This window comes from Denticeps clupeoides, chromosome 9 (genome assembly GCF_900700375.1).
Source record: "Denticeps clupeoides chromosome 9, fDenClu1.1, whole genome shotgun sequence".
NCBI lineage: Eukaryota > Metazoa > Chordata > Actinopteri > Clupeiformes > Denticipitidae > Denticeps > Denticeps clupeoides.
Genome location: NC_041715.1, coordinates 20,216,511 through 20,288,599, shown reverse-complemented (window position 1 = coordinate 20,288,599; position 72,089 = coordinate 20,216,511). Strand labels below are relative to the sequence as shown.

Genomic DNA, 72,089 nt, shown 5'->3' with positions numbered 1-72,089 from the left:
CGCCCTCGATGACAAAAAATCTGTGCAACATAACAGCTGGTCTTTGATTTATTTATTATTTTCAACCTGAGGCTGACTGCCCAGATGGCCTCAGGAAAATAGCAGCAGCCATTTAATGTGCATGAGAAAAACTGGAGTTAATAGTGTGTCATAAATGTGCTGATGTGGTGCACAGAAAAAGACATCGCCTACCACCCAATGATGGCGCTATCTGGTGACCAGTGGTAATACACTCCATGCAAGAGTATAATTATTTGTTCACGCTAGTGTGAGTGATTGTGACTAGTGTACAGGAGATTATAACAGCAGCGCTGATATCTGTCAGTACAGCATTGTGTACAGTTTGCTCTGTGCAGCTTGTTTTCTGGCTGAAGGTGGCGAATTCTTAAAAACATTTGTTTGAAATAGTTATTCAAATGAAGTAAAGCACTACAGTAGATGTCCTTTTACCTTTAGTTGTGTCTCCACCTGCAATATCAGTTTTTCTTGGAAAATATTTGCAACAGCTAAAACAGCACACAGTTTTTCTATCGGTAGGATGCATATTTTTGCATATTTTCATTTCTTTGTACATAAGACCTTCATCCTGGTTTCTTTAAATGCATCAACACTGATCTGAAGCATAAAAACACAATAGGTACAGAAGTATTCACACCCGTGAAACTCAAACTTAAGCCCAGATTTAACAGACAATCCTTGAAATGCTGCAACGACTTAATTAGACTTAATTTTGGTATTTATTCACCAAAACACAAATGAAGAGAAACAGATGAAAACAAACAGAGCGATTGGGACAGACAAGACTGAAGAGGAACATATAGAGTTCTGATGCTGGAGTCCAAGTCCTAGAGGTCTGATGCATGGACAGGGGCGTGACAATAACAATGAGAATGGGATGGAGGTGGAGAGGTTGGCTAATAAGTAAAAGAAATAGGATGGAGAGAGGGATGTGGTATTTCTTGCTAAACGCCTGAATATCAGGCTTTGCCCTGCATTGTGCCTTTCCCTTTCTACAAGGTTTCTAACACAACAATGACAAGGCCTCTGAATTGACGGTCAGCCCATCGGTGCATATAATGAGTATGCACATTACTCAACTCAATGGTTTCATTTCAGCACATAAATAATACATACCTGGCTGCCTCAACAGAACCATGATTCAAAATGGTTAATCGGCTGCTGTGTAACCCTCCTCTGACAGCCCTGCTTTTCAGTCTGGAGCTTTCAACAGCACTAGCGGAACGTTGGGGATCAAACCAGACTCCCTCTGGGTGGGTCATTCCCCTCAATTTGTGGAGGCTGGTTTTATTTTTTTCCATTTCAGAGAGGTAGATTGTACCTGATGGGTTCAGTTTATTTTGGGTGAAGGGCTGTCTGAGAAAGGGAATGATACATTATAGACATTAAATAAAAAAATGGTATGACAACTCCACTCAGCAAGTGGGACAGACCATCTTAACCACAGTCTGGGATTTATGACTAGACCATTTCTGAAAGTAGAAAAGATGTGAAGGTCTGAAATATCCAAGAGCTACTGAATTTAATAAAATTCTGTATATAGCTTCACAATACCTCAGCAAAACATCTGTTGTGTTATTGTAATTTTTATAATTATTATTATTTTATTGTTGTTTTTGTTTTATATCACACCTTAATTAATCTGGAATAAGGAAAACAGGTAACATTTCTGGGGACCAAAAAAAATTAATGCCATTTTGAGAAGTGCGGGTTGAACCACAAGGAACACAAAGAAGCTTTTTCATATGACTATGTATCTGTCCATTAATTTATTCCTTTTTTTTTTGGGAAATAGATTTCAGACAAAAGGAGCCTTAGCTGTGACAGGAAGGTTTTCCTTTTCTGAACGTATTCCTGTAGACATTTAGTCAATATCACACTATTGATTGTATGCTAAAAGTCTTGAGTGGTGAAGAGCGCATAAATCATAATAAATATGGCAGGACTATTCTTACTGTCTTTATCATTCCATATTTTATCATATCATAAATAATAAGGCCATAAACTGAATGATACTGACACGCGAACCGGGACCAGAATGAGAGAGTCGTGTAGGAGGAGACGAGAGACCTCGGTGCGGCGGGACGCACGGAGGCAGGTAAGCTCCTCCGCGTTACTCTGCGAACGAGGGCGGCGCGAGCCGCAACACCACGCTGATGTTGTCATTCGCGTCTAAGGCAAAAAGACAGGACAGGACAGAACAGGGCGACAGGACGGAGATCAGGTGTCGGGGTTACAGATAAACTGGAACGAGCTTACTTGGTTCGAGGAGGGCGGAGCCGGGTCTGACGACGGGGCAGGACAGGACAGAACAGGGCGACAGGACGGCGATCGGGTTTAAGGCTTAGTACTTCACTAGAACAAGCTTCTTTGGCTTGAGGGGTGCGGAGCCGGGTCTGACAACGAGTGCCAATCAATGACCGAGCAGCCGGCAGCTGCTCTCTCGTCAATTTATAGGGCACACGTTACCTCGTTTCCGTGTTGCTCCTAGTCACATGATTGAATTATGTGACAGTACCCCCCCTCCAGGGCCGACCCCCGACGGCCCCGAAGTGGAGGCGGTACGCTGCCGGTACTCAGTCACCAGAGAGGGGTCCAGGACGAAACGACTAGGGATCCAGGAACGTTCTTCAGGTCCATAGCCGGTCCAATGTACCAGATACTGGACCCCCCGACCCCTGCGCCGAGAGGCAATAATGCGTTCCACAGAATATGCCGGTCCCCCGTCGACGATGCGTGGCGGTGGCGGATCCAGAGCCGGAGGATGAAGGGAGGATCGGACAAAGGGTTTGAGTTTGCTGACATGGAAGACAGGATGGACGCGGATGGCAGGAGGGAGTTGGAGACGGTATGTGAGGGGATTGATCCGACTGAGAATCCGGAATGGTCCGATGTATCGAGGGGAGAGTTTGTGTGACTCAGTCCTGAGACGTAGGTCTTTGGTGGACAGCCACACCCTCTGTCCCACTCGGAAGTGCAGTCGACGAGGATGCTGGTGATCGTGCTGGGTGGACATCCTTCGGGAGGCATCCAGGAGGGCAGACCGCGCAGATCTCCAGGCCCTTCGGCAACCCCGAATTAACTGACGGACTGAGGGGACCCCGCCTGCGGGCACCTGGTGAGAGAAGATGGTGGGTTGGTATCCATGACAGATTTCAAAGGGGCTATGACCGGTGGCGGAGGAGACTTGCAGGTTGTTGGCCAGCTCCGCCCAAAGGAGAAAGCCGGGCCAGGTGTGTTGATGTTCCGATGCAAAACACCTCAGGTATCGTCCCAACTGTTGGTTGGCCCTCTCCACCTGGCCGTTGGGCTGGGGATGGTAGCCAGAGGAGAGGCTGCAGGTTGATCCAATAAGGCGACAGAACGCCTTCCACACAGCTGAGACGAACTGGGGTCCCCGATCGGAGACGATGTCTTGGGGGAACCCATGAAGGCGGACCACATGTTGGAGCACGAGGTCAGCGGTTGTGGCAGAGGATGGTAGGCCGGGCAGGGCGACCAAGTGGACCGCCTTGGAGAAGCGATCCACTATGGTCAGGATGGCGGTCATACCATTGGCTTCTGGGAGACCGGTAACGAAGTCCAAGGCGAGGTGGGTCCAGGGGCGACGAGGAATGGGAAGAGGACGTAGGGGCCCAGCAGTCGGAGTGTTGGGAGTCTTGGCCCGGGCACAGACGTCACAGGCATCCACGTATGCCTGTACGTCCCGCCGTACTGAGGGCCACCAGAACGCCCGGCGAATAAAAGAGAGGGTTCGTTGGCGTCCTGGATGGCCGGAGAGCACGGAGGAATGGCCCCACTGCAGTACATCGGGCCGGCAGGTCTTTGGGACGTAGAGGCACCCGGGCGGTGTGTTGGTCGGGCCCGTGTCAGACACTTGGGGGCCCGGACCTTGGTCTCCAGTGACCACCGGAGAGGTCCCAGGATGCGGTGAGGATGAAGGATGGGCTCGGGGTCAGGTGGTTCTGAGTCTGGGGCGTGTTGACGTGACAGGGCATCGGCTTTTTGGTTTTTGGAGCCGGGACGGTAGGAGAGTTGGAAGTCGAACTGTTCAAAGAATAGTGCCCACCTCGCCTGGCGGGGATTGAGCTGTTTGGTGGTTTTGATAGAGATTAGATTCTGATGGTCGGTCCAGACCAGAAACGGGGTGTCACAGCTTTGCAGCCAGTGTCGCCACTCCTCGAGGGCCCACCGGACTGCCAGCAGCTCCCGGTCCCCTACACCGTACCGCCGCTGTGCAGGGGTGAACTTCCGCGAGAAGAAGCAACACGGGCGCAATCTCCTGTCCGGACCGCGTTGAGAGAGGACGGCGCCAGCACCCACCTCTGACGCGTCCACTTCTACCACAAACGGGAGGGCCGGATCCGGGTGTTGAAGAATGGGGGCGGTGGTGAACTGCCGACACAGGGATTTAAATGCTTGAACGGCCTCCGGGGGTAGGTGGAATGGACGTGACGAAGGTTTGGTGAGAGCAGTTAGGGGTGCTGCGACCGTACTGTAGCCACGGATGAAGCGACGATAGAAATTTGCAAACCCAAGAAACCGTTGCAGTTGCTTCAGCGTTGTGGGTAGGGGCCACGACGCCACTGCTTCTAGCTTCTTGGGCTCCATGGCCACACCCTGGGACGAGATGGTAAAACCCAGGAACGTGGTGGAGCGCTGGTGGAAGGCGCATTTTTCCAGCTTACAGTACAGTCGGTGGGCGAGCAATCTCTTTAGTACTGCCCTCACGTGTTGAATATGGGATTCTAGAGTGGGTGAGTAAATGAGTACGTCGTCCAGGTAGGCATACACCCACGGTCCCAGCATGTCCTGGAGAGTATCATTTATGAACTGCTGGAAGACGGCGGGTGCGTTGCATAGACCGAATGGAATTACTAGGGATTCAAAATGACCAGTGGGGGTGATGAAGGCGGTTTTCCACTCGTCGCCCTCCCGGATACGAATCAGGTTGTAGGCAGACCGGAGATCCAGCTTCGTGAAATATTTGGCTCCCGAGAGGGCGTCCAGGGCGGTGTTGGTGAGGGGTAACGGTGTTCGATTTTTGATGGTGATTTTATTGAGTCCCCGATAGTCCACGCACGGTCGCAGACCACCATCCTTCTTGGTCACGAAGAAGAACCCTGCTGCGGCCAGGGAGGTCGATGGGCGGATGGTGCCGTTTTGAAGCGCCTCTGCCACAAACCGCTCCATGGCCAATTGCTCTGCCTTTGAGAGGGAGTAGAGATGTCCTTTCGGAGGAGTGGTTCCCGGCAGCAGGTCAATGGCCATGTCGCCTGGTCGATGGGGAGGCAGCTGGGCGGCTTTGGCTGAACTGAAGACGGTGGCTAGGTCATGGTAACAGGAGGGGATGTTGTCTAACACGGGAGGACTCGGTTCTGGGTTCGTGGAGACAGACGAGGAGGGTTGTGGCAGAAGGCAATGGTGATGGCAGTGCGCTCCCCACTCCAACACCATGCCCGACGACCAGGAGAGATGGGGTTCGTGTAGGGACAACCAGGGGAACCCGAGGAGGAGTGGTGAGGTGATAATCTTGGTCACCAGAAATTGGATTTTCTCCACATGGGAGTCCAGCCGGAGTTGCAGAGGGACCGTACGGTGAATGATGGGACCCGAGGAGACCGGATGACCATCCACGGAGGTGATGGTGAGGGGATGGATGAGTAGTTCCAGAGGAATGTGATTAAGTAGGGCGAACGAATGGTCTATGAAGTTTCCAGCCGCCCCGGAATCAACAAAGGCGGTGGTGGAAATGGCTCGCTGGTTCCACTCCAGGACGGCTGGAAGAGTGAGGCGGGAAGTCGGCGTCCTTGGCTGTGGATGAATTGACCCAGCCGACCGTGCCGTACCGATCAGCTGGGACTCCCGTTTCCCGGCCGATGAGGGCAGGCCAGGCGGCGGTGTGAAGGGGAAGCGCAGTATGCACACAAACCCTCCCGAAAGCGTCGCTGTTTTTCTTCGGGCGTGAGGGTCGTCCGTACCAGCTGCATGGGTTCCCCCTTAGGGTCTGGAGGAGTGACGGTGGGCTGAGGTGGTGATAGAGGCGGTCGGGAAATCCGGTGCAAGGTTGGAGTGGGGGCCGCAGTTTTCGGGAGTGCCAGCAGATGGCGATCAATCCTCATCGCGAGTTGAATGAGGGCTTCGTAGGTTGCTGGCATCTCCCGGCTGACCATCTCCCCCCGAATTCGTGGGGCCAGACCTTCGTAGTAAATCATCCGGAGGGCGTGGTCATCCAGCGGAGTCTTTGCAGCCAGGGTCCGGAACCTGGCGGTGAACTGGCTGACCGATGAGGAACCCTGGCGCAGATGATAAAGCTGTGACGCGACGTCTTCCACGCCGTCCGGGTGACAAAAGGTGTTCCTCAATTCCCCCACGAATTTGGAATACGACAGGGATGCAGAACTGGGTGAGTTTATTCGGGCGGCCGCCCACTCCGCCGCGGGCCCAACGAGCAGGGTGAGGAGGAGGGCGATTCGGGACCGGGAGCTGGGGTAGCGGCTAGGTTGCAGCTCGAAAATTAATGAGAGTGTGGTGAGGAGCGCCTCGCCGCTCCCCTCGGTCCCGTTCCAGCGCTCTGGGAGCGCCAAACTAGGTTCGGGAGCCGCGGGGGGGCGAGGGCTCTGCTCAGCGTTCGCCGCTTCGTGCTCTCGGTGCGCGACAGTCATTTCGTGTAGACGCTGCCGCAGGAAGCGAACCTCCTGCGACAGACATTCGATCATATTTTCCTGCCGCGCTACTCGATCACACAAAGCAGCAAAATCTGAAGCATTTACGGGCTCGGTCATTCTGACACGCGAACCGGGACCAGAATGAGAGAGTCGTGTAGGAGGAGATGAGAGACCTCGGTGCGGCGGGACGCACGGAGGCAGGTAAGCTCCTCCGCGTTACTCTGCGAACGCGGGCGGCGCGAACCGCAACACCACGCTGATGTTGTCGTTCGCGTCTAAGGCAAAAAGACAGGACAGAACAGGGCGACAGGACGGAGATCAGGTGTCAGGGTTACAGATAAACTGGAACGAGCTTACTTGGTTCCAGTAGTGCGGAGCCGGGTCTGACGACGGGGCAGGACAGGACAGAACAGGGCGACAGGACGGCGATCGGGTTTAAGGCTTAGTACTTCACTAGAACAAGCTTCTTTGGCTTGAGGGGTGCGGAGCCGGGTCTCACAACGAGTGCCAATCAATGACCGAGCAGCCGGCAGCTGCTCTCTCGTCAATTTATAGGGCACACGTTACCTCGTTTCCGTGTTGCTCCTAGTCACATGATTGAATCATGTGACAGATACAAGAGTCCCTGTTCTAAAGGTTGTAGAGTTCAATCAATTAAAGACTCCACTGCTGAAGCTTTTACAGAAGCACTATTGCCCCCTTTTGTGTTAATATGAATAAAAAGGAATCTAAACCACATCCATGTGGGGGACATCAGGGCTCTGAAGGAAAGGTGTAGGAAAGCTGAGAGGAAATGGAAAAAGGATTTTCTGATGAAACACTGTAAAAATCAGCTAGGGTAAAGTACTTTTCAGATATTCCAAAAGCACATAATGGGAATCCCAGAACACTCGTTTAGACTATTTGTGCAGCACCGTGTTGCTACTCCTGAACGCACAAGTTTCTGGCTTTTTTCGCTGAAAAGACAGACCACATTAGAGGGTCATTTATACCAAAGATGTGTCCTCTTCCACCACCACCAGGTTTTAGTGGATTTGAAGAAGGTTTTTTATCCTTTTTGGCCAAAATTGTCAAACACTTAAAACCATCAGCTCTAGCCACAGCGAAACTTTTCAAACCGGCCTTTGGATGCATTGGATAAGACATTACAGCAATTATTAATAGCTTTCTGAAATCAGGTGTCACATCTGCAAGCTGACAGGGGAATGAAGAACAGAGGCGGGGAAACTGGGAAACATTATCTATTAAACACAAACCAAGCAGGCACGAGGGCCAAAAACAGGGGAAACTAAAGGGCAGACCAAAAACAAACCCACAGGCGTGTGCCGATTGCCAGAACTGAAAACAACGAAACACCTAAGTCACACCGTCCACATGAAATGTTCCAGCCCCGAACGGCTGCTCAGCAGGTCTTTATAATTGGTCTCCAGCAATGTATATCTAATTAACCACACCTATCCATAGCTGGAGCCCTGTAGTCAAGCAGACCTTTGGCAGGTGTCTTTGGCTTTTAAACAGTTGGTTGATCAGCCCCTAAGAAACCCAGCCTCGATCCTGAGGACTTAAATCATTTTTGGCCAATTTCCAAAATTCTGTTATTATCAAATATTTTAGAAAAAACATTTAAATAGTAATAACATTGCTGAAATGTTTCAGTCAATGTTTAAAAGCCTTAACAGTACAGAGTCTTCACTGCTGCATGTAAAAAACAACCTGCTTCTTACAGTCGACTCAGTTTTAATTCTCTTGGACCTCAGTGCAGCGTTCGATACCAAACACCATGACATCTTTATCAGCCGCTTAGAACAGTTGGCCGGCCTTCAAGGTACAGCACTTTCATGGTTCAACTCATAGCTCAGACAGTGGACCTTCTCTGTGAAAATAAAGACCTTATTTTCCTCTGCAGGTATGGGGTCCCACAAGGGTCAGTTTTAGCGCCGATATTGTTCTGTATTTATATGCTCCCACCAAATTATTAGAGATTAAAGGGTCTCATTTTACTGTTATGCTGATGTTACCCAGCTGTACAAGCCACTACAACTAATTGATGCCTCTAAGGCCCACAGACTACTTGAATGCTATGAACATATCAAATGCTGGATGGCAAGCAATTTCCTGCAGCTTAATGTAAATAAGACTGAGGTCATTCTTTTTAGATCCTCCACAAATGCAACTTCGATTCTGGAACAGATCTCTCCTCTCTTCGCTTTTATAAAGCCTTGTGTAAGGAATCTTGGTGTCATTTTCAACTCTGAGCATTAATTAACTCCATTGTCAGAGCGGCTTTTTTCCAACTGCTTCTTATCTCCAAAAGTATACACATTCTCTCCCACACAGACCTAGAAAAAGTTATTCATGCCTTCATCTCCTCTCAGTTTGATTATTGTAATGGCTTCTATGCAGGACCAAATAAGTCCTCAATTGCCCACCTTCAATTAGTCCAAAATGTGACAGCAAGGGTTTTAACCAATACAAAGAAAAGAGCCAGTTTTTGCATCTCTACACTGGCTACCAGTTGATTTTAGAATTGAGTTCAGAATTTTACTGTTTGTCTTTGAAGCACCAAATGGCCAAGCTGCTGCATATATTGCCAACTTACTCCAAAATAAAACTTCAGATCATCCAATGAGATGCTTTTAGTTGTCCCTCAAACATGCTTAAATTCCAAGGGTGATAGGTCCTTTGCAGCTATAATTCAGAAACTCTGGAATACATTACTACCGTACATCAAACTCTCTCCTTCCATCTTAGCCTTTAAAAAGCAGATCAAAACATACCTCTATACCCAGGTATTATACCCAGATAGTTTTTTATTTTATTATTTCTTGTTTTACTCTTGATGAGTTTATCCTCAGTGGCAGTGAGCGCCGCAGTGTAAGAAGAAAGAGCTGACCCCAACCCCTGCTTTAGATGGTTCCAGCCTTTGATGAATGTCTGGATTTTTTTTTTTTTTACCATTCTACCATACAAAATCCCTCCAGTTCAGATATATTTGGTGAGCATAGACAGCCAATATCAAATCATTCCATAGACCTTCTGTCACATCCGTGCCGGCTCCGCCCCCCCTGACAAGCTCACCTTCCCCGGAGTATTAGACTGTATGTCTGTGTCTGCGTGTCGTGTGGTGTGTCTAGCCACGTGTGCCCTGGAAAGTCCCAAATCCCTAGTGTGCACTGGGCGTGTCTGCTACCACAGTTCCGGGTCGCGTGTTCAACACGTTCCCTCCCCAGGGTCCCACGGCACGGAAAGTGATCCTTATGGGATATTGAGTGTCAGGTGTGGCTGGTTGTGTCTAATCAGCCTCACCAGAAAAGACCCATGCCCACAAAAAAAGTCCAAAAAATTCTCCAACACGACATCCGGAGTCTTACCCTTATGTGTCTGTGGTGTGTGCATGTGTCCAAGAGACTGGTGGAGTGTCACGAGCCTGACTGGAATATCTCACAGGAGTGAGTGAGGACTCCCCAGATGATCTCAAGGCCAGCCCCAGGGTCAAGTGGAACCCCGTCCTGTTTCCTTTTTCAGTGCACGGCGTGGTGGATTGTTTGCAGTCCTGGTTTTTTTGTTAATCGCACATTAAACTGTTTTACTTGCCCTTTGCCGTTCATCTCAGACTCTGGCGTGACAGAAGAATTGCTCTCTCCAGATGGACCGCTCCTCCACGACACTGGAGGAAGTGGTGGCAGCGCATCACCAGCAGCTGGGCCATCTGACCAACTCCCTGGCAGAGGTGGTTGCGCAAAGGGACCAGATTGTCACCATCAGTACGATCTGGTACAAGATCAGTACCATCCTGCAACGACTATCAGGACTGGCACTGGACTGGGGTGGGGCACTCTGGAGGCAGGGTGGCGAAGAGGTAAGGACTTAAGCAAACTTCTTCAGGTTAAGCAACATTTTAAGGTGGTGTTCGACCGGCTGGAGCAGGGACAGCGCCTCCACACTATCCGGCAACGTCCTGTGATTCAGGGTCCTGGCGGAGGAGAGCGGCTAGGGGGAGGACGCTTTGTTGACCATGTTCCGGACCGGCTTATCGCCCGCATGTCGGAACGCTGGCCGTGGCCTGGATGATGTAATCACCCTCGCCATCTCCCTGGAAAACCACCTTCGAGAGAGGCGCTCGAGGCGTTCCCCCCAACGCTTTCCAGCGGCTGCGGTGGATCGAGAAGTGGGGGCGACAGCCGAAGGTCACCATCCCCGGAAGCTCCCGTGTGGAGCGGGAGAAGAGAAGGCAGCGTGTCTCCGCTGTGGGAGGCCGGGCCAATGGAGGGACAGCTGCCCGCAGCCCCCACGCTCGAAGGACCGAGAGAGAAAGGTTCTCTCCCCCACTAACTGTGGACAGTTTATTATTCAGGTGCCTGTGTGTGTTGCTGACCGTCCTTGTGTTTCTCTCCCTGCTCTTGTAGACTCCGGATCAGCGGGTCCTTTCATGTTGTGTCTACCCGTCATACCCCTACCCATCCTCTGCAAATACAATTGCCTCTCTATCCCAAAAATGCCTGAAGTGAAACAAACACCATATGTATGACATCCACGACGTCTCTCACAATTACCCTAACTTATTGTGAGTAGGGTATAACATGCTTTATGTTATGGCAAATAACTACATTTTTGTCTTATCGGTCCAAGGCTACAGCATTGCATTTGTCTTATCAGTCCAAAATGAATCTGGCATGTCTAAATTAACGTTTTGCAGACAGACTTGAGGCTTATATTTTGTGCAAATTACACTAAATTATAGAAAATGTACAGAAACACCATCTACAACAAGATGCTCTTGCAGGTCTTTGACAGTGAAATGTCACTGAAAATAGGCAAGAATTCCACAGTGGATGTATCATTTAGAGATTTAGAGATCAGAGATTGGATTGACCTGTCTAATATGACTCCATTAATTATTGTCAGTGTATTAAAACTCATCTTATGTTACCTGGACATACAGATGCATGGCACAATGGAACGTACAAGCATGAACAGTTTCAAATTTATTAAGACCGGTAGATTACTAGTTTAATGAAAATATTGTATGTAAAATAGTAAAATATGTAAAAACCCAAATAAAAGGGGAAGGAGAGAGAGGAAGCCAAGCTCCAGAGAGGTATCTTGCACCTTAAAGAAGAGCCCAGAAGCTGGAGGAGAAGCCCCAGCAGCTGAGGGGGGAAAGAGCCTCCCGAATGAGGTATGAACACTCCTTTTACACCGGACATGTGGCTCGCTTTTTTTTACTTATTGTTTGTTTGGGGAGGTCAGAGCCTGGAGATAAAGTGGGGGGTCTTGGACCTTGAATCTCCAATCCATTGAAGTCAAGGTTCCATAATTGAGACAGATTATCTTGCTTCCTTTACCTGCACTGTCATCAGTTAAGAGAACTATGCTGGTAATTATTGGACTGATGTTGCATCTTGGTTTTATATCTTCATGTAACCAACTCAAGGTTATCCATTTTACAGGGTGTCACAATGACACCCACTTACTTTAACTTCAGCAGCTGCCAGGATTCACAGAATGCACAAATGCTTTCGTCTCATTTAATGTCTGCATCATAATTGAACATTTTGTTAATTCCAATTCCTTAATTCACAGTTTTAAAATGGTAGAGAATATACCTTTTTTATACGCTGACAAATTTATAAGACTTCATTTACCACACTGCATAAAAAACTTTTTTGGCTTTTTAAATGGCTACTGACATTAAAACTATATCAGTGGTATTAAACACTATGTTTGAAGCTTTCATGTTTCCTCGAGGAGCATTCGAGCACACACAAAAGCAATTATGGCAGACTGGCCTCGCTGAGACAATGACTCTTAAATGTTCAATAATTGCAGGTGCAGAATATTTTGACATAAATGCAGGATATTTGGAGATGCTTTCCTTTGTTCCAAATTACCATCCATTCATCCTGCTGGTTGATAATAATAGCTGTCAGCTCCATTAGAAAATAAAGATGCAATTCCAGTTTTATGGTGAAGCCTTGCAGAATAAGACAAGTCTGGGTTCAGCCCAGAGGTAATGCTGAAGCATGGGGAGATGGAGGCTTTGTTGCAGTACCTATGTCACGTCCATGCGGGCATGACGCGGCGGGTGCACAGAGAGGAGGACGAAGAGTGACGAGGAATGACGAGGAATGAAGGACGCTTTCACCTGACATCACAGGACAGGGGAGACATCCGAGACGTTGTGTACATGTTGTGTATACTACACTCTTAACCCGAATTAGTTGACTTTACTAGAAATTTGTGTGGAAACCCGTTGCACTAATCAAGATTAGTTTTTACAAATCTAAAACTAAACGTGTTAAGCTTTATAAACATTAAAATGTTAGTGGGTGCAGTAGACAAATCAGGTTTGCATTAGTAGTCTTTACTGAAAACCATTAGTTCACACAATTTTTTTGGTGTACAATTTATATAAAAAAATCTTATTGAATATTAATTCTAAGTATTGATGTTATATTACTTAATGCCTTATAATTAAGAAATACTAGTTAAAGAAATAAACTAACCGCATTCCAATGTTTTTATTGCTCATAAAAACAGGCAGTACAGTGTATTCATCCATATATGAACTTGTCATACAAAAGACAAGTAACATTTTTGACATGCAATTCTTGTTTGCTAGTCAACAACTGTACAAATTGCTTACAGTAACATGAACACATAGTATTCAACAATATGCCATATCCCTCTGAATGGCTAAACATGCATTAAAACTGGATAAGCATTAAAACTTGAGTCAACTCTTTAAAACAAAGATGACCACTGTGAATTTTAAACATTTTTACCACAGAAAACTGGTACAATTTAACTCTTTATTTTCTCTTTTAACCTCTTTCTCTTTTAACCTCTTTCTCTTTTAACTGGTTTAATTTAACTTGCAGCAATGAAAGGACATTTGAAACAAGAGAATCACCTCAGAGATTAATTGTGCACATCAAGAACAGTAAACAGCCACTCCTGTCAAAATTAAATTGCAAGCTGGTTCTTTAATGTCTGTAACCTGGGCTTCAAGTCAGTGTGGCCCACCATTAGAAGTACCTGTTGGATGAACTGGAATGTGTTCTTCATTGGTTTGGGGTAGTTTAGATGAAGTGCATACGTAAGTCCAAAGAGAAGGCATATAGCCTTTGGCAAGTCTTTAATGCTTTCCATCACAACTTCTCCCTCGATGACAATCTTAAATGAGGCTGGATTGAGATGCAGAGAGGATGGGGAGACAGCATCTTCACGCTCAACAAGGAGGATTCCAAGGTCAAGGTCTTGGAACACATGATCATCAGCAGAGTCCTAACAGAACACATTCAAGACATTAGTCATTAAATAACTATTAATTATGTTAAACAGTCTGACACATGCAAACTAATGTATGAATTAGTTATGACTGCTTTTTCAACTCTTCATTAAAAGGATTAGTAAAAAAAAAAAATAATAATAATATTTTAACTTTTGACCATGTGTGTGTGTGTGTGTGTGTGTGTGTTGTAACGGGGTGAAGAATCACACAAGGTATTTGTGATAAATATATATATATATACATATACATATATACATATACACCAAATGTATATATATATATTTATCACAAAATCAGACAACTCACAGTGAAAAGTTATTTGGCCAGTTTCACACAGTTCAGGATTGTGGGCTTTCGGGTGGATCTTAGACAAGTGGACCTTAAGTGCATTTAAATGTGCACAAACAATCTTGGTGTAGGCAAGGGAATGGAACAGTTCTGCTGTAACTTCCATGTTTTAACCTATAATGTTTTAATAGGTAACCCCGTTTGTCACATATAAATTCACAAAACTTACACTTCCACTGCATCTTCTCACATGGACCTGTGAAAACAGAGCTAAGCTAACTTTTAGAAAAAGTAGCAGATAAAATTCCACTGTAAAAGTTAGGAACCAAGTAATGATCTTGTATATTCCAATTTTCGATAAGTTAACAGCTATATAAAAATCACTAATACAAAACTTAAAGTAGCATTTTTTCCAATTAGTTTAAAATAAAAAAATACACACGCTAGCATTAGCCACATGGAAAGCACATGTAAGTTACATGCATGGACTCTTAACGTTACATGCATAAGTGCGAACCAGAAGAAAAAATAAAGTTAACGAAATAAACACGTTGCAGCTAAACTGTGAGCATACAAAGACACTCTGGATAATGTTACGATATATGAAATGACAAAAATAGCTGAATTAAAAGTTAACGTTATATCTAAACCATGAACCGACAGAAAAAAAGCGTCTATCTGCACATTAACACTTTGTCATCTTTTTAGAGTTCAACATCGGTCCATATTTTGGGTTAGCACTTTTTTTCAGAAAGATATCTGCAGATAATGTCACGCGAACCGGGACCAGAACGAAAGATACTTGTAGGAGGAAACGAGAGACCTCAGTGCGGTGGGACGCAGGGAGGCAGGTAAGTTCCTCCGCGTTAATCTGCGAACGGGAATGGCGCGAGCCGCAACACCACACTGATGTTGTCGTTCGCGTATTAAGACACAAGACAGGGCAGGACAGGGTGACAGGAAGGAGTTCGTGGATCAGGAGAACATAGAGGACAGGTACGGTCTTACTGGGAGCGGGTTTTCGGAGCCGAGTCGAATGGCGTGCGTCATTCAATGACTGAGCAATTGGCAGCTGCTCTCCAGCCTAATATATAGGAGTCACGTTACCTCGTTTCCGTGTTACTCCCGGTCACATGATGGAATCATGTGACAGTACCCCCCCCCCTCCAGGGCCGACCCCCGACGGCCCCGGAGTGGCGGCGGTACGCTGCCGGTACTCAGCCACCAGAGACGGGTCCAGGATGAAACGACTCGGGATCCAAGACCGTTCTTCTGGTCCATAGCCGGTCCAATGCACCAGGTACTGGACCCCCCGACCTCTGCGGCGAGAGGCAATAATGCGCTCCACAGTGTAGGCGGGTCCCCCGTCGACAATGCGTGGTGGTGGCGGATCCGGAGCAGGAGGATGAAGCGAGGATCGGAAAAAGGGTTTGAGTTTGCTGACATGGAAGACTGGATGGACACGGATGGCAGGAGGGAGTTGGAGACGGTATGTGAGGGGGTTGATCCGACTGAGGATCCGGAATGGTCCGATGTATCGAGGGGACAGTTTGTGTGACTCAGTCCTGAGACGTAGGTCTTTGGTGGACAGCCACACCCGCTGTCCCACTCGGAAGTGCAGTCGTCAGATGATCGGCAACCGCGGATCATCTGACGGGCCGAGGGGACCCCGCCTGCAGGCACCTGGTGCGTGAAGATGGGGGGCTGATATCCATGGCAGATCTCAAAGGGACTATGGCCGGTGGCGGAGGAGACTTGCAGGTTGTGGGCCAGCTCTGCCCACAGGAGAAACCCGGGCCAGGTGCGTTGATGTTCTGACGCAAAGCACCGCAGGTATCGTCCCAGCTGTTGGTTGGCCCTCTCCACCTGACCGTTGGTCTGGGGATGGTAGCCAGAGGAGAGGCTGCAGGTCGATCCAATAAGGCGACAGAACGCCTTCCACACAGCTGAGACGAATTGGGGTCCCCGATCAGAGACGATGTCTTGGGGGAACCCATGGAGGCGGACCACGTGTTGAAGCACGAGGTCAGCGGTTGTGGCAGAGGACGGTAGGCCGGGCAGGGCGACCAAGTGGACCGCTTTGGAGAAACGATCCACTATGGTCAGGATGGTGGTCATACCACTAGCTTCAGGGAGGCCGGTGATGAAGTCCAAGGCGAGGTGGGTCCAGGGGCGATGAGGAATGGGAAGGGGACGCAGGGGCCCAGCAGCCGGAGTGTTGGGAGTCTTGGCCCGGGCACAGACATCACAGGCATCCACGTAGGCCTGTACGTCCCGTCGTACTGAAGGCCACCAGAATGCTCGGCGAATGAAGGAGAGGGTCCGTTGGCGTCCTGGATGGCCTGAGAGGACGGAAGAATGGCCCCGATGCAGTACATCGGGTCGGCAGGTATTTGGGACGTACAGGCACCCGGGTGGGGTGTTGTCTGGGCCAGGATCGGATGCCTGGGCTGCCCGGACCTTCGTCTCGAGGGACCACCGGAGAGGGCCTAGGATGCGATGAGGAGGAAGAACGGGTTCGGGGTCAGAGGATGGTGAGTCTGGGGCGTGTTGACGGGAAAGAGCATCGGCCTTTTGATTTTTGGACCCGGGACGGTAGGAGAGTTGGAAGTTGAATTGCTCGAAAAATAATGCCCACCTCGCCTGGCGGGGATTCAGTTGTTTGGTAGCCTTGATTGAGATGAGGTTTTGGTGATCGGTCCAGACCAGAAAGGGGGTGTCACTGCCTTGCAGCCAGTGCCGCCACTCCTCGAGGGCCCACCTGACTGCCAGCAGCTCACGGTCCCCCACCCCGTATCGCCGCTGTGCAGGGGTGAACTTCCGCGAGAAGAAGCAACACGGGTGCAATTTCCGGTCCGGACCGCGTTGAGAGAGGACGGCGCCAGCACCCACCTCTGACGCGTCCACTTCTACAACAAACGGAAGGGTAGGGTCTGGGTGTTGAAGAATGGGGGCAGTGGTGAAATGCCGACACAAAGATTTAAATGCTTGAATGGCCTCCGGGGTTAGGCGAAACGGACCTGGTGACGGTTTGGTGAGAGCAGTGAGGGGTGCTGCGACCGTACTGTAGCCACGGATGAAGCGACGATAGAAATTTGCAAACCCAAGAAACCGTTGCAGTTGCTTCAGCGTCGTGGGTAGGGGCCACGACGCCACTGCTTCTAGCTTCTTGGGCTCCATGGCCACACCCTGGGACGAGATGGTAAAACCCAGGAACGTGGTGGAGCGCTGGTGGAAGGCGCATTTTTCCAGCTTACAGTACAGTCAGTGGGCGAGCAATCTCTTTAGTACTGCCCTCACGTGTTGAATATGGGATTCGAGAGTGGGGGAGTAAATAAGTACGTCGTCCAGGTAGGCATACACCCACCGTCCCAGCATGTCCTGGAGAGTATCATTTATGAACTGCTGGAAGACGGCGGGTGCGTTGCATAGACCGAATGGAATTACGAGGGATTCAAAATGACCAGTGGGGGTGATGAAGGCAGTTTTCCACTCGTCGCCCTCCCGGATACGAATCAGGTTGTAGGCAGACCGGAGATCCAGCTTCGTGAAGTATTTGGCTCCCGAGAGGGCGTCCAGGGCGGTGTTGGTGAGGGGTAACGGTGTTCGATTTTTGATGGTGATTTTATTGAGTCCCCGATAGTCCACGCACGGGCGCAGGCCACCATCCTTCTTGGTCACGAAGAAGAACCCTGCCGCGGCCGGGGAGGTCGATGGGCGGATGGTGCCGTTTTGAAGCGCCTCTGCCACAAACCGCTCCATGGCCAATTGCTCTGCCTTGGAGAGGGAGTAGAGATGTCCTTTCGGAGGAGTGGTTCCCGGCAGCAGGTCAATGGCCATGTCGCCTGGTCGATGGGGAGGCAGCTGGGCGGCTTTGGCTGCACTGAAGACGGTGGCTAGGTCATGGTAACAAGAGGGGATGTTGTCTAACACTGGAGGACTTGGTTCTGGGTTCGTGGAGACAGACGAGGAGGGTTGTGGCAGAAGGCAATGGTGATGGCAGTGCGCTCCCCACTCCAACACCATGCCCGACGACCAGGAGAGATGGGGTTCATGTAGTGACAACCAGGGGAACCCGAGGAGGAGTGGTGAGGTGATAATCTTGGTCACCAGAAATTGGATTTTCTCCACATGGGAGTCCAGCCGGAGTTGCAGAGGGACCGTACGGTGAATGATGGGTCCTGCGGAGATAGGATGACCATCCACGGAGGTGATTGTGAGCGGACTTGGGAGGAGTTCCAGGGGAATGTGATGTTGTCGGATGAAGGAGTGGTCTATGAAATTTCCAGCCGCCCCGGAGTCCACAAAGGCTGTGGTGGAGATGCTTCGCTGATTACATTCCAGAACGGCCGGGAGAGTGAGTCGGGAGGTCGGTGGCATCAGATGTGGAGGAAGGGGCCTAGATGGCCGTGCCGTGCTGATCTGCTGGGTGTCCCGTCTCCCCGGACGAATAGGGCAGGTCAGGCGGATGTGTGAGGGGGAAGCGCAGTATGCACACAAACCCTCCCGAAAACGCCGTTGCTTCTCTTCAGGCGTGAGGGTTGTCCGTCCCAGCTGCATGGGTTCCCCCCTATGGTCTGGAGGAGTGACGGTGGGCTGAGGTGGTGATATCGGAGGTCGAGGGGTCTGATGCAGGGTCGGAGTGGGGGCCGCAGTTTTCGGGAGTGCCAGCAGGTGGCGATCAATCCGCATAGCGAGTTGTATGAGGGCCTCATACGTTGCTGGCATCTCCCGGCTGACCATCTCACCACGAATTCGTGGGGCCAGTCCCTCATAGTACATCATCCGGAGGGCGTGGTCGCCCAGCGGAGTCTTTGCAGCCAGGGTCCGGAATCTGGCGGTAAACTGGCTGACTGATGAGGAACCCTGGCGCAGATGGTAAAGCTGTGACGCGACGTCTTCCACACCGTCCGGATGACAGAAGGTGAGTTTTAATTCCTCCACGAATTCGGCATACGAGAGGGACGCAGAACTTGGGGAACTAATTCGCGCAGCCGCCCACTCTGCGGCGGAACCACCGAGCCGGGTTAGGAGTAAGGCGATTCGGGACCGGGCACTGGGGTAGCGGCTAGGCTGTAGCTCGAAAATCAACGAGAGAGCGGTGAGGAGCACCTCGCCGCTCCCCTCGGTCCCGTTCCAGCGCTCCGTGAGCGGCAAACTGGGTTCGGGAACCGCGGGGGGGCGAGGGCTCTGCGCCACGCTCGCCGCTTCATGGTCTCGGTGCGCGGCGGTCACTTCCTGAACGCGCTGCCGCAGTAAGCGAACCTCCTGCGACAGACTTCCAAAAAGATTCTCCTGCCGCGCTATCCGATCGCACAAAGCAGCGAGCTGTGAAGCGCGTAATTCGGGCTCAGTCATTCTGTCACGCGAACCGGGACCAGAACGAAAGATACTTGTAGGAGGAAACGAGAGACCTCAGTGCGGTGGGACGCAGGGAGGCAGGTAAGTTCCTCCGCGTTAATCTGCGAACGGGAACGGCGCGAGCCGCAACACCACACTGATGTTGTCGTTCGCGTATTAAGACACAAGACAGGGCAGGACAGGGTGACAGGAAGGAGTTCGTGGATTCACGTTGTTTTCAAAAATTAACCGTTGGAGCGTCTCTCGAGGCAGCTGCAGCTCTCTGCTCAAGCGACCCGCTTCAAAAAGCCCCTCCCCCTTTTCAAAAACGTAACATACTGAGTGATGTCTTCTTAACTTAATCAGTGTAGTCAATTATTTGTCTAAATAGTGCAAACAACTAATACTTTTTAGCAGTGACAATTTTTTTTAAAAAACAATAAAGAATACGTGATGACTGCTTACATTTTTTGGTTTAGACAAAATCCGGGTTAAGAGTGTATGCATATAGTGTACATACTGCGTAATATAGAAAATTGTAAAGCCTCTTGCAAACTGTACAAAGTAAGGTAGAAAAACATGCATTAGATTGCTGAAACAGGGCCCAAAAGCTGCCCATCCATATTTACCCAAATTCAAAAGCTGCTAAGAATATGAATACAATGGCTCATATAACAGAGCTCAGGAATTGGCTGTGAGACTGCAGCTGAACATATTTTGTATAGACAATGTCCTGTTCCAGTGTCCATATGACCAATATTATACAGACTATTAATTATTTAGCAATTCCAGTTCCAATTCAAGTTATAACATTTTAAGGAGTTGAGTTAATATACATGATATCAAAAATACCAAAGAAAGAAAGAACTATAGTTATAGTATAAAATTATACCTAATTTTATCCACCATAATAAAATAACAATTTTATCATCCAGAGTGTCATTAGATACACTAATTGACATATACTAAAACACACACACAGCGTAAGGCTTTGACCCCAATCTCAGGGATCAGCGGCACAACATTCTGTATTCTCAAAAACCTGTAACAATTCCTTTGTGCAATTCTGAGCACATTCTTAGCACTGTAGTCTTGTGTGCAAGTCTTATGTGCACATAAAAAAAAAAAACGTAATAAGGGTGGTAGTAGCCTAGTGGGTAACACACTCGCCTATGAACCAGAAGACCCGGGTTCGAATCCCACTTACTACCATTGTGTCCCTGAGCAAGACACTTAACCCTAAGTTGCTCCAGGGTGACTGTCCCTGTAACTGCTGATTGTAAGTCGCTCTGGATAAGGGCGTCTGATAAATGCTGTAAATATAAATATAAATATGAATATAAATATAATGACATGCCAAGGCTACATGGTAGGTGCATATGAGAAATTAACCTGCTGCTGCAGGAAATACAAAAACGATAAAGCTAAGCACTGAACAGCGTTGTCAGGCATCAGCAAAAAAAGCACACTAAAACATTCAGAACATAAATGTCATTTTCACTTTTCCCCAGGGTTTCAAAGCCACTTATGTAATTAATAAGAGTTAAACAATATAGAACAATGAAAAATATGATAGAAAAAAATGATTATCTATGCAGTATAGCTTGAGCCTACATGGGTTGTACTAAGTGGGGAATCAAGGAGAACTTTTTTTTATCTGGAGTTTAGGCTTTTCGATTTTGGCTATCAAATTCAAACCATCTCAGTCACAGTGGTGGCCTAGCAGGTAGTGTTGTAGTTCTCTCTGAAATGCTGGCAGTGTTGGTCTTGGTCTCGAGACCAAATTTTTATATATTTTTTGTGGTCTTGTCCTGGTCTCGAACACAGCGGTCTCGATGGGATGGGGGATTAAAGCAAATACAGCGGATCCTCACAGAACAGGATCAATATTTATTACATGCCTCAATTCAAATACAACCAGTCAGATGCATCTATTTAAAAAATGTTACATTGTGACGGTTGAGAAAATCTATACAGTCCACACACATCATACACGTCGTATCATAGTGACGTTGGCAGTAATTAACTTTGGCTTTTTTTTCCGTGGTTAGAGCCCTGTTATAAGAAACTGTTTGGCAGCAGACAGACTCCGCTGCATTAATGTGGACTCTAATGTGCACTGGATGCTTACCTGCATGCGTTCCTTTTCAGTTCCTGGCAGCTGCCACATGCCTGCCGGTATGATTTCGTCAGGATGAAAAGACAGCGGTGAAAAGGCGCCATGCAGCCGCTCAACATTCTTTGTGGACCGTGCAACTGTCCTGAAGTATAGTATTTTGAAATCTGGCAATCGGCACACGCCTGCGGGCTAGTTTTGGTTCTCGTCTTTATTTGCCCTGTTTTTGGCCATCGTGCCTGGTTTTGTTTCTGTTATTAATAAATCCTTGTTTGTATTATGTCCTGCCTCTGCGATTACTTCCCCCGTCAGCTCGCGGACGTGACAGTTTTTGTTTGTTACGTTTGTTTTGGGCCTTGCTTCTTCCCCTGTCAGCCCCTGGTCATAACAGGTACATCCCATCTTTTTCCCTTGACGAAGTCTGATAAAATGGTTATAGGAGAGGATTGCTGAGAATATTATTTTCCATCAAGCCTCTTAATTATAACAAATCTGGGAGATTTTAAATGAGAGACATATGGAAAATATAATTATAAAGATAACATGAATTTGGTTTAACGAGTAATGACACTTTAGAGCAATGCCTTTTTCTCTCCAGTTGATCTGAGTAATGTGATGTCGGTTCTAGCCCGAGTCTCTTTTTGCTCTTGGTCTTGCCTTGTCTTGAACCCTCCGGTCTCGGCAATGTCTTGGTCTTAGTTTAGGTGGTCTTGACTACAACATTTACCAGCAAGTAAGGAATTGGACTCATAACCAAAAGGTTGCAGGTTCAACTCCCGAACTGCCAAGCTGCCATTGAAATCCACATGAGCAAGATATGGTCCCCACACACGTCTCCCCAGCTGCGCACAAAATAATGATTGGTAAAATGCAGGGGACACATTTTCTTGTGTGCCCTGTGTGCTTACTGTGTATCACAATGACACCCCAAAAAACAGCTCAGAACTCATATGCAAATGTTTTCATTCCAGTGAAACTAAAAGCGCTGAATTTGTGTTCATAACTAGAATCTCTTTTGAGAACCAGGAAAAAAGCTTTTCAGGACTTCAGGAATTCAGGAGATTGTGGTAACTGAGTTTGAATGGATAAGCCCAATCACTGAGAGCTCTCACATGCTACTTCCTTATTCTGTATTATCTAAACTCACCTTGTCATAACATGCAGAAATAAGTGACACTGACAGCCTCTTTGCCATAGCTGACCATAGCTGACCAGCAGTTTACATTGTGTGCGGAAGTCCCGCCTCAACAGTAAACACAGTTAGGTGGCTGCAAATTATACGCAATTTCGCATTTTTCAATGAATTCCATTTTATTTGTTGGATTCTGACTGGATTGTGTAAATCAGGTCTCATACATGCTTTAATGAAAGAAATAAGACAGAAAAAACATAGAAGAATTGATGATCATACGTCATCAGGTTTCATGATTTATTGATCAGTTTTCCAACACTGTCAGTACTGTATGGTGGTATGATAGTGGTTCAATGCTTGTGTGTGGTGTGCAGTCCATCCCACATGCTGCGTATTTTGCCCTGGTAAAAGTGCAACTCCTCACGCTCATATCGCCAGTTCTGAGACCAGCGTTATAAGCAGCAATCTGGGGATTCACTGCAGTCCCATGGTAGGCTAAAGACAGATCAAAATATTGCTTTAGTGTCATGTGGGGTTGCAACAATCTGCATGGAAGGTTTATGCAATATTAATGTAAATGCAATTTGTAGCTGTCAGATTAACCAACAAATATGATTTGTTCAATATAATTTTATTTCCTGGCTCCTTTAACCACAAAACATTGGTTCTCCTGCATCCTTTGTAGTCTCCATAGCTAAACTGTAGGCCTATGTAGTGTACTTATTCTGTTTTTTGACGGTTGTTGTCTGTATCAATCCCTTGAAGTTAGAATCATTTTTTTTTCTGGTATTTTCCCTTAAAGACAATATAATTAAGAATTAATTATAGAATTAATTCATTAAGAAAATAACCTTCTCAATAATATCTGATGCAACCACACATCAAATCAAATCTCTGCAAGAGTTTTTTTGATTTAACTTACTGAAAATGTCCGAAATTTTGGCCTGTTGCTGCATCACTCTCACGCACTCTCTCTCTCTCTCTCTCTCACACACACACACACACCCTATCACCTGCACTCAAGGAGTGAGCGCCTCATCTGAGGTCACACCCACTTCATACACCACACCTGTGCACCTCCTGATCGCCTCCCTTTAAAATTCTCGTACACCCGCCAGTGGGTGTCTGAACTTCTCACAAGATTGGAAATGTAGTTGTGCCACTGTGATCGTCGTTAAAATGCTGCATTTTATAAAATATTTGATAGCTTCATTTCTGCCATCTCTCTGCACAGCACACCTGCATTTGCCAGTTTGAGCCTGTGGTCTTCCTATTAACATATGGCATTTTCTGCTATGCCACCACTGCTTTTTAGTTTCCACTTCCGGTGCTGCACTGTTTGGTGTGTTTGGCATGAGCTGGTGTTACTTCCAAGGACTTCCTCTGAATTAAGAATCACCTAAACTCAATTGTAAGTTATGGCTCCCTCTCGTATCTCCTGTTCAGTGTGTGAAATGTACAGCTTGTCGAAGTCCGTCAGTAGTGAGGATTTTACCTGTGGAAAGTGTAGGGGACTATTCGAAATTATGGAGAAAATAGCCGAGCAAGAAGAGCGCATCCGAAACCTATATTTAATTAGGGAGTCAAAAGTCTTTCTAGACTCAGCCCAGTCAGCCGGTGAGTGTCTCTACCCTGGCGCTGGTACCAGTAGCGCCCTCCAGACAGCAGGGCAGTTGGGTGACTGCTTGACGTAAATCACGCAAGCGAGATACCGGGGCGCCACTCCCCGGTTCACGTTCAGAACTGCTTCTCCCCCTTCAGCGAGGCATCTACTGAGTTCCACAAACCACCGGCTCTAGTCATTGGCGACCCAACAGTTAGAAAGGTGAGGATTGCGGCACCATCGAAAAAAATAAAGTGGGCTTTATTAATAACTGGCCAACATTTTGGGGGAAGATTAGTCTTTTTGGGCAAGATTGCACCCACCCAAACTGTGCGGGTTACTCAGTTATCTCTCAGTTATCTAAAACGTGTACATTATTGATACTTTGTCTTTATTTCGCTCTATTAAAATAAGAGCTCATAAAAGAAAGTATAATTGATTGTATTTCGAATAACATGGAAGAAAAGCCTCCTTAAGGCAGCATCTGAACAGAATAGACAAGTGTCTGAATGACATTAGAAAGTGGATACTTACCAACTTTCTTCTGTTTAAACCTGATAAGACAGAAATTCTTGTACTTGGGCCTATGCAGCCAGACGTAACCTGTCTGACTGACTGCATTTTAACCCTGGATAGCCTCTCTATCTCCCCAAGTACAGAAGTACATGATCTAAGTGTCCTCATTGACACAGGTCTCTCATTCAATTCGCATGCAGATAATATTAGTAGGATAGTTTTCCTTTACCTGAGAAATATTGCAAAGATAAGAAGTGGTGGCCTTGTTTGAGCAGTGGTGGCCTTGTGGTTAAGGGAAATAAATGGACCCTTAATCATAAGTTTGCCTGTCAAAGCTGCCAACTGCTCACTAAGGGTGATTGGTTAGAGGTCATTTCATTTTGTGCACTGTGTGCTTTGCTGTGTATCACAATCACTTTACTTTCACTTCACTTTCACTTCATATGATCTCAAAGCATGATGCAGGAAAGTTGGTCCACGCCTTTATTGCATCAAGGTTAGATTACTGCAATATCTGGATGTTTTAGTAGGTTCATGAGTAAACTCCAGCTAGTTCAGAATGTTGCAGAGTTCTAACTAGAAAATTCAACCACATCATCCGGTCTTACAATCACTGCACTGGCTATCCAACCAAATTTAGTATTGACTGCAAAATCCTATAAAGCTCTTCATGGTCTCGCTCCACTACCTGAATTAACTGTTGGCATTTGAAGGGTTCAGAGTCAGGACTGGTACCCAAAGTACAGAAGGTCACAGCTGGGAGCAGATCCTTCTCTTCTAGAGCTCCACATCTGTGGCTTGCCGGTCAGTGTTTAAACCTAAACTGAAAAAACACCTGTTTACTCTGAATCCCAGACACAGTGTCAATTACTAAGTCCACTTTATTTCAGTCACCTAGTCAAACACAGACAATGTTAAATTCACCTTAATTAGGCTGTCCTAGTTAGAGTACTGGGCCACTGTTGCACAAATGTACCACTATAACCACATATTTCTTCGTACCAGTACCAGTTGTACAATGCCATCATCTGCTGCTGCTTCTCTTTGTTCTATCTGAATCAAGCGCCCAGACCACCAGATGAATCCTAATGAATCCCAATGAACAATGAACTGTGCATGAAACGTACCAGAGGGTCACCACAACCACCACCACCGTAACAACTAAAGCCTCCAGGATCTTCAAATAGACCAGTAGCATTATAATTGGCATGCAAATTACATAATGACACTAAATAACAGCATTATCCAGTTCCTCCAAATATGGACAGATGCTCTATACTACACTTTGGATGATTCCACCACTACAACTGTTGGACTTTTTTTCTTTTCACCAACCCTGCACTGACACCAATTGCAGGCTCACGCTACCCTAGAAGTGGGTCCCTCTCTGTATCACTCCTTCTCAACATTTCTTCCTTTCATTTTTCTCTCTCCTAGAGTTTTTTTTGTGTGGAGTTTTTCCTTGTGTGCAGAAGGGTCAAGTGTGGGGGGTGTCAACTGTAGGGCTGGTCAAAGCACATTGAGACATGCTGTATGTGGTTATAGGGCTATATAAGAAATAAATGTTAACTGTTGTTGATGAAACATAGCTGGATCTTCCAGCATGACAATGATCCCAAACACACCTGAGCAACGAAGGAGTGGCAATGTAAACAGCAATACAAGGTTCTGGAGTGGCCTAGCCAGTCTTCAGACCTCAATCCAATAGAGAATCTGTGCCCAGCGACAACCTCAAAACATCGCAGGTCTTGAGAAGATCTGCATTGAAGAATGGGCCAAAATACCAGCTATAGTGTGTGCAAATCTGGTGAAGACCTACAGAAAACATTTGACCTCTATCATTGCCAATCAAGGTTACATTACAAATGGCAATAGAAGCCTCAGTCATACAAAGAATAATATGATGACTGGCCCACCCCAAATGTCAGTCTGTTCTTTTCCAGGTAACAAAGACATTATAACTTAAAAGTGAATAACATTACTTACATGTAGCATGAAATCAGCACAGTGGTAAAAAAATAATAAAATTAATTCTTGACCAGACAACCCATGTTCAAAATTCAATTTCTACCACAGTGTTCTTGAGCAAAGCCCTTAAATGCAACAGAATTGTTTAAAATAATAATACATATAAAGTAATAATATTTACTAATTTAATTAAAAATTCAGAAGTCTGCATTAATTTGTAAATCATAAAACGAGAGATTATTACAAGGGGGCTGAATCAAGAGTAGGTGTTTTTTTTTAAATGAAGGATATTTAAGGATTTATTACTGTATATTAAAACGTTTGACAAGATGCTAAGCAGTGTTATTTTACTCTCTCTCTCATTACTGTGTGTGTGTGTGTGTGTGACCTGATTCCACTGCTCCTCAGATGGAAAAACAGCTGGAATGTTTTTTTGCGATCTGGAGTGGGTCCACTCTGTTTTTCCACACTCTGTAATGACAGACAGTCACGTCAGCAGTCTGTTTTAATGGCGTTTATTGGGTACAGTACAATCCCTGTGGGACTTCTGTTGGATCTGTGCTATAAACAAACACCACATATCAAAATCCTCCCCAAGGGGATTTCCTCTTAGTAGAGTCATATCGATTTTTATGTGATGGCTCATGGAATGGTAGGTATAAGTAGAGCAAAACAGGGTTCAAATGAACTGTTTTTAATTATAAAAATAAAAGTAATACAAAAACACATTTATAATGCTCTAAAAAAATGAACCCATGACCTCAATTTAAAATATTAGAAGTCTTTGTTTACATATTGTACCATTGCAGCCAATAGGCCAGTGTCGATGACTGCAACGCAAAGTGGGGAAAAAGTGCAGCAGAGCTGGGGAAAAATCAATGCTGCAACATGCTGGGACCACCAGAGATGTGAAGAAGCTGTGAAGTGGGTGCTCATGTGTCTCGGGCTGCCAGAGCATGGGAGCGGTGCCCTCACCTGGCACGTCAGATAGATAGACTGCTTCACAATCTGAGATGGTCGCTAGATGAGTTAATCGACTCAAGTGAGCCTCTGGATTCGATGCCAAGCAGGAGCTACATGTCACAACCTCCTGCCTGCGGCCTGCCCTCATCGACGGATTATCAACTTTTCCTAAAGTGTAGCAATACGATAGTACGACTTGCTTAATAGCGTATAAGCAGCAGTTTGAATTAGTAGAGAGAGTCAACATGGTGAAGCTAACAATGGCACTGGAGGGGGCTATGACCTTGGCAAGAAATGTTGCCCAGTCTTTGGAGCATCACATACCAGCTGAAGCCTCACATATCAGGTGGTGTTGATGTGGAGTTCCTTCCCAAATGTTGGTCCAATGGCCATGGGGGATGGCCAGAGCAAGAATCACTGTAGTGGAACAAAGACTACCAGGGCATTCCAGGAAGCGCATGGTGCCCAACTACAGCAGGTATGTGTAGAAGAGGCGTTACCAGGGAACAAAAGATGTGCCCAGCAGTGCCCTATTCACAAGTGGGGGGGAGAATGCATTGGGCCTGACCCCACACCACAGCACGTGGAGGCCTGCCCAGATAACAGAACCACAAGAACACAGTGAGTGTTAAAGACTTCTGCCATATGAGCGGGGATTAACACAGGGGATGTCACACCAATCCATCAGAGAGATTCCAACACTTCATCAAGGGGTTTTCCAGAATTGCTAGTCCCCTGCATCGTATCACTGAAAAGGGGCTGCGCTTTGGATGGTTCAATGAAGACCAGCTGAATGCAACACTGACTGGGATGCCGGTGGTAATCCTCCCCAACCCGGGGAGGAGGGTTCATCCTGGACAGACGGGAGTGAAGCAGGACCGGGTGCAGAGCGAGTGATTGCCTACTTCAGCCAAGCTGAAAAATTGAAGAATGCCGCTCACCCGGGGAGACGAGTTCACTTGAGAAGTTGAGGACAGCGTGGGTTATTCACCTTGGCGGATCGTGCATTGGAAGGCAAGACGTTCTCATGGTCATGGGCGGAGTGATGGGTCAGCAGAATTCGTGGCAGCTTAATCAGGAGAAGATAATTCAAGAAGAATAGTCAGGGGACAGGCGGTCATAACCAAGGTCAGGATCAATGAGGGAAAGAAGGCACAAGGAATGAGGAGGCACTGCATCAAGAGTGCCACAGCCATTTATGTGGGTCGCTGACATCGGCTCCTTCATTTTTCGGGTCCTCATTAACAGCCATGCGCCCTCTGGTAGTCCGGTGGTGTGCCAGCAACCGTGATTTTATTACTTATTAAAGGTCCCGTGACGAGAAGATTTTTTTTGTTCAGCAGTGGTGCAGAATGGCAGGCACTTTGATCCAGTCCCACAATGAGATTTGGCCAGGACGTGCCATTTTGGTGACTGTAGCTTTGAATGCTAATCAGGAGGAGAGAGGCGGGAGCAGGAAGAGAGCGGATTATAGAAGTTGAAGGGGCATTTGTGGAAATGATGTAATCAACACCAGCCACAAGGTTTGGCACAGACATGAAGTTGTGACTATGTTTTTCTAGAAAAAATTTAATGAACCCACTGGATTTTGAGTCAAGTCTCACATGACTCTGAAAAAATTAATTTGTGCTTTTTTTTGCATCCAATCACCGAGCAACTGCAATGCTTTGCATGTTTGGAAGCCATGTAGGTCAGTGGAGCTAATGTTTTAGAGCAGTGTTGCTAAACTGGGGGGGTAGCAAAGCATGAGAAATGGGAGGTAACGTTTCCGTTTATGACAACGTAAGTGGCTAAATTCCAGATCCGGCCCTCTGAGCTGCCGCTCTCTGAATGCCAAAGCAGAATGACTAAAGCACTGCAGAACTCGTATTAATGTTAAATAATCTCACAAAGTGAATGTCATGGGACCTTCAAGTTGTTTCTTATCATGCTGTGATGTCCTTTAAATTCTATTATTAAATTGAATTAATAATTCCTTTACATGTAATTATTAAAATAGAATTATTAATGTAGTGTCAACACTTTGATCAGTTTTGTGAAGAACAATGTTGTTTGACCTTGTATACTGCAAGTTGTGCATTTACCAGTAAGCCAGGCAAGTTTCCTTTTTACCTCGGAACTTTGGAAATCAAAAATGTATTGTGACAAAGGGCCCAATTTGTGCTATGCTACTATGCAAGCGCTAAATGCAAGTCATGTGTCATCTAAGGTTGGAAAGTGAAAAGGACACATCAGCCCAAATGCTAGCACATTTTTATGTTTGTCTGTGCATGAAATGCTTCATGTAAAAAGACATGAAAACAAAATTTGGAAATTGTTATATATCACACACTGCTCCAGTGCTTTCCGAACAGTGCTTCCTGCACCACAGCCAGTTCTCACAAGCTTACTCCAGTATCAAATTCTCAACAGATACTGCCATCAACAAATCCATTCCACACATTCAAAGAAATCAAAACCATTATGTCCATTAATGTGTGTAATTCCGTGTAGTAAAATGTAAAACGCTTTTACTAGAAACCTTTGTTGGATTTGACAGATGCCTCCTGTGTATAATGTGTATTATAACATGAGGCAAATAAGCTGGTCCATGCATTAGAATGCAAAAACTGGAATGCGCTGCAGCATCTCTCAAGAGTATATAGCAATTTTTAAAGTATAGTTATATGTTATTATAGTGATATTTAGAGAATAGAGAATATTTAGATGAACTTGTAACCTTCTTATTGTCTGACTTATGTATTGAAACTACAACATAGTGAATAAAAAGATGTAAGTCGCTCTGTAAAGTAAAGCCGTTCTCTGCAGCAGCATTCACCAGTGCCATCGGTTTTTGAAACATACCAAAATGCTTTGACGGTTATTGCAGTCTTACTCCACCATGGAAGGGCTCTCCATCTGACTCATTCTTTCCCCAAGATTCCTTCTTCATTTTCTCCATTGGAGGTTTTTAGTGAGGGTTATTCTTGTGTTCGTAGGGGCTTTAAGTTTGGTAGTGTCAACAGTAAGGACTCATCAAAGCACATTGAAACATTTTGTATGTGATTTTAGGCCAAATAGTAAATATTCATCACTGCTCTTTTTGAAAGCACATGCAATATGAGGCCGAAAAAGGGTTTGCACCCAATCCCCAAGCTGGACCATAATACCTTCACATTCACTACTGGAATAGATTTTCCAAATGAAAAAGAAAAGTCCATAAACCATGTCTTTAAAATCATAGTTCAATACTTTGCATGCACAGATGGCAGGACCTCTGTTTTTCACCAGAGACATTTAGAACTGAGGTTAAGAATTTGTAGATCAGAAGCTTGAATGTAGCCTGTATGCAGCAGTATTCATGACTTCATGTTTACACTGCTAGAAGGTCTTGTGGGAATCAGTGAATTAGAAAAAGCATCTCTTGTTCTACAGACCCATCCATTATTTGCCACAGGGCCCAGTGTGACCCCTCAGGCAGGTATAATGGAGATAAAATGACAAGGTTGGCCCCTTAGGCAGCCGTGACAGAAACCGTGTTTGGCTCAATCATTCAAGGACTGGGATTACTATCTACGTTACAGCTTTCAGCTCCCACAAGGTCAGTACATCTTTCTTTTTTGCCTGCAGCAGTGCAGGTTGGCAGGTGGTGACAAATACCAGTAGTCTACCCAGAAATACCTCAGGGTGTTTTGCTAACTCAGTACTCTTGCTTGATGAGGATGCAGCTTGTTCTGGTAGAACTTCAAAACTCAGTAACATTTTAAATCCATAATATATAAGTACTTTTGTCTGACCAAGAAGAATTGCCATTTTAAATAGAACAGATGTAATTTGATTTCATCAACATTTACCGCCCAGTGGATGAGTGAGAGATTGTCTCAAATGAAATTGAACATACACTGTCTCATGAGGCGGTCCGGAAGGGGTTACTCCGGTCCGGGAACCGGACCAGAGTTTCACATTAGTCATGTGTAATGTTTTCTAATCGTGTTCACCTGTGTTTAATTGTATAAAGCTGCCCCGTTCGTGTCTGTTCACCGTCGGGACTTTGGTTTGTTACATGTTCACCATGTTAACAGATGTCTCCCCTGTCCTGTTCATCACCCCGGTCTCGTGACGTCTAGTTTCGTCATCATCTCAGTTCACCTGCCTTGCCATGCCTAATGGCCATGACACACTGGATCTTTATTCATGCAGCCTTGTGTTCATAGCCATGATATCCATTAGTTGAGGCTCACATTCTCTCTCAGTATCCTTATCACTCTCGATTAGTCCCATTGATTTCCATGGGACACATACAGGATCAGCTCATAGAGGGTTCACATTGAATTGAAGGCTGGGAGTAGAAAGCAAGAATGGTAAAAGAACAATGCAGAGCCTGGCCTAACTGAACTAGGGCACAGGAGCTCAACTCCTGATAGAGGGACAGGACAAAGAGAAGCTTGAGGATCTAGGGAATACTATAGAGGTTATGAACGCAGTGAGCTGTGGTATGCTGGCCAAATCAGGAACACACAGCTCTGCCAGATCAGAAACACTAATCAGAAAAGTATATTCTGCGACTGGGTCCTTGACGCGAATGCACATGTTAATTCTGTCATTGTTTGTCTCATGACAGCTGCTGACAAATCAAAACCAATTATGGGCAAAGGGATGGCAAATTTTAAAAGGAACTGATTAAACTTTAAAAACCCCAGTTTCCAGTTTCTTTTTTTCAGATTGAGATTTGCAGGTAACAGCTATGCCACAGTTCTATATAATAAAAATTCGAATGACCATTATTCAAACACAGAAACATTAAAGTGTGACCCTTTGTCTTAATTATGCATACACATCTAATGAGAATGATAATTAAATTGTACCTTTAATGCATTTCCTTTATCTTCCTTTCACTTTTAAAGACCATGAAAAACAATTATCACTAATGTGAAAGTCAGAGTCAATTTAGAGTGTATTCAGAATCATAAACATTGCTGGTGTAGCCCCCTTCATAAAAATGTTGTCTTGTAAGATGGGAAATCTGAGGTCCATGACTTTAATGAAGACGTCCAACTTAATCTCCAAGCTGTGGCTTTCTGCTCACAAGAACTATCACCAGGGATCCAAAAGGCCAACAAATGGCATAAGGTGCCAGATGACCACTGTATTCCTGTTTGAAAACTTCTGCTTGGACAAGGCAGAGACATCTGATTGGTCTGTGGTAACCTTTATGGGAGTCAAATGCATAGTATAAAAGAGGTTATTTTCACGGTTACTGTCTCTTCTTTTCCTCCATCGGGGGCTCATCTTCTGGGCTTTTCTTTCTCTTCATCTGTTTCTCCAGGTCCAGGCTCTGGAGCTTGACCCCTTCTTTCCTTGTTTCGCTCTGTTTTCCTCTATATCTTTCTCATTTTCTTTTAATTTGGGTTTTTCTGTAACATTAGTACCATCCTTACATAAAATATTTCCATGTAACTGCAGTAGTAATTTATCTGTGTTTAATAAATTAGAAATTGTTCATTATTGTACATTCCATTGTCCCATGCCTGTGTATGTCCAGTTTAAATACATCTACAGAGTTATATAAAAAAAGGACAAAAGTAATTCTCTGATGTCTTCCCATCATCGCTGGATTTCCATGCTTCCCTAGATTTCCATGCACCTGTTTTTATAATCTAACATAATTAAAGCATTAAAAGTATTGTCATGGCCAACGCGCCTCCAGCCCGCTAGAGGGCACCTCACCAGCCTGGGAGACGACGACCCGGAAGAGGAAATGGAGACACGCCCGCTCTTTGTATGAGTTGTATGAGTTGTATGAGTTGTATGCGTTTACTCGCCAGAGACGCTAGCTCTCTCACCCACGACCTACGATAATTGAAATTCCCGTAATACGACCTTCGCCTGCCCACGACTTCGAGAATTGCCTGATCCCCTGGAAACCACGAAAGGAACCCCGACCGGAGCTTCCTGACTACAACCTCTTCCTGCCCCTGACCTTGAACCTACCTGACCTATCGGAACCTACCTGACCCACCTTCCTGCCGCCCAAGACCTACTCCCGTCCTGTCCAAGATCCCGAACCATCCTGAAACCCGCCGTCTTCCGGTTCTCCTCTGCCCCGGTCCTTCCCAAAGATCCCGAACTGACTCCCCGCTGCGTTGCAGCGCGTCCATTACTTCCTCATTCCTCGCCGGCCAGGCGCCCCCGGTCCTCCTGCCCCGCTCGCCCAGCGTCCTCTACCGGTACGACGGCTTATCCCCACGCCGAAAGTATGTCTGCAACTACGTCATCGTATTCCCCCTGTGACAGTAAGAGCGGGCCATTTCCTGACGTAGCGGACATAGGGTCCATGCAGGAGACACTGGACCAGCTGATCACGTCCCTGCAGCTGCAGCAAGCCGCGATCCAGGAGCAACGCGACATGCAACTGCAGCAGCAGCGCGCGCTTATTCAGGTTAGCTCCACACTCGCTGATCTGTCGGCGCAGATCCACGCGCTGCAGTCTCAACCTGGTGGACCCGGTCATTTAGTTTCCGCGGCCGCGGCTCCCCCGCCACTCCCACTTACGTCTGCACTGGCGGGCCTCGCACCGCCACCGCTTTACGACGGTAACCCCAAGAAATGTCGCGGTTTTATAACCCAGTGCCGTCTGATACTTCGGCTCCAAGCCGCACACCTTCCCGATGACGAGACGGCGGTCGCGTATATAATTACCCGGCTGACGGGACGCGCGCTGGAATGGGTAATGCCGCTGGTGGAACGACGTGACCCGGTCTGCCTCTCTGTCCCCGCCTTCCTGGACCGCCTCCAGACTGTGTTCCAGAGCAAAACCGGGCGGCGCGCTGCGTCGCTGCGGCTCATGTCGCTGCGCCAGGGAAATCGGAGCGTAAGTGATTATGCGATTGAATTCCGAACCCTGGCGAGCGACAGTGAGTGGACGGACGCCGCGCTCCCCGTCGCGTTCTACCAAGGCCTCCGCGAGGCGGTGAAAGACGAGATGGTGAATCGCGATTGGGGAACCACGCTTGACAGCATAATCACGCTGGCCACGTCCATCGATCGACGTCTCGCCGAGCGCGGCCGAGAACGGCGTAACCACGCCCCTTTCCCTAGTGCTCCCACAGCATGCTGGCCAGACGCTCCGACGACTCCGCCCCCCCTGGACGTCGACGAACCCATGCAGCTTGGCCGAGCTCGTCTCCCCTGCTCACCCCAGGCGCAGAGCCCCCTGGTGAGCACCAAAGCCTCCCCCTGCTCTACCACCCGCTGCTTGTTTCCCATCACCATCTGCTGGAGGACACCCAAACCTGGCCGTTATGAGGGACAAGCTCTGGTGGATTCTGGGGCAGCCATGAATCTAATTGATATCGACCTGGCCACCCAACTCCAGCTCCCGGTCACCCGGTGTAACCCACCACGTGCAGTCAGGGGGCTGGATGGAAGCCCGTTGGGCTCGGGTCGGGTCCTGTTCCAAACCAAACCCCTACTAATCTGCCTTGAGCCCAACCATATCGAAACCCTGACCTTTTATCTGACCACGACTCCCCATGACCCCATCGTGCTGGGTTACCCCTGGCTGACCGCCCACGAACCCCACATTGACTGGACCACAGGCACCATTAAACAGTGGGGACGCCAATGCGTCCGCCACAACCCTCGACATGCCACAGCAGCGAATCATTCTTGTCCCCAGAATGTCGCTATGGGACGACTCGGCCACACCCCTCAACCCAAGCCATGTCCCCAAAAACGTGGACCCTTCCGAGTGCCTCGCCGCATCGGCCCAGTCCTCCGTGTCTCCCACCTCCGCCAGGCTCACCCATCCCCTCTGCAACCTCCCCAGTCTCCGCCTCCGTCTCCGCAGCGTCGCAACGGCTCTCCGACCCACACCCTGATCTACCGGGCCCGTCAGGAGCCGGGCCTAAGAGGGGGGGCTCTGTCATGGCCAACGCGCCTCCAGCCCGCTAGAGGGCACCTCACCAGCCTGGGAGACGACGACCCGGAAGAGGAAATGGAAGCGGGCGGTGGCAAGTATAAAAGGGAGGTAACACCAAGGAGACACGCCCGCTCTTTGTATGAGTTGTATGAGTTGTATGAGTTGTATGCGTTTACTCGCCAGAGACGCTAGCTCTCTCACCCACGACCTACGATAATTGAAATTCCCGTAATACGACCTTCGCCTGCCCACGACTTCGAGAATTGCCTGATCCCCTGGAAACCACGAAAGGAACCCCGACCGGAGCTTCCTGACTACCTGACCCATCGGAACCTACCTGACCCACCTTCCTGCCGCCCAAGACCTACTCCCGTCCTGTCCAAGATCCCGAACCATCCTGAAACCCGCCGTCTTCCGGTTCTCCTCTGCCCCGGTCCTTCCCAAAGATCCCGAACTGACTCCCCGCTGCGTTGCAGCGCGTCTATTACTTCCTCATTCCTCGCCGGCCAGGCGCCCCCGGTCCTCCTGCCCCGCTCGCCCAGCGTCCTCTACCGGTACGACGGCTTATCCCCACGCCGAAAGTATGTCTGCAACTACGTCATCGAATTCCCCCTGTGACAAGTATGTACAAGGACTCCTAAAAAGAGACAGACAATTTCACCTTTACTTGCCTGTCACCATTGGTGAAAATTAACCAATAAGAATTAAAAACGACCAGAAGCTTGTTTTGTATGCTAATACTGTACAAAACAAGAAAAAACATAGGCACGAGTATGGAACTGTCATAGCATGCTCAGTGATGAAGGAGACATATATGCTCAACATGTACAGTATAATGAATAGAGGTTTAATAATTAGAATCAGAAACTTCTCACTGAAGGCATCAAAACTATGAATGAACACATGTGGAGTTATGTACTAAACAAAAAAAGGTGAAATAACTGAAAACATGTTTTATATTCTAGTTTCTTTGCTCTGATTAATGCTTTGCACACTCTTGGCATTCTCTGGATGGCCTTCAAGAGTCCGTCACCTGAAATGCTTTTCCAACAGTCTTGAAGGAGGTGTGCAGCACTTGTTGGCCCCTTTGCCTTCACTCTGCGGTCCAACTCACCCCAAACCATCTGGATTGGGTTCAGGTCCGGTGACTGTGGATGCCAGTTCTCCACTTTTTGTAAAGTACATAACTCCACATGTGTTCATTCATAGTTTTGATGCCTTCAGTGAGAATCTACTAATATAAATGGTCATGAAAATAAAGAAAAAACACATTGAATGAGAAGGTGTGTCCAAACATTTGGCCAGTTCTGTACATCCACATCTAGAATACACAGAAGGGAAAGTGCAAACAACACTATATTAAAGTTCAGTTAGACTTATTTAAAGTGGAGTGATTGTCACATGTGATACACAGCAGCACAGCACACGGTGCACACAGTGAAATTTGTCCTCTGCATTTAACCCATCACCCTGAATGAGCAGTGGACAGCCATGACCAGCGCCCGGGGAGCAGTGTGTGGGGACGGTGCTTTGCTCAGTGGCACCTCAGTGGCACCTTGGCGGATCGGGATTCGAACCGGCAACCTTCTGATTACGAGGCCGCTTCCTTAACCGCTAGGCCACCACTGCCCCATATTTCCAAAATAGTGTTTTTTGCTGATGGTCTATTTATTTCATCAGCAGAATTACTTTGTGTCATGGCTGTCGTCTCACCACCAGCACCCCAAGGGGAGTGCAGGGACACCTCGCATGATATGGCGATCTCTAATATTGGAGATTCCTTGCTCCGCCCCTGACAATTCTACTGCCTGCACCACTGAGCAGTGGTAGCGCCGCAGCGCACTGTGGAGGGAGCTCTTGCTCTGTGGGGAATAGTGGGGAAGGAGGTGAGGGAATGAGGCTGGACGGGAGGACGTCTGGGGTGGCAGGAAAGTGGGGTAGCATGGGTCACTTCCGGGTCTCCCTGGCATGTCTAGCGCTCTCTGGTGGGCTGGAGGTGTGTTGGCTGTGACAGAGCCCCCGCCTCCTACGCCAGGCAGATCAGGGTGGCGGTCTTGGAAGTCCAGGGGCAGGGCCATATCCAGGATACCCCGCCAGGGAACCCTGGACCGGTCCACTGGCCCGTAGGCCTCCCAGTCTACCAGATATTCCAGGCCACGGCCCCGCCGACGCATGTCCAGGAGGCAACGAACCGTGTAAGCTAGAGAGCCGTCGTTATGACGCAGACATGGTGTTAGAGACGGGGGGGTCGCAGGGGGGGTAGAGAGCACTGGAACACTTGCCTGATGTGCATTGTGTGTGGGGGATGGCCACCTGGTATGCCACCGGGTTAATCTGTCGAGTCACCCGGAAAGGACCAATGAAATGCTGTCCCAGCTTTCTGCGGTCCCTCGACCATATGGGTCTGAGGCCAGTGACCACCTTGAAGGGGGAACGCTCCATGGCCGAGGAACAATGTTGATTCCGCGCAAGCTCTGCCAAGAGGAGGTGGGTCGGGCCGAGCAGTAGCAGCGAAGATATGTCTCAACCTCCTGGTTGACCCCCTCGGTCTGGCCATTGGATTGGGGGTGGTCCCCAGACGACAGACTGACCGACATCTCCAGTTGTCCCCAGAAGTGACGCCAGAACCTGGTAATGAACTGGGGGCCATGGTCAGAGAGGAGGTCCAAACTGCCGCACCACTTCCTGGAGGACGACGTCGGCGGTTTGGGCAGCTGTAGGGAGTCCCAGAAGGGCAACAAACCGGGCCATCTTAGAAAAGCGGCCGACGAGTACCATAATGGTGGTCATACCCCTGGATCGTGGCAGTCCCGTGGTGAAATCCATGGTGACATAGGACCATGGGCGATTCAGGCAAGGCAGGGGAAGGAGAAGGCATTGTGGTCTTTGAGTTTCAGCCTTGTGTGAGGCACAGGTAGAACAGGCGGTGACATATGCCTGTACATCCATGGCAAGACCCGGCCACCAGAACATCTGGCAAATGTTGGCCAGGGTGCACTGACGTCCCATGTGCCCGGCCAGTGGGGTGTCATGCCCCCACTGTATTGGACGTAGAGGGGGTGAGACGTACGTGAGGTTGGCAGGCGATTTTTGAGGTGGAGAGGGTTGTGTACATGATCTGATATTACCTCTTGCATGAGGGTCCAGTACACAGGGGCCAGTAGGAAGGGCTGTGAGAGGATGGGAGAGGACTGATTGTCCTCAGTCTCCAGGACACATCGGTGGGACAGGGCATCCGCCTTCACGTTTTTTGGTGCTGGGGGTGTAGGACAGGGTGAACTCAAAATGTGTGAAGAACAAGACCAAGGACTAAGAATGGGTGGACTGCCTCATCCAGCCAATGGCGCCACTCCTCCAGAGCCAATTTTATGGTGAGGAATTCTCTGCTTCCGACGTCAGGTTTAGTTGTCGGGAGAAAAAGGCACAGGGTTGCAATTTATTGTCTTGGGGATTGCGTTGTGACAGGACTGCTCCCACCCTTAGACTAGAGGCGTCGATGAGTTGTTAATGTATGTAATACACAGACCAAACGCATATACAGGTCATCTGTAAAGTATTCACAGTGCATCACTTTTCATACATTTTTGTCATGCCGGAGTCTGTGATAGGAAAAGATGATGGACGACAAAGGGCCAGGGGAAGACCAGTTTATTTTAAAGGAAAACAAAAAAAGAGGGTAATGTCCAAAAACAATCCGAAGATCCACCACACTGTGCGCTGAACAAAGGGGAAAAGGATGGGGTTCCTCTTGACCCTCGGGCTGGCGTTGAGATCATCTGGGCAGTCCTCACTCACAATCTTTCCTGTATGAGATTCCAGTCAGGCTAGTGACACTCCGCTCCGGTTCATGGACACATACACACACACATGCACATGCACGCTCCACAGACACAAATGGCTAAGACACCGGATGTTGCATTGAGGAACCCGCAAGCTGGAACTGTGATGGCAGACACACCCAGTGCACACTAGGGAATTGGGACTTACACACGACACGACCCACAGACACAGACGTACAGTCTAATACTCCAGTGGAAGGTGAGCGTGTCAGAGGGGGCGGAGCCGGCATGGACATGGAAAAAACTGTTGATTGGACCTGATTTGGAAAGACACACACTTGTCTATATAAGGTCCCACAGTTGACAGTTCATGTCAGAGCACAAAGTATGAAGTCTACAGGAATTGCCTGACAGGATTATCTTGAGGCACAAATATGGGGAAGGTGTCACGCGAACCGGGACCAGAACGAAAGATACTTGTAGGAGGAAACGAGAGACCTCAGTGCGGTGGGACGCAGGGAGGCAGGTAAGTTCCTCCGCGTTAATCTGCGAACGGGGACGGCGCGAGCCGCAACACCACACTGATGTTGTCGTTCGCGTATTAAGACACAAGACAGGGCAGGACAGGGTGACAGGAAGGAGTTCGGGTATTGGGAGAACAGAGAGGACAGGTACGGTCTTACTGGGAGTGGGTTTTCGGAGCCGAGTCGAATGGCGTGCGTCATTCAATGACTGAGCAATTGGCAGCTGCTCTCCAGCCTAATATATAGGAGTCACGTTACCTCGTTTCCGTGTTACTCCCGGTCACATGATGGAATCATGTGACAGTACCCCCCCCTCCAGGGCCGACCCCCGACGGCCCCGGAGTGGCGGCGGTACGCTGCCGGTACTCAGCCACCAGAGACGGGTCCAGGATGAAACGACTCGGGATCCAAGACCGTTCTTCTGGTCCATAGCCGGTCCAATGCACCAGGTACTGGACCCCCCGACCTCTGCGGCGAGAGGCAATAATGCGCTCCACAGTGTAGGCGGGTCCCCCGTCGACAATGCGTGGTGGTGGCGGATCCGGAGCAGGAGGATGAAGCGAGGATCGGAAAAAGGGTTTGAGTTTGCTGACATGGAAGACTGGATGAACACGGATGGCAGGAGGGAGTTGGAGACGGTATGTGAGAGGGTTGATCCGACTGAGGATCCGGAATGGTCCGATGTATCGAGGGGACAGTTTGTGTGACTCAGTCCTGAGACGTAGGTCTTTGGTGGACAGCCACACCCGCTGTCCCACTCGGAAGTGCAGTCGACGAGGGTGCCGGCGATCGTGCTGGGTGGACATCCTTCGGGAGGCGATGAGGAGGGCCGACCGCGCAGATTTCCAGGCCTTTCGGCAACCGCGGATCATCTGACGGGCCGAGGGGACCCCGCCTGCAGGCACCTGGTGCGTGAAGATGGGGGGCTGATATCCATGGCAGATCTCAAAGGGACTATGGCCGGTGGCGGAGGAGACTTGCAGGTTGTGGGCCAGCTCTGCCCACAGGAGAAACCCGGGCCAGGTGCGTTGATGTTCTGATGCAAAGCACCGCAGGTATCGTCCCAGCTGTTGGTTGGCCCTCTCCACCTGACCGTTGGTCTGGGGATGGTAGCCAGAGGAGAGGCTGCAGGTCGATCCAATAAGGCGACAGAACGCCTTCCACACAGCTGAGACGAATTGGGGTCCCCGATCAGAGACGATGTCTTGGGGGAACCCATGGAGGCGGACCACGTGTTGAAGCACGAGGTCAGCGGTTGTGGCAGAGGACGGTAGGCCGGGCAGGGCGACCAAGTGGACCGCTTTGGAGAAACGATCCACTATGGTCAGGATGGTGGTCATACCACTAGCTTCAGGGAGGCCGGTGATGAAGTCCAAGGCGAGGTGGGTCCAGGGGCGATGAGGAATGGGAAGGGGACGCAGGGGCCCAGCAGCCGGAGTGTTGGGAGTCTTGGCCCGGGCACAGACATCACAGGCATCCACGTAGGCCTGTACGTCCCGTCGTACTGAAGGCCACCAGAATGCTCGGCGAATGAAGGAGAGGGTCCGTTGGCGTCCTGGATGGCCTGAGAGGACGGAAGAATGGCCCCAATGCAGTACATCGGGTCGGCAGGTATTTGGGACGTACAGGCACCCGGGTGGGGTGTTGTCTGGGCCAGGATCGGATGCCTGGGCTGCCCGGACCTTCGTCTCGAGGGACCACCGGAGAGGGCCTAGGATGCGACGAGGAGGAAGAACGGGTTCGGGGTCAGAGGATGGTGAGTCAGGGGCGTGTTGACGGGAAAGAGCATCGGCCTTTTGATTTTTGGACCCGGGACGGTAGGAGAGTTGGAAGTTGAATTGCTCGAAAAATAATGCCCACCTCGCCTGGCGGGGATTCAATTGTTTGGTAGCCTTGATTGAGATGAGGTTTTGGTGATCGGTCCAGACCAGAAAGGGGGTGTCACTGCCTTGCAGCCAGTGCCGCCACTCCTCGAGGGCCCACCTGACTGCCAGCAGCTCACGGTCCCCCACCCCGTATCGCCGCTGTGCAGGGGTGAACTTCCGCGAGAAGAAGCAACACGGGTGCAATTTCCGGTCCGGACCGCGTTGAGAGAGGACGGCGCCAGCACCCACCTCTGACGCATCCACTTCTACCACAAACGGAAGGGTAGGGTCTGGGTGTTGAAGAATGGGGGCAGTGGTGAAATGCCGACACAAAGATTTAAATGCTTGAATGGCCTCCGGGGTTAGGCGAAACGGACCTGGTGACGGTTTGGTGAGAGCAGTGAGGGGTGCTGCGACCGTACTGTAGCCACGGATGAAGCGACGATAGAAATTTGCAAACCCAAGAAACCGTTGCAGTTGCTTCAGCGTCGTGGGTAGGGGCCACGACGCCACTGCTTCTAGCTTCTTGGGCTCCATGGCCACACCCTGGGACGAGATGGTAAAACCCAGGAACGTGGTGGAGCGCTGGTGGAAGGCGCATTTTTCCAGCTTACAGTACAGTCGGTGGGCGAGCAATCTCTTTAGTACTGCCCTCACGTGTTGAATATGGGATTCGAGAGTGGGGGAGTAAATAAGTACGTCGTCCAGGTAGGCATACACCCACCGTCCCAGCATGTCCTGGAGAGTATCATTTATGAACTGCTGGAAGACGGCGGGTGCGTTGCATAGACCGAATGGAATTACGAGGGATTCAAAATGACCAGTGGGGGTGATGAAGGCAGTTTTCCACTCGTCGCCCTCCCGGATACGAATCAGGTTGTAGGCAGACCGGAGATCCAGCTTCGTGAAGTATTTGGCTCCCGAGAGGGCGTCCAGGGCGGTGTTGGTGAGGGGTAACGGTGTTCGATTTTTGATGGTGATTTTATTGAGTCCCCGATAGTCCACGCACGGGCGCAGGCCACCATCCTTCTTGGTCACGAAGAAGAACCCTGCCGCGGCCGGGGAGGTCGATGGGCGGATGGTGCCGTTTTGAAGCGCCTCTGCCACAAACCGCTCCATGGCCAATTGCTCTGCCTTGGAGAGGGAGTAGAGATGTCCTTTCGGAGGAGTGGTTCCCGGCAGCAGGTCAATGGCCATGTCGCCTGGTCGATGGGGAGGCAGCTGGGCGGCTTTGGCTGCACTGAAGACGGTGGCTAGGTCATGGTAACAAGAGGGGATGTTGTCTAACACTGGAGGACTTGGTTCTGGGTTCGTGGAGACAGACGAGGAGGGTTGTGGCAGAAGGCAATGGTGATGGCAGTGCGCTCCCCACTCCAACACCATGCCCGACGACCAGGAGAGATGGGGTTCATGTAGTGACAACCAGGGGAACCCGAGGAGGAGTGGTGAGGTGATAATCTTGGTCACCAGAAATTGGATTTTCTCCACATGGGAGTCCAGCCGGAGTTGCAGAGGGACCGTACGGTGAATGATGGGTCCTGCGGAGATAGGATGACCATCCACGGAGGTGATTGTGAGCGGACTTGGGAGGAGTTCCAGGGGAATGTGATGTTGTCGGATGAAGGAGTGGTCTATGAAATTTCCAGCCGCCCCGGAGTCCACAAAGGCTGTGGTGGAGATGCTTCGCTGATTACATTCCAGGACGGCTGGGAGAGTGAGTCGGGAGGTCGGTGGCATCAGATGTGGAGGAAGGGGCCTAGATGGCCGCGCCGTGCTGATCTGCTGGGTGTCCCGTCTCCCCGGACGAATAGGGCAGGTCAGGCGGATGTGTGAGGGGGAAGCGCAGTATGCACACAAACCCTCCCGAAAACGCCGTTGCTTCTCTTCAGGCGTGAGGGTTGTCCGTCCCAGCTGCATGGGTTCCCCCCTATGTTCTGGGGGAGTGACGGTGGGCTGAGGTGGTGATATCGGAGGTCGAGGGGTCTGATGCAGGGTCGGAGTGGGGGCCGCAGTTTTCGGGAGTGCCAGCAGGTGGCGATCAATCCGCATAGCGAGTTGTATGAGGGCCTCATACGTTGCTGGCATCTCCCGGCTGACCATCTCACCACGAATTCGTGGGGCCAGTCCCTCATAGTACATCATCCGGAGGGCGTGGTCGCCCAGCGGAGTCTTTGCAGCCAGGGTCCGGAATCTGGCGGTAAACTGGCTGACTGATGAGGAACCCTGGCGCAGATGGTAAAGCTGTGACGCGACGTCTTCCACACCGTCCGGATGACAGAAGGTGAGTTTTAATTCCTCCACGAATTCGGCATACGAGAGGGACGCAGAACTTGGGGAACTAATTCGCGCAGCCGCCCACTCTGCGGCGGTACCACCGAGCCGGGTTAGGAGTAAGGCAATTCGGGACCGGGCACCTGGGTAGCGGCTAGGCTGTAGCTCGAAAATCAACGAGAGAGCGGTGAGGAGCACCTCGCCGCTCCCCTCGGTCCCGTTCCAGCGCTCCGGGAGCGGCAAACTGGGTTCGGGAACCGCGGGGGGGCGAGGGCTCTGCGCCACGCTCGCCGCTTCATGGTCTCGGTGCGCGGCGGTCACTTCCTGAACGCGCTGCCGCAGTAAGCGAACCTCCTGCGACAGACTTCCAAAAAGATTCTCCTGCCGCGCTATCCGATCGCACAAAGCAGCGAGTTGTGAAGCGCGTAATTCAGGCTCAGTCATTCTGTCACGCGAACCGGGACCAGAACGAAAGATACTTGTAGGAGGAAACGAGAGACCTCAGTGCGGTGGGACGCAGGGAGGCAGGTTAGTTCCTCCGCGTTAATCTGCGAACGGGGACGGCGCGAGCCGCAACACCACACTGATGTTGTCGTTCGCGTATTAAGACACAAGACAGGGCAGGACAGGGTGACAGGAAGGAGTTCGGGTATCGGGAGAACAGAGAGGACAGGTACGGTCTTACTGGGAGCGGGTTTTCGGAGCCGAGTCGAATGGCGTGCGTCATTCAATGACTGAGCAATTGGCAGCTGCTCTCCAGCCTAATATATAGGAGTCACGTTACCTCGTTTCCGTGTTACTCCCGGTCACATGATGGAATCATGTGACAGAAGGTCCCAATGAGCACACTTCCTAGAGCTGGTCAGTCACCTAAAACGTGCAAAATTCTCTGGTCTTTTGGGAGAAAGATTGAACCCTTTTGGTGTGAGTGCCATGCATCATGTTTGGAGAAAACCAGGCAACGCTCATCACCAGGCCAATACCATCCCTACAGTGAAGCATGGTGGTGGGGATGTTTTTCGGCTACAGCAACTGGGAGACTAGTCAGGATATAGAGAAAGATGACTGCAGCTATGTACAGAGACATCCTAGAGGAAAACCTGCTCCAGAGCTCTCTTGAACTCAGACATGGGCGACGGTTCATCTTTCAGCGGGACAACATCCCTAAGCACACAGCCAAGATATAAAAGGAATGGCTTCAGGACAACTCTGTGAATGTCCTTGAGTGACCCAGCCAGAGCCCAGACTTGAATCCGATTGAACATCTCTGGAGAGATCTTTAAATATCTGTGCACCGATGCTTCCCATCTAACCTGATGGAGCTTGAGAGGTGCTGCAGAGAGGAATGAGGGAAACTGGCCAAGGATAGGTATGCCAAGCTTGTGGCATCATATTCAAAAAGACTTGAGGCTGTAATTGCTGCAATGAATACTTGTGTACATGTGATTTCTCTTTTTTTATTTCAATAAATTAGCCAAAACCTCAAGTAAACTATTCACTTTGTCGTTATGGGGTGTTGTTTGTAGAATTCTGGGGGAAAATGCATTTAATCAATTTTGGAATAAGGCTGTAACATAACAATGTGGAAAAACTGATGAGCTGTGGAAAAAAAGGCTCCAGGCTGTAAAAGTTTAAGCTACGGACACTCAGCATTGGAGAAACTGACGCTAATTATCTGTGTAGATTTCCCTAACAGTAGTAAAGTTTATTTGCAACCATTATACCCACTGAACATTTAAAATTGTTTTCCTTCACTCACATAAATTAACAGATAAGATAGATAGTCTCATTTGTCACAAAACAGCACAAGGACAAAGAAACATGACAGAGGGATTGGGATCCACGTGCAGGAGTGTTTCCAAGTTGGTTTACCACATGGCAGGAATACACATGGCACGAGGGAACAAGGACAGGACACAGACATTGATCAATTTACATATACAGACACCTAAGTCACACCAACTCAGGACAATGACAAGTCTCAAAAATGCTGACCTGGACAGCATCCGCTCTACCACATGGCAGGAATATGAATGGCAGAGTGAGGTCGTGGTAACGCTGAGGCCACAACCGGAACCCTGGTGCAGGCAGAGCCTTAAAAGATGGGGAGCAGGTGTGGGGAATCAGGAATGGCCGTGGCCTGCACTTAACGCCACGGGGAATGGTAACTGTGACCAGGCACTGGGAATACAGTCATTACATTGTTACAATAATCATGATCTAACTATTCCCTTCAACAACGTAAGTAGTCATGCAGAGCAAAAACTTGCTCGATCAGATGGCCACCTTTAACCCAGAAGACAATTATGTTTTCTTCTAATTTATGGAATTTTTTTCACCATGATAATTTTAGCAGATATAGAGAGCAGTTATAACATAACGTTACTTTCCCAGAATAACATTTCACAGAGTGGAGCTAGCTGTGATAAGTGTTAACATTTGATAATTGCTAATATCTGTAGACCAGGGATAGTTTAATCTCTAGTACAATGATGCTGGAATATATGGGTGGTAGTAGCCTAGTAGTAACACACTTGCCTATGAACCAGAAGACTCAGGTTCAAATTGTGTCCCTGAGCAAGACACTTAACCCTAAGTTGCTCCAGGGAGGGACTGTCCCTGTAACTACTGATTGTAAGTCGCTCTGGATAAGGGCGTCTGGTAAATGTTTACTCTCTCAGACTGAGGCGAAAGCATATTTTCTAATCAGTTAACAACCTCTCCAAGTAACTCAACTGTCTTTTCTCTTGCCGCCATTTATTTCGCAAAACACCAGTAACTTCAATGCAGATTTATTTTTTGACCTCCATACTGCCATTTACTTGGGCACTTGAATGCTATTGCTTAATTCTGAGTAAAGAACCAACCAATCATACAACTAGCTCTGCCCTATCTCTCTTGAGTGACAAAGTAATTCTGCTGAAAAGTTGCATTGTGAAATGAATATTCCAAAATGCCGTTTGTCCTGATGGCCTAAAGACGGACTATAATAATGACCATGAAATAATATTTCAGAACAATTAGTAAATTTACATTTATATAAATGTTGGATGTTGCTTTCATTTATGTTCACTTATTTTACATTTGTGCTTCTTGTGAATGCATTTTCAAGAGTATAAAGCTGCAGAAATCCTGAATAATGTGCTATATCACAAAATAGATCAGATGTTGAAATTGTCACACATGAATAATTGTGAATGACTAACCTTTCATGTACTGCTCTACAAAAGCTTTTTGAATGGTTTAAGCTAACCATTTTTTTGTAACTGTGTTATGGATTGAGATGTTACGTTACAAAATTATTGAATAAAGTGAGTGAATAATCTTTAAAAATAATGAAAATAAAAAGTGGTTGTGTGCACTGTGGGACTATAATATGACTAATTTTGATCATCAAATGAAAGTAATCTTCTAGAGAGCACATCTTAAACACTCGGGGGGGTGGGGGGTGGAGAACAAACAGTGCTCTGCTCGGCTTCGATGGTTGATTAGATTGCTGCTGGAGATCAATGCATTTCTGCAATCAATCTTAAAGGCAAATCAAGCAAGTGTTGGTATCTCACAAGAGCCAGGGATTTGGGTCTTTTCATCACAAAATGCATGTGATTCTGAAAAGGTTCAAAAACATTAAATAGGAGAAGCAGGCAACAATGCATTAATAAATGTGACATCTCCCAGATGTTAAAAGTTTGGGTAAAAGTGGCAGCCAAAATGGCTGCAGGTTCTTAAAGTTCAGTTTTTACTGCTACAATATGTACTCAACTGACAGGCTCTTTTAAACTATTTCCCAGTTTTTTTCTGGTCACCAATTAAGGCAGCCACGGCTGCAGATCATTGCTCTTTAATTATAAATGAAGTCATTAATTGATTTCCTGGAATGTGCAGCGAGTGTGTCTGGTTTCATATGCAACCCAACATCGTCCGGCTCAAGCAGGCGGCTTGTGTGGCATGTACAAAAGCGGTGGGATAAAGTGACACTCAGAGCTGATTATGCAGAACAGGGTGTCTATAAACAACTTCACGAGGTTAAGCCCGTTGTCATCTTCTGCAGTCCTTATCTTGAACAATAAACCAATTCTGATCCACTGCTGAGAGCTTATTATAAAGCACATTTTGATGTTCTCCACGTGTTTAAGTACACCCTCACTCCATTTTTCCAGCCTTTTCTGTTGCATCATTAACATAGCAGAAGTCTCTTGTGGGATATCTTTAACAAATGTATGGTTAATTTTCCCGTTCTATGCTTTATGTATTATCACTATTATCAGTCTTATTTCTTGTATTATTACATGATTTAAATATGATAAAATGTGCTTTACATGTCATAGGTTAAATACTCAATGCACACTCTTGCACCTGATCATCATACCTGGACTTTTGAGCATTGAATAGTCACATGCTACACCCCCCTTCAGCAGGCACATGTGATCACCATCCACTCGCACCATCTATAAGACCCCAGGACACCCATTAGTGGGCATTCACTCTTCGACCCTGTGGCAGCTAAAAGTGACCTTTGCCCCTGTCAGTAGAGAAATTTGTGGGCATTGTACCATTTTTGTGTTAATGTTAATAAAGAGAAATTACTTCTGCATTTGGGCCCTTCGCCTTTGCCTCCATATGTGTTAAATATGCTCTGCAACTCATCAGTAGAGAAGAGGGAAAATGGTGCAGAAGAAAAGTGTTAAGCTGGACGAGATGGGCTAAAGCTCACACGCATCACTCAGGCAGCTTTTATCCCATTTCCTTCTATCCCAAAGGACATTTCATGCTCATGTATGTTTTATGAGAAAAGTCAAAGCAGCTGAGATGAAACATGCCCCCCTCACCCCACCCCCCGTACTTAAGGGGCAGTGGTGGCCTATCGGTTAAGGAAGCGACCCCGTAATCCCCGATCCGGCAATAGCTTGATAATAAGTTAAATCAGGTAAACAATGTACTGTGTATTTTCAGTACAGAATACAGTCTACAATATTTTTATTGATAGTGCCTGATTGTGCACGATTTGTGTTCTCTGTGGTGTTTAGCACAGGGAAAACCATATGCTCATATGACATGCTTTAAGTTAGTATAATATCATTTTTTTTTTTTGTGGGCTTGTCTAGTCTTTGAGTCAAGCTGTCATTTTATCCATGACATAGTCTAGTTTTAGTCAATGAGAACTGATTATTTGTCAGCAGTATTGCAAGATATATTTTCTTATGTTTATTGTCAGCATTTACTTTGTTTCTGTCACATCATAAAGATTCATTGACAATGATTTTTTTGTCAAATTTGTTTTGACTAGAAGTAACTACTCAAAATGGGGACTTCAGTTTATCACATGGTGCCAATATCAGGCAATTTTTTTTTTTTTTTTGCAATTTGCTAGGAAGAAAAAGGTGATTTTGCCCATCAAACAGTCTGTGGTCGACGTGTCTCTACTGGTCATCCTTATTAATATATTTCTAAATAGCTAACAATCAAATTGTCACTTGAAATGATAAATAGTTGTTTTTTGAAAGGTACAGGCCCACTGCACTAATATTTGATTCTCTATGACCTCTCGAGTTTTTTCTTTGTCATCAGCCCCCAGGCTTGCTGTTGGGGAACATGTTGACTTTGTGGTGAAAGTCTGTTCCATTGACCTTGTTCTGTGTGTGTATGTTTGTCAGGCTGGTATCTATGGCTTCCTAAGAAGCACTCATATAGCACGCAAAAGGTCTTCCATAATAGGAAATGCCATAACTGTTTCTGTAAAATCTTTCATTGAAAGAATGCCTGCACTAATGGCTGTAGAGTTTAAGATACAAGAGTGACACCTCCTGGTAAAAAAGATGACAGCCTTACTGATGCAACCAAGAGACGGCAGGTTTTTGTTTGTTTTGCACTCAGATGTGAGTTACTGGACCCATAAATCACTGCAAAGCATACACACACACACAAAACTGAACATCTGCAGAACAGGTTATTTTTCATTGCATTGCCTGAAATTCTACACTCTGAGTTCTCTTCAACTCGTATAAATCGTTCGCCTTTTACTAAAGGTTTCCGTGGAGAGGACTAGCATGAGTTTTTAATCATTTAACCTGGCTCGTCGGATTCTCGCTTTGGGTGCGAGATGTCCCGGGTTCTTGGGGGCAGTGGTGGCCTAGGGGTTAAGGAAGCGACCCTGCAATCAGAAGGCTGCCGGTTCGAATCCAGATCCGCCAAGGTGCCACTGAGCAAAGCACATCCCCACACACTGCTCCCCGGGTGCCTGTCATTGCTGCTCACTGCTTGTGTGCCATGCTGCAGTGTTTCACAATGACAATCACTTCACTTTCAAATTTCAAATAAGATTCAGCAATTTAATAATATTCAAGCAAAGAAAGGCATAAAATATTTTTTAGACTGTTTTACACTATTTACAATAACCTCACAGTATCATAAAACAAGCATACTTTAAAACACTAACAGTGTTCACCCCATTATGACAACGCAGCTTGACATTGAGATGTCAGGGATTATTCTAGTTAATAGAGATATATCCACTACTCAAGCTAACTGTGAACATGTTTCATTACATTTTTCGGAACAAGCACTGAAAATATTTTTAAATGCTTGATTATTGAATAAGCGAATTGACCAAATAGCATTTAAATCTTATTTTGATTTTCCAAAAAAAAAAATTATGTCTGATGTCACCAGTCACAAGTTATGTCTTTAGACAGATGTGAATCAAAAATAAAAGCAGATGGGAAATGTTCTGTGCTGCACCTCTTGATATCCCTTTCTTCTTTTTCCAAATTCCATATAAAACAAATTTCTAAAATTATTTTCTTTCTGTTCACAATAGGAATTTCCCTAGTGAGACCAAAATGCAATTTTCATAGTACTCACATTGAATACAGTATTCCTAATTAGGTATTACTTCATTAATTGTCCCCTTTTGCCTTACAAATTAAAGTTGCATAATAGAAATTAATTAAGAAACATATTTATGACGTCATGAGCATATTTCAGGGTCAGGTGTAGTTACAACAGAGTCAGGTGTCATGTTACGACCACGAGCTGTCGGGGAAAGGAAGTGCAGAGACGGGACATCTGGACAAATGGGATTTATTAATTAACACAAAAGAAATTGGCACATGGACCAAAAAACCCGCAGGCGTGTGGAGTGATTGCCAGAACTGAAAACAACAACACATACGGTAATGACAGATTCACATTAATGCAGAAGTGTTGGTCAGCTGCCAAACAGGTCCTTATAACCGAGCTCCAACCATGAACGCCTAGTCAGCCACACCTGGCCATGGTTTGAGACACTGTTCAACGGGCGCCTGTCATGGCTGCCCACTGCTCACTAAGGGTGATGGGTTAAAAGCAGAGGACACATTTCGTTGTATTACCGTGTGCTGTGCTGCTGTGTATCACAATGACAATCACTTCACTTTCAATAACAAGGGCCAAACCTTCTGGGTATGTGCAGGCCCTGTCTCTGTGTGTCCCCTTTGATGCTTCCTGCATCGCTCCCTGCCGCCTCCAGTGAGGCAGTCCTAGGCCACCCGGGGGGTCGCTTACCATAACACCTGGAGATGCCTTCTGAGCAAGGGCAGGCCCTGCCCCTACATGTCTCTGCTGGAGCCTCCCACTCTCCTCCCTGCGTTGTGCAGGGAGGTGGTCCTGGACCACCCAGGGACCGATAGCCCACCTGCAGGGCTGTGCGTCCAGGCGACACTCCTTCTGTCAGTGTGGGAACTTTGGTAGACTCCTCACGGCTCAGCCTCTTTTGTATCCGTTGGCCCTCTTCCTACCTGTCCCGACTGGATACTCATGCCACCCAGGGTGCCCTGGTCACTGGCTACCGGAGGATCTGGCCCCGTCGCTTCCCTGCCTACCCCCTTCAGGAGGAGCTCCCAACATTTTGCTGGGGAACGTCTGGGAAGAGGGTTGGCGTGTCCAAGACCGGAGCTGGAGAGGCAGTACAGGCAGCGCAATTTCTGGCTGCCGACTTCCCGTCTCTCTTGTCCACAAACTTACCCCCGCATCGCTGTCTTCCTCCCTCTCGTTGTGATCGCATCACTGAAAGTCACATGGGCCCACACAGAGCTGTTGATGATTGAGGAAGGGCGCGATGGAAGGCACCAACCCAGCACAGTCCGCCCACCAGTTTGCCTCGTCTTCGCTCTCATCGTCATCTGTGTCCTCCCAGTCCACAGGGAGGCTTCGCAGCAGAGCGCAGAGGTCCTGGCTCATGGGAGCAGAACCCTCTGCACTCGACCCCTGCTGCAGCGCATCACGGCGCAACACAACCCAATCCCCAAGCCGGCCGTCCTGCACCTCACACTTGCTTGGCACTTTCCTCAGTTGCACTTCTCCTCTGCTTCATCTTTGTTCTGCGCTTCTGGTTTAGGTTGCTGCATTCTGGTACGACCACAGGCTGACTGGGAAAGGAAGTGCAGAGACAGGACATCTGGTCAAATGGGATTTATTAAATAAATAATAATAAAAAACAGCACAAGGGCCAAAACAAAGGAAACAAACCTGCAAGCGAGAGTCTACATTCCTTATAACAGGGGTCTCCCTGCTGGGATTGCAACTCAACTTTATTGACTGACAAGTCAATCTGAAAATTTCTGAAGTCTTTAATGCCCTATTAGGTATGCATACATTAGATTCATGGAATCAGCAAGTAAACTTCAAATTCAAGAATTAATATTAAAACATATATTTTTACTGGCTAGCAGATCTTCACCGTGGTGGGGCTCATCAGTAACAACGATGAGTCGGCTAACAGAGATGAGGTAAAGCAGCTGGCCGGCTGGTGCAGTGAGAACAACCTGTTGCTGAATGTGGACAAAACAAAGGAAATGACCGTCGACTTCAGGAGAACTCGCCCCACCCACACACCACCCAGCATCCACGGTTGAGACTGTAAAAGACACCAAGTTCCTGGGAGTTCACATCTCAGACGATCTCACCTGGACCACCAACATCACCTCCATTACCAAAAAGGCCCAGCAGCGTCTCCACTTTCTGAGACGGCTGAAGCGAGCCAACCTGCCCCCTCCCACCCTCACCGTGTTCTACAGGGGCACCATAGAGAGTGTCCTGACCAGCTGCATCTCTGCCTGGTTCGGTAACAGTACTGTTGCCGATATCAGGCAGCTTCAAAGGATCATCAAAGCAGCTGGTAACATCATCGGAGCATCTCTTCCGCCGCTGCAGGACATCTTCTACAAGCGCTGCATCAGAAGAGCCTCCTGCATCGTGCTCGACCCCTCACATCCATCACATGGACTTTTTACACTCCTCCCATCCGGCAGACGCTACCGCAGCATCAGGTCTCGATCCTCCAGGATGCGTGATAGCTTCTTCCCACAAGCCATCAGGCTCCTGAACACACTACCTGCACTCATACTTCCCCCCACACACACTCGCACTGTGGACTAACTCTGTTGCACCTCTGCACTTTATACCTCATTGCTGCAAATATGCACACGCTGCTATACGGACTACCTCTTCATGTTGCACTGAAACCAATAACTGTACTATCACTACTGTTATTTATTTGCACAGTCTAAACATGTAAATATCACTGGTCACTTTTTAACACTCATGGTCACACTGCCAGCAGAAGGCGCCACCCAGGGGTGCAGTAAACAGTCGCCAGAGGCCACCACGCAGGACGATGTCAGGGAGCCAGCCAGAGGGTCTGGGTCCTCCGGTGGGAGGACGGAGCAGGGCAGGAGCCCTGTGGTTGCCGCCGTCCACCCTGCCTCTTCTGCTGATGTTTCTGCTGGAGCTCCAAGGACGTAGCCCGTGGAGGGGAGCTCTGTCACGATTGGGTGCACCTGGAGACGCACCTGGCACCAATCTGCATGACAGCAGGGCGGTTATAAAGGTCTTGTTGAGCAGCCCATTGAGGCTGCGACATTTTTTTGTGGACCCTGTTACTTACCTTATGTCTGCTTTTGGTTCCTGGCAATCGCCACATGCTTGCGGTTAGTTTTTGTTCTTTCCACTGGTTTTTCCTTTGTTGTTATTAATAAAATCTTATTCCCATTGTGTCCCGTCGGTGCGCTTCATTCCCCCGTCAGCTCCTGGACGTGACACTCAATGAAGTCATTCTCAATGAGATGACTGCATATCTCTACCCAGTTCCCTAATTTGAAACATACTCAGCAGACAGTCTTTCTTTTTTACATGTAAATGCTATCCATACAGTCATGTCCAAACATTTTATTCAAGGCTCTCTTGGCCTAAAGAGAAAAAAACAGCACTGCAAGCAACTACAATGATTTACAATGGATCAGGAAAGTATTCACAGTGCACCCCTTTTTCCCCTTTTTAAACACAACACCCCTTAATGAATATCACTTCACTTTTTATGTGATTTCTCCATTTTCTTATATTATCTAAACTGAGAAATCACATGTATATAATTTTTCACAGCATTTGCTCAATACTTTGTTGATGCACCCTTGGCAGCAATTACAGCCTCAAGTCCTTTTGAATATGATGCCACAAGCCTGGCACACTGATCCTTGGCCAGTTTGGCCCATTCCTATTTGCAGCACCTCTCAAGCTCCATCAGAGCTCCAGAGATGTTCAATCGTATTCAAGTCTGGGCTCCTGCTGGCTTACTTAAGGACATTCACAGAGCATTCACTTTCCAGATCACCACATCTAATATCAGGTTTAGTCTTCAATTGATGATATAATTCTTAAATCTTTAAGAAAATATGCATGTTTTTGTGTAGAACATTTGGTTTGTGCAACTATGTCAAAGTAAATTAAAACATTTCCAACACAACCAATCAAGCATCCTACCTGTCATAATAATATAGACACATTTCAAGCATATATTATATATTTCATGCGTTTTTCTTTCTTTAATTAATAATGTGAATTGTAAATCTTGATTGTATTGAGCTAACCTCAAATCGTTTCGTGTTAAACTTTCTCTGGCCTGCAGGTGGCAGCACTACACCTCAAATTCTATCAGAATGACGGAGTTCGTCGAAAAAATATTTTAAATTACAGGATTAAATTGCATTTATCTAAATGCTGTGCGCATGATAGTGTGCAATTTTTTTTCATACACGAGGAAAAAAACAGCAGATTATTTTTTTTAAAACTAAAGCTAAAAAAATTGTCCCAGAATTCCGGTTTATATCAAAGTTTAGGTCCTAAACCATCAGGTGTTGAGAACGTCGAAAAAAGGCTCCACCCCCTTTCCGGTGACGTCAGCACAGTCTGAAGTTGGAGCTGATGCTTCACACACACACACGCACACACAAAGACACACACACACAAGCACTCGCACCCGCTAAGCAGCGACAGCGCTTCCAAAATGTGAGTTTTTAAATACATGCTTATTGCTAATATTTAATTTTAGTGTGGTTATTTCAGCATCACAGATGCGGCTTTACCTGTTGCGTTGTATCGCGTATCATATGTTCACCGCTGCGTCCAGCTGGAAATACTTGCAAATTATACTCATGACCACTTTACTTCATTTTATTTAATGACGATCAGACATTTCGACGGTTAGTGCAGAAAAAATAATTAACAGAAATATTAAATAGCCAACTTTTAGCTGCCTTTTGCACTTTCGTGGGGCTGGTTGTCATGGCAGCAAACATTCCGCTTTTTATTCAACGAAGATACGGAAATATTTCAAGTAAGAATGTGAAGAATGTGAACTAGAAAAGATACAGTCAGTTCATTTAAAAATATTTATACAATTCAAATATCTATCTGTAAATTCCTTATAAATTTGCACTTCATCAAATGACAGCTAGATGTCTAAATGACCAATGACCAATGACCAAGTAGGTAATAATCTGGATTTTTTGTTAACAGAGCTGCCAACAATATTTTTTGCAAATTAATCAAAATCCAGTGTTCCTATTATACATATCAGTTTCAAAACATTATTTAGGATGTAAAAAAAACTAAAAATGAAAATCTGTCTCATAAAAGTTTTGCAGCATGATATGAAAGTGAAAACAAAGCAATTGTCATTGTGAAACACAGCAAGTGGTGCACACAACAAAATGTGTTTTCTGCATTTAACAATCACCTTTAGTGAGCAGTGGGTGGCTATGAAAGGTGAGCAGAATGTGGGGATGGTACTTTGCTCAGTGGCACCTTGGAAGTTTATGGGTCACAAAAATGTTGCGTTGTCCAAAACAGTTTTACATTGGCAGGAACTTGTCTGTTTGTTTTGCAGATGTCAGTTTGACATCTTTAGGCACCCTAAAGGGGCAGACAATCCCACGTCCCAATATTCCTGACCAAAACATGACTCCATTACCTCCTTGCTGACATTGCAGTATTGTTGGGACATGATGGCCATGCACCAACCATCCAGAATTCCATCCATCTTGACCATCCAATGTCACGCAGCATTCATCAGTGAATAACAATTTGAAAAGTAGTCTTCATGTATTGGTAACATTTCTCAAAAATTTCTCCTTGTGAGCTTGGTTAGGGACCGCTGTGTGGACATTGAGAGGTTCTCGGGCGTCCAGAGGAACCAGCAGCTTCAAATACCTGCTTGCTGCTCATCAGTGGCTTATTGAAAGCTGCTCTTTTATTACAATGCAATTGTCTGACAGAAACACTCCTTTGCCTTTATCTGAATGAACATTTTGGTGAATTGCATGCTTTTCATCTGTTTTCCTATACTGTATGAAAACTGTGACTTGCTTAATGATGTGTAACAATCTCCATAAGTAGTTTACATTAAATTAGGCTTATCAAAACTGTCTGTGATTGATATCAGTGATCTAAACAGACAGATTGATGCAAGCAAAAACCTTCACAATAAAACCTCCTACATGCATAACTATATGGAACACAGCATAAATAGATAGATAGATTGAAAAAAGCACAAAGGTTTTAAGTTGTTTGTTTTAAATTTTAGTAATTTACTGGTTCTTACTCTAGATGACAAAATCTGTGGCGTAATGATATGTATTTTGATGTAATATAGTGAGTGTGAATAGTTTGTAATCTTGCTACCTCACAGTGACATAAACACAACTCATCTGTTCTGTAGTGTGAAAGCAACTGTCAGTGCTACTAATATGTACGCTGATAAAAAAATAATAATAAAGGGAACACTTAAACAACACAATGTAACTCCAGGTCAATCACTTAGCAAGCAACACTGATTAACAATCAATGTCACATACTGTTGTACAAATGGCATAGATGACAGATAAAAATTATAGGCAATGAGCAAGACATCCCCAATAAAGGTGTGGTTCTGTAGGTGGTGACCACAGACTACTTCTCAGTTCCTATGCTATCTGGCTGATGTTTTGGTCACTTTTGAACGCTGGTGGTGCTTTCACTCTAGTGGTAGCATGAGACGGAGACTACAGCCCACACAAGTGGCTCAGGTAGTGCAGCTCATCCAGGATGGCACATCAATGTGAGCTGTGGCAAGAAGGTTTGCTGTGTCTGTCAGTGTAGTGTCTAGAGCATGGAGGTGCTACCAGGAGACAGGCCAGTACATCAGAAGTCGTGGATGAAGGCTGTAGGAGGGCAACAACCCAGCAGCAGGACCGCTACCTCCACCTTTCTGCAAGGAGGAACAGGAGGAGCACTGCCAGAGCCCTGCAAAATGTGCATGTGTCTGCATATGCTGGTGCGGTTGACCCTGTCAAACTATGTAAAGAACAAAGTATTTAATAAGAATATTTCATTCATTCAATTCTAGGATATATGATTTCCATGTTCTATTTATTTTTGAGCAGTGTATTTGGATTTGTAGGGGTTGTCACTCCACTGAACATTTAAGTGAAGTGATTGTCATTGTGAAACACTCCAGCCATGACAGATGCCCGGGGAGCAGTGTATGGGGACGGTGCGCAGTGGCACCTCAAACCTGCAACCTTCTGATTACAGGGCCGCCTCCTTAACCACTATGCCACCACTGCCCCCTTAGTTAGCTTTGTCTTCAAGTTTGCATGTTCATTGTCTTAAAAGAATGTGTCTGCACTGATGTATACGTAATACTGACACAAGTAAGAGATTGTAAGTGGTTTTATCACAGTCAAAATATTCAGGAAGTCTTAAGCCTGTATAGACTTGTCCAAATGTATTTTTTTCCCCATCTGGATTCAAAAATACGTGTTGCTTTAGTGCATTCACCACACAGGACAGATTCAGAGTGAATGTGTGCTGTGTTCTGTCAGCCTTCTGTTTTTGAAAGCTTTATAGTTTTTCTTCCTTCACCTTCTTCCAATGTGGTTGTGAGCACAATTTCCATAGCCCATTTACTCCCCATTTAATAGTTTGCTAGGGACCGTCACCAAGAAATGCACTGTCACTTGTATCCCCAGTGGCTGGGTTTAAATATACAGAGAAAACTATTTGATCATTCAGTTACTTTAGAGGAAATATGATTAAATCAATATTATAAAAATACTCTTCATATTACACAAAAAACAAAATCTCAATATGCTATTTTTCAGAGTGCATGTTTTTTTTCAGTATTGCATGTTTTTGATATTTCTTGCAGCATGGAGGGTTGCTGACATCTGACCGGTGGAAACCAGATAGTCTGAGTTTTGAAGAGAAAGCAGGAAAACAGACCATGGCTGCCCATCGAATCAAGTCAAACAACATTGCAGTGCCCCGTTGCAAGTCTGAGGGAATGCTTATTGAGCAAACCAAAGGAGTCTCTGAAGTCAGACTCAGTGAAGTTAAAGGTCTGTCCTGTCCTTGAATTTGATTGTGTTTTACAGTTGATTCAAATATCACATTTCCACCTTTTCCCCTTTTTTTTTAGTTCTTTCACCAAGTACCTTAAGACTAGACACTACTCCATCCTTTGGTGCTGCCAGGGAAGTTGTTGCCATTAAGGATTACTGTCCATCCAGTTTTACCACCCTAAAGTTCTCAAAGGGTGACCGTCTCTTTGTGATTGACACATCACATGGTGAGTGGTGGTATGCCCACAATAACATTGAGATGGGGTATATACCGTCAGCCTATGTCCAGCCCCTTAACTGTCGAGATTCTCCATTCAGTGACAGTGGAATGGTTGACAGTCTAGAGGAGAGCACTGAAGAAGCGCCCAGTGACCAGAATGCCATTGGGGAGTGGTCAGGACTCATTGAAACGCCAGCTGAACCTCAAAATGGAAACATTGTGAAACGGAGATCCATCAATCCTTTCCTGAATATTGACCATCAAGATGCCATGGATCAGAATGCTAACCGGAAGTCCATTCACATTTGTGACAATATACTTAATACTGCAATTCCCACAACTGTGAACATGCGGAAAAATCACAGAGAGCCATTTAAAAGCAAGCGTTGTTACAGCTTGTCAGAGCTGTCTATCTTGAAAGCCCAAGCAGACAATCCCCCAGATTCTTTAGGCGTCTTTGGTAACCTAAAGTCCCCTGTACCCGAAGAATTTCAGAGTAGAGAGGATTTTCGAACAGCATGGCTAAACCACAGGAAACTAGCAAGGTCCTGCCATGATTTGGATTCTTTGGGACAAAATCCAGGCTGGGGTCAAACTCAGCCTGTAGAAACTCATATTGTGTGCAGATTGGACAGCTCGGGTGGAGCAGTTGAACTGCCAGACACCGGCATCAGCATTCATGTACCAGAAGGTCATGTTGCTCCCAATGACACTCAGCAAATCTCAATGAAAGCCTTGCTTGACCCACCACTGGAGCTTAACAATGATCAATGCACCACTGTCTGCCCAGTAGTGGAACTCAGACTCAGTAACATGGAGACCAAGACCACCATCACTTTGGAGATGAAGGTGTCTGTGGTGGTCAAAATGGACAGTAGGCAAATAGCTGAGGTTGTTTGTGTAAGGAGTGACAGCAAAGAGGGTCCTTATACTCCAGTACCTCAGGCTTATATGTATGGAGACACAATTCAGGTACGGCTAGACAATCTAGAGCCCTGCATGTATGTGTCTGTTGTAGCACATGCTCCTTTTCTTATGCAGTATAGCACAGTTTGGGAACATGTGCTGAAAAAGGTAACTATTGGTGTTTATGGACCCAAACACATCCACCCATCCTTTAAAACAGTCGTGGCCATTTTTGGCCATGACTGTGCACCAAAGACACTTCTGGTGAGTGAGACTGCAAAGCAGCCACAGTTGTCTCCTTCTGTATCTCTTCAACTCTGGGGAAGACACCAATTTGTCCTGGCAAAGCCCCAAGACCTACAAGTTGGTATGTACTCAAACATGTCCAATTATGAGGTCAAGGCAATTGAGAATTGTCAATTTGTCAGGGGGTTTCAGGTCAAGCTAGGTAAAGTGTGTCGGCTTGTCTACACAATTGCTGCACGTGTGGCTGTTGACCTCTCTGACTTCACTCTGCGGATCCAGGTCAAAGACAAGCAGGACTGTATTCTAGCCCAGTTTTGTGTGCAGACACCACCACCTCCTCCAAAATCTGTGCCAAAGTCCACAGGGCATAGACGCTTTTTGAAGAAGAATGAAATGAGCAAAATCATCCTGTCACCCCTTGCCGTTATTACCAAATATCCAGTGTTCCAGGACTGCCTGGTTACAAACATAAAATTTGGAAGATTTATCAAAACAGTGAACAGAAAGACCCTGAACCCTTATCGATTGGAGTACAAAAAGGGGGATATGATTGCTCTCTTGAGCGATGAGAAAATTAAACTCAAGGGACATCTGTGGACCAAAGAATGGTACATTGGCTACTACCGTGGCCGGACAGGACTGATTCATACCAAAAATGTGCTGGTTACTGGCAAAGTGAAGCCACTTTCTTTCAAGGGCCCTGACCTCACAAGCACAATCCTTCTACAAAACATTGTGAAGCCTTGTATGTTCCTCACATACATGTATGCTTCTGTGAGGACCACACTGATGGAGAATGTCGGCAACTGGAGGGCATTTGCTGACGCTTTGGGTTATGTGAACCTTCCACTGAGTCACTTCTGTCGGACTGAGCTAGAAGGTGAAACTGAGAAAGTTGCTGCTGTTTTGGAGAAGCTAAAGGAGGATTGCAACAATCCTGATGTCAAAGAGAGGAATTCCTTCCAGAAGGAGCTCATGACTGTAAGTAATTATGATCATGTAGGGCGTAATGATGGCTTAAATGTTTCTGTACGTTGAGACGATTATATTATTATACCAAAATGACTTGGGTTTTTAAATATGAAGTCATTGCATTGCATTCTATATTACCTATAGTGCCTTATAATCATAAGTTACAGGTCACTTTGTGTCAAGCTTAGAGTATTAATGGTATTACATAGGTATTAAGCTGTTACAGATTAGGCTACTATTTTAGCATATCCAGTCAGCTACAAGTCAAGGCCAAGAACACCAGTAGCATAGTGTCTAAACACAACTATGAATGAGCAACATAAAGAGGTTGCTGATGTGTTTATATACAGCTTGGCTACTTGGTAGTCGTGTGCCCCCTTGGTTGAAGTATGCAGTTGTGACAATGTGTTATAATTAGAATGAGGCATAATAAGAAGCTACAGCAAAATTATTACTTTGAAAAGTTTTTGCCCATAGTCCTCACATGAAACAAAAAAAATCCAAAACTGGACTCTTTAATGTTCTTTGACTACATAGCTGAGTCAACCATGGGTGTGAGTTGTGCTGCATGTGACTGCATGTGTTTGGGTTGGGTGCGTACATGACAAATTCACCAGTGAAAATAAAGTGGAAATAAAATCTGGGTCTGCATAATTATTTTTGGATGCAATTCTTTTTTTGCCATATCTGCCTATTGCATTGTTTTGCACTTTATTGCGAAAGAGACTGCTTTAGAAAGAGAAATAATTTTGCTGTAACAAACTATGAATGATGCAGTATTGGTCACAGTGGTGGGCAAAGTACACAAATCATGCACTTGAGTTAAAGTAGACATCCGAGGTAAAATATTAATCCTCCCTTTCAGCGTTATCATGAGGAAAAGTATAAATATATTTGCAGATTCTTTGTAATATCACTCTTGCTTAATCATTATTAAGTATGTCATCCGTTAAAGTGATCATAAACACAAAACACTGTTAGGCAAAGTATTAGGTGAAACACTGAAACATTTATTATATTGCTTCTGCATGCATCATAATGCATAGATGGACCAAGATTATTAAATTGCATTTTTTTTATCTGAAAGCTTATATTTTGTCAAATCCATCAGAAATGTTCTTATTATAAATACATTTTTATTAATCAGCCTTTCCAGTCAGTTTTATGTCCACGCTGTTACTAAAAGAGAAATTAGAGATTGATACTTTGCAAAGTGGCTCTCATTTGAAACAACACATAGTAACTAATTTAAAAGAGATGTCAGTATGACGTATTGGAGTAAAAAGTAAGATATTTTACTTGTTGAAATGAAATGTTACCGAGTTTAAGCCAAAAATCTTCCAAAATACACTAAATGTATACACGGTACCACAGTAACAAATTAGTGTCGGACACAGTCAGGATAAATAAAAGGAACCAGACAAAGCAAATACAAAATGTCTGGAAGTGTGACATTATTGTCCAGTTATTTGTTAAAATATAAGAATATTTATACACTTTAAAATCAGACTGTTTGAAGTGAAAATGTATCCCAGATATCTACAGCGTTTATCAGTTAAAAAAATACTACATTTAATATCCTCATGTTCATAATAACGATATGCTTGTTATTTGATATGCTAGATGACTGGCCAAAACGAAATCCAAAGATGCATTTGTATATATGCCATTGTCTCCTTAATGTGTTCTGTCAGCTAGCTTCTCAGTGTGGTTCTCAGTGTGTTTGTGCTTCTTTCTCTAAAACCTCAATTCCTCAACCTATTTATAACACTGTATTGTTTTGCTGGCTGTAGAATTTCATGCATTGTAGTCCAAGCTGCTGGGAAGGAAGGCAAAACTTGTCCTCTCCTGGGTCCTCTAAGATTAAAGACTTCCATAGTGCTTCACATCATGGAGATGTTCTTCCTGTATTTACAGTTGTAGGGGCTGAGAAATCACAAATTTTCACTTATTCTCATGAATGAATTTTACTTTTCTGCAGTAGCAGACTACAGGTTTTACTATTTACAATTTTTTGCATAACTATTGTAGCACAAAAATGAAGTGGAAGATGCATGTTAATGTCATTTATGTCCCTCTGGCACTGAACAGAGGTTGAAGGCTAGTGGATTCTTGTATAATATTATACGTTTTTGTTAGATACTATGACAGAAACAGGAAACTGATACAAGAATTTGATGTGACATGAGCAGGGTTTCCCTTCAGATCCTGCCTCATTATTATTATATTATATTAAGTCTGCCTGCTGGAGGGACTTGTTTATGTTCTGCTTGATCTTTTGTGAAGGGCGGGGTGTTGGTAGAATCACCTCCCCAGGATTTCCCTGCTAGAGCTGAGGCCGTGGCGCACGTAGTGCGCTGACAGACAGAAGAGAGGAGTGGACTGATATACAAGTCATCTGAACTTCCATCTGAGCGTTCAGCACAGGATCCGCATGGACACCCCACACCCCACTGCATAATCCACTGACAATGGCTCCTCTCCCAAGCCATGCTCAAAAAGTACATTTAAAGTGATAGAAGCTATTACACTTAAAAATATGTTCATGCTTACATTGTCCATCACAAAACACTCTTAAAGTGAAGTGATTGTCACACAGTGAAATTTGTCCTCTGCATTTAACCCATCACCCTGAGTGAGCACCATATATATATATTACACTCATGTAATATATATATTTTTTATTTATAATTATGCACGTACGATGGATTTTTGTCATCATTTTGTCCCTATATAGTAAATGACATTCATGTTTCTAAAAAGTATTTTTTTGCCCATTGATAATGTCATGAACACATGACCTCTGTGGCACTTTGCCATAATGCCTTGCTGAATGCAGGCAGGGGGAAGTTTGTTTAGCTGCCTGTCTCTGTTTTGTAGAGCCGTCTTTGTTGTTTGAAGGTTCATTTCTGGGTTAGCAGGGTTTTACATCCCAGAAAGGAAACTGCTGCAAATGAAAAAGTCTTATCTTTCTTCCTCCTGCAGCACAGCTGTGTTATCATTTATATAAATACGCAGTTAACAGCTGAATCAAGGATTCACATCATAATGTGTTATTAATGCAACGTTACCTAAATAAAATTAATGTAACTCGATAAGTACTTTCCTAGACAACTGTGAATATTCATATAGATCTCTTTCCTTTGAGTAATAAAGACAGTTACGTTCCAATAACGTTCAGACCAGCCCATGCATCTGGTTGTTTTTTTTTATCTTACTTGCTTGAATTCTAAGATAACTGTTCTCTTTCTCTGTGTTGTGGACTAAGCCTATCTCCTCCTCCTGCTGGCCATCCCCCATGGGTTTCCTGCAATTCCTAGCATTCCTACTGACAGAGCTGAAGTCTTATTTCCACCAGATTAGTGGTGTGCCTGGCAGTGGGTGCCATGGATTTCCGTGTTTATCACTTGGCAGCTTTCTTCTGTTTTCTGAACACTCTCAACACTTTGCATACAGGGCAAGCAAAGAAAACACATAGCTGGCTGGTGTTAAAACAGTTTCTGGACTTTCCATCCCCACCCTGTGTCCTTTCACAGTAAAAGGGTCATCTAATAATTTCTGTGAGCCAACAGGATATCCCACCTCCACCCCTCTCATTACCCATGGCCCACTGTACACCATAATAGCATGTACTGTCCTACTATCTTAGGGTTCATCTGGGTTCACTGAGCTCACTTACAGATAAACATGCCTGGATGTCTCCATTTCTCCTGAGACAGGAATTTGCTCTGCCATTTTCTTAAGATAACAAAAATGGCCAGTGATTACAGTATGAAATTTTAGTTTTATGATTTTCATTTAACACTAGAACTTAAACTCTAGGCTCTCCTGAAGATGGACTGCCAGGGCTTGGTGGCGCGACTGGTCCAGGACTTTGCCCTTCTAACCACAGCTGTGGAGATAGCTGGGCGTTGGAGGGAACTGGCTGAGAAGCTGTCAAAAGTCTCTAGGCAGCAGATGGATGCCTTTGAAGCGCCTCACAGGGATGTTGATGGACTGGTAGAGCATGAGGTGAGATCCTTTTCTTTCAACAATTATCATAATTTGTACCTTGATTGGATATATGATGACAGTATAAGAATAGTCTTTAAGAATAGTCTTTAAACACAATAGCTGACATTATTTCAATCTCAATGACTTGAGAAGTACAGTGAAGTACAATGTAGCCTGGTACATCACTCTGAGACTCTTTGGGCTACTTACAGGCCATGTGGAAGCCGGCGTATGATTTCCTGCTGACATGGGCATCACAGATTGGTGACAGCTACAGAGACGTGATCCATGAACTCCATGTGGGCCTGGATAAGATGAAGAGCCCCATCACCAAGCGCTGGAAGCACTTGACAGGCACGCTCATCCTTGTCAACTGCTTAGACCTGCTCCGAACATCAGCCTTCAACACTGCCCCAAAAGATGACTGTCCCATTTGATCAGTTCAGACATTTTGATTTTAACACTGCCCCACCCAGACTATATACAATTTCTTCATTCACAGACATGTTATTTAGCGAATGGACTAGAAAGTATAGATGTATGTCGCTCTGGACAAGAGCCTCTGCTACAAATGGCTCAGCAGATTTCCATGAAAACCCATGTGGCAGCACACCTTCACTGAAAACGTTAAAGGGTACGGAATTGCTGATGTTACAAGTGATGCCTGGAAAATGGCGCATGGAACGTGGACAATTCTGCAAGTTATCAAAGTGTCGTTCTACAGTTACACATATGCACTGACCTCTCATACGGCTTCTGAAAAGTGAAACGCTGCTCCTGTTTCTACATGTAGGCTCTCTGTAGCCCTTAATTATTAAATCAAATTGACATTTGAATGGGGTCCTCTGCACACATTGAACCATGCAAGCATATTCTCAGTATTCATACAAAATGTATTTATTGGTTAATGTATAAAGTTTTTTTTACACCACATTTTAGAACATTTTCAAGCACATTTTAACATATATGTAATAATTACAATTCACAAAATTCAGTTGCCCTTTGTACATTTTGCATTAGTGATGCCAAGATCAGTATATGAATTAAATATATTTAATTAAATAAACATTCATAACAATACCACAGATGTAATTGTAGTAATGTATTATATACATGTTAATAAAGTAGCCTGATCCATTCTTTTAATATGATATAATGCACACAGCAAATTTGAGCAGTAATTTAATATTATGTTTTTAGAGTGGGGGGAATAATTCTATCAGCCCGCTGAATTTGTAAGTTACAAAGAAATTAAGTAGTTTTTTTATATAGTATTTTAATGGAGAGATGCAGCGTACATAAAGTACATAAAGAATTATTTGCATTAAGTAGTACTTCAACCCATCAAGAATTATGGCTCCCTTAGATTGGACCAGAATCATTTTTGCTTGCCTCCCCAAAGCAAGAATAATTCAAAACCACCGTATTTGGAAACACCAAAAGTTGTCAGAGAGGAGGTGTTTATACAATCATAATAATAACTATATGTTATTATTATGTGCATACATATTATGTATGTTTATGCCATGTGAAATTTTTAATTAAGAATATGAAATATAAAAATTAAAATATTTTTTTGTCATGAGCATCAATTAAGCCATTGACACTTGGGGGTGTGGTTGGGTAAGTAAGACTGAAACCATGGAATTGTGGGAGGAATTCTGCCTGCAACTGTGTATATGTGATCCTGAGTCCAACCATGAATCATTCAAGAGCTGTGCTTCTCACTTTCTGAGGCTTCATATTTAGCAGGTGTAGGGGTGTGTGAGACATGTTCATGCCTGTGTGTGCTTCAGAGCCATTAGGCCAGATACTCTCACTCGGTATCAGGTTGTCACACTACTTTGTGTTTACACAAAAAAAAACTACAACTTTCCTTATTGGCTACATACTGAAAGAACCAACACGATTATGACTCGCAACACAGATGCTCCATCACGGGGACACAGACATGGACACTGGACACTGGCAACAACACTGGGGAACTTGGAGTTGAAGGTAGAAATGCAGAACGGGGTTAGTGGTACACAGACGGGTGCAGGAAGTGAAGACTGGCCACGGCCCAGGGTCCCAGGAATGGTAATCAGGATCAGGTGAAAGTGAGAGACAAGTAGGAGGCGATGTTACAGATTATCTGAAATATGATCAATTTGAATAAGGCAACAAGGTGCTTGTACATTACTGTAAGTGAGAAATGATACGACAAGTTGCAAAAAACATCACTGATCGCAAATACAGTGCAACACAACTCTGTTGTAGTTTCTACTGCTTCCTGCTCATGGCTGATGCTAAGGGAACCGATGCTGAAGCAAGTTTGTTCCACGATCACCTCCTCTCCTAAAATGTACATCCTTGCAGTTACCTTGTGCTTCTATTTAGCTTCGAAAACTTTAAAAGTGAGTACTATGCATAACTTCACACACTGTCCTGAAGCTAAATTTTACGTAAGAAGAACATGTATATCTCATAATAATTGCTCATGTATTTGTTTTACAAAGAAGCAGAATACATTTCTATATTCCATTTGAAAATTGGATTTCTGTTCCTTCTGTGGATGAACTGCATAGTGGAAAAAATCCACTTGTCATCTGCAGCATTTTCTGTTCATGAGAGTGTAGATGTTATCATATAAAACACTTTTTTTATCTTCACTCCAGCCTGTTGAACCTCTCATGTTTCACTCCCTCCTTTTCTTCAGGACTAAGACACACCTTACAGCCCACCTGCCTGCAAATGGGCCGATTCTGCCTGCTGTGACTTGCCTGCACGTGCAGCGTGGGTGTGTCTGACATGCAGCAGCAGCTGCCCAAACAGATCAAGGAGCAATCACCGTGACTGGTACTGCCTGCCTTCTTCTGGCCTGCATTCCTTCAACGGCCAAGCAGAACCAAGTGCACAGACAGGGGTGCAAGCCATCATCAGGCTGGTTATCTGGAGAGAACGGGTTCACACACACCATGTTAACCCACGAAATACGCAGATAAGAGGTTATAAGCAAGGCAGTAGAGTCCCAACATGGCAAAGATTCCTTTACAATTCAGTATCAGCTAGTTTATTATACCTTTTAGTGGGATAATATAAATATATTTATGTTCTAAATATATTATTATAAATGTCAGCCAACTGTTGAGCACTATTTTGTAGACCTTTCTTTCAGGCTTTTAAATCAGTCAGTTCTGGTTAAATTCTGGTAAATGGCTGAGACTGTTCCTCCTCTAACTGTCACCTTATCGTGGTGGAGGAGCCCTAATGATCCTAGGAGGTATGTTGTCTGGGGCACTTGGTGCCCCTGGTAGGGTCTCCCATGACAAATTGGTCTTAGGTAAAGGGTGAGACAAAGAAAGGTTCAGAAGACCTTTCATGGAAGGAAAAACAAAGAGCAACAGTACCCGGCCTGGAGGTTACTGGGGTCCCATCCTGGAGCCAGGCCTGGGGTTGGGTTTGTGAGTGAGCGCCTAGTGGCCATGTTCTCACTCATAGGGTCCGGCCGCGCCCAGCCCGAACCAAATATATGGGCTCATCCAACTGTGGACCCACCACCCGGTGGATCGGGTCCGGTGCAATGTGGATCGGGTGGCAGACAGAGGCGGGAGCTTTGGCGGTCCAATCCCCAGACAAGGAAACTGGCTATTGGGACAAGGAACATCACCTCTCTAGAGGGGAAAGAGCTGGAGTCTCGTGGAAGAGTTTGAGTGGTACCGGCTAGATATAGTCAGACTCACCTCGGCACATAGCATTGGCTCTGGAACCCACGACCTTGAGGGAGGTTGGACTCTCCTTTGCTGGAGTTTCTCCGGGAGAGAGGCGGAGGGCTGGGGTTGGCTTTTTGTTAGCCCCAAGACTCTCAGCCTGTTTGTTGGGGTTTACCCTGGGGGACTAGAGGGTAGCTTCCCTGCGCCTTCGGGTCGAGGAAAGGGTCCTGACTTGTTTGCGCTTATGCGCCAAATAACAGTTCAGAGTACCCACCCTTTTTGGAGTCCCTGGGACAAGTGCTAGATAGTGCTAGATACTCCAGATACTGGGGGACTTCAACGCTCATGTGGGCAATGGTAGCATGACCTGGAGGGGTGTGATTGGAAGGAACGGGCCGCCAGATCTGAACTCTAGTTGTGTTTCATTATTGGACTTCTGTGCAAGTTGCAGTTTGGCCATAACGAACACCATGTTCGAACATAAGGATGCCCATCAGTACACTTAGTACCAGAGCAGCCTAGGTCGCAGGTCGATGATTGAATTTATAGTTGTATGTTTTGGACACTCGGGTGAAGAGAGGAGCAGAGCTGTCAACTGATCACCACCTGGTGGTGAGTTGGATCAGATGGCAGGGGAAGATGCCATGTAGACTTGGCAGACCCAACGTATAGTGAGGGTCTGCTGGGAACGCCTGGCAGAAGAACCTTTCAAGATGGTCTTCAATTTCCATCTCCTGCATAGCTTTGACCACGTCCCGAGAGCAGTGGGCAACATTCAGTTCGAATGGACCTTGTTCCGCTATGTAATTATTGAGGCGGCTGTTGCTGGCTGTGTTTACAAGGTGGCTGGTGCCAGTTGTGGCGATAACCCCTGTACCCGCTGGTGGACACCAGAGGTTAGGGGAGCCGTCAGGCTGAAGAAGGAGGCCTACAGGGCATGGCTGGTCTGTGGGTCTCCAGAAGCATCAGACAGGTACCGGACGGCCAAGTGGTGTCAGGATCCGGTCCGAAAAGGGGTTACTCTATTCATTCTTGTCCTGTGTAATGTTCCATAATCGTTTTCACCTGTGTCAAATGTATAAAGCTGCCCTGTTCGTTTCTGTTCGCTGTCAGGTATTTAAAGTTATGTTCCGTGTTCACCAGTGTCTACGTCTCGGATGTCTCCCCTGTCCTTCGATTCACCATTAAACCCTTGTTCCGTGATGTCAGGTGAAAGCGTCCTTCATTCCTCGTCATTCCTCGTCACTCTTCGTCCTCCTCTCCGTTCACCCGCCGCGTCATGCCTGCATGGACGTGACAAGTGGGGTGCAGCAGTGGCAGTCACTGAGGCCATGGAGAAATCCTACTGCTCTGCTCCAAAAAGGTTCTGGCAAACCATTCGATGCCTCAGGAGAGAAAGGCAGCAACTCACTCACACTGTTTACAGTGGGGATGGGGAGCTGCTGGCGTCGACTGGGGCTATATTCGGGCGGTGGAAGGAGTACTTTGAGGAGCTCCTCAATCCCACGAACGCCCATTCCAAGGAGGAACCAGAGCTGGAATACCTGGGTATTGACTGCCCAATCACAGGGGCAGAAGTTGCTGAGGTTGTCAAACAGCTACACAGCGGCAAAGCACCAGGGGTGGATGAGATCCATCCTGGGTATCTCATGGCTATGGATGTTGTATGGTGGTCATGGTTGACACGTCTCTGCAACATTGCGTGGACATCGGGGGCAGTTCCGGTGGAGAGGCAGACTGGGGTGGTGGTCCCCGTTTTTAAGAAGGGGGACCAGAGGTTGTGTTCCAACTATAGGGGATCACACTCTTCAGCCTCCCTGGAAAGGCTAATTGGGGCATCACTGCGGACACTGAAATGATCTTTCGTGGTGAAGAGGGAGCTGAGCCAGAAAGCAAGGCTCTTGATTTACCGGTTGATCTGCGTCACAATCCTCACCCATGGTCATGAGTTTTAGGTAATGACTGAAGAACGAAATCGTGGATAAGTGGCTGAAATAAGTTTCCTCCGTTGGGTGGCCGGGCGCAGCCTTATAGAAAGGGTGATGAGCTCGGACATTCGGGAGAGACTCCTCCACATTGAGAGGACCCAGTTGAGGTGGTTCGGGCATCCGGTCAGGATGCCTCCTGGACGCCACCCTGGGGAGGTGTTTCGGGCATGTCCTGCCGGCACGAGGCCCCCGGGTCGACCCAGGACACACTGGAGAAATTATATCTCCAGTCTGGTCTGAGACTGCCTTGGGGTCCTGCCGGAGGAGCTGGTGGAGGTGGCTTGGGAGAGAGCTCTCTGGGATTCCTTACTTGGGATGCTGCCCCCACGACCCGGACCCAGATAAGTGGAGTTCAAATCCCACTTACTACCATTGTGTCCTTGAGCAAGACACTTAAACCTAAGTTGCTCCGGGGGGGGGGGGACTGTCCCTGTAACTACTGACTGTAAGTCACTCTGGATAAAGGCATCTGATAAATGCTGTAAATGTGAAGAGTACTTTGGTCATTCTGCTTCACCATTCTAAGAGCAGCAGCTCAGACGGTCAGATCTAATATATATATTTGCGAAGTCCACATCAGGTTTCCAGTCCAAATCAGGTAGTGACATTGGCCACCCCCTCTAAAGACTTTTTGATGTTAGCATGCTAGCATTATCAATTTCTCCAGGAATTTTTCTACAATTGTACAAGTTAGCAGCTAGAAAAATATAAAATAGGCCCATTCTCTATCAGCAAGGGGAATTGTTAAGCTGCAAAAAGTTCCCTATGGTGCCCTAACAGTAGCCTTAACTTGATGTTCCCTCAGTGAAAAAGACCTTACATGATTAAGGGTCACAAAGAGTGCCCTTCAAAGTACCCTCAAGGGGGTGTACTGCTATTTCAGGTACTCTCGTGGACAAAAACATGATGAGGTGACCAAATATGTGGCCCTCCAGTGGATCTCTGCATGGGTGTCCCAGCAAATGTGGCCTACTGGGCTTAATGGTGCATAAGGCTAACATCCATGTGTGATTAATGTGGGTGCACCCACTGTACTTGGGGTGAAGGTTAGTTCAACCTTCATGCATTATGTGTTTCAGTGTGCTTGTAAGCACACTTTTTTAATGATTTCAGCGCTGCTCTTCAAACTGACAC

At 46.5% G+C, this 72,089-nt stretch overlaps 1 protein-coding gene and 1 pseudogene across 1 annotated transcript; both read left to right on the top strand.

Moving 5' to 3' along the window:
- Nucleotides 1-50,221: 50,221 nt before the first annotated feature.
- On the top strand, nucleotides 50,222-50,347 carry LOC114797531 (uncharacterized; annotated as a pseudogene).
- A 5,148-nt stretch (nucleotides 50,348-55,495) lies between these two features.
- On the top strand, nucleotides 55,496-66,404 carry sh3bp4 (SH3-domain binding protein 4). The gene is made up of 5 exons (XM_028992262.1): nucleotides 55,496-55,564; nucleotides 58,746-58,935; nucleotides 59,016-61,291; nucleotides 65,105-65,293; nucleotides 65,488-66,404. The coding sequence occupies exons 2-5, from the start codon at nucleotides 58,821-58,823 to the stop codon at nucleotides 65,710-65,712; spliced, it is 2,805 nt and encodes a 934-aa protein (XP_028848095.1). The 5' UTR covers nucleotides 55,496-55,564; nucleotides 58,746-58,820; the 3' UTR covers nucleotides 65,713-66,404.
- The last annotated feature ends 5,685 nt before the right edge of the window (nucleotides 66,405-72,089 follow it).

Bases quoted from the DNA above. Each gene is read 5' to 3' on its own strand.
- sh3bp4 (XM_028992262.1), top strand. From the start codon at position 58,821: ATGGCTGCCCATCGAATCAAGTCAAACAACATTGCAGTGCCCCGTTGC. The intron at 61,292-65,104 runs GTAAGTAATTAT...CTTAAACTCTAG, and splicing joins TCCAGAAGGAGCTCATGACT to GCTCTCCTGAAGATGGACTG. The intron at 65,294-65,487 runs GTGAGATCCTTT...GGCTACTTACAG, and splicing joins ATGGACTGGTAGAGCATGAG to GCCATGTGGAAGCCGGCGTA.